At 56.4% G+C, this 67,488-nt stretch overlaps 6 protein-coding genes across 11 annotated transcripts in view; all 6 read right to left on the minus strand.

Annotated features, from left to right (window-relative positions):
- Positions 1–5,690, minus strand: part of SERPINA5 (serpin family A member 5) — a 9,489-nt gene extending 3,799 nt beyond the window's left edge. The window contains exon 1 of one of the 5 annotated variants that reach the window (XM_058655281.1): positions 5,549–5,690. The gene's annotated coding sequence lies outside the window, so the exon portion shown is untranslated. Of the gene's footprint in view, positions 1–175; positions 225–4,428; positions 4,550–5,548 lie in introns of those variants that run through there. The other 4 variants (XM_004584312.3, XM_058655283.1, XM_058655284.1 and 1 more) reach the window with 4 other exon arrangements.
- A 7,739-nt stretch (positions 5,691–13,429) lies between these two features.
- SERPINA4 (serpin family A member 4) lies at positions 13,430–20,682 on the minus strand. Its single transcript, XM_058655647.1, has 5 exons — positions 20,544–20,682; positions 17,870–18,535; positions 15,178–15,451; positions 14,531–14,690; positions 13,430–13,846 (listed from the first exon to the last, which is right to left on the minus strand). Exons 1-5 carry the CDS (start codon positions 20,680–20,682, stop codon positions 13,646–13,648), a joined length of 1,440 nt encoding a protein of 479 aa, XP_058511630.1. The 3' UTR covers positions 13,430–13,645.
- A 2,863-nt stretch (positions 20,683–23,545) lies between these two features.
- LOC101525593 (alpha-1-antitrypsin-related protein) lies at positions 23,546–29,021 on the minus strand. Its single transcript, XM_058655279.1, has 5 exons — positions 28,888–29,021; positions 26,658–27,307; positions 25,409–25,679; positions 24,697–24,841; positions 23,546–23,953 (listed from the first exon to the last, which is right to left on the minus strand). Exons 2-5 carry the CDS (start codon positions 27,304–27,306, stop codon positions 23,771–23,773), a joined length of 1,248 nt encoding a protein of 415 aa, XP_058511262.1. The 5' UTR covers position 27,307; positions 28,888–29,021; the 3' UTR covers positions 23,546–23,770.
- Positions 29,022–32,507: 3,486 nt separating this feature from the next.
- LOC101530529 (alpha-1-antiproteinase F) lies at positions 32,508–40,521 on the minus strand. Its single transcript, XM_004584313.3, has 6 exons — positions 40,471–40,521; positions 39,340–39,442; positions 35,264–35,898; positions 34,010–34,280; positions 33,541–33,688; positions 32,508–32,767 (listed from the first exon to the last, which is right to left on the minus strand). Coding segments are annotated over exons 2-6 (1,248 nt in total). The 5' UTR covers positions 39,342–39,442; positions 40,471–40,521; the 3' UTR covers positions 32,508–32,575.
- Positions 40,522–53,221: 12,700 nt separating this feature from the next.
- On the minus strand, positions 53,222–59,561 carry SERPINA11 (serpin family A member 11). The gene is made up of 4 exons (XM_012926795.2): positions 58,932–59,561; positions 57,327–57,600; positions 55,578–55,725; positions 53,222–53,566 (listed from the first exon to the last, which is right to left on the minus strand). The coding sequence occupies exons 1-4, from the start codon at positions 59,551–59,553 to the stop codon at positions 53,363–53,365; spliced, it is 1,248 nt and encodes a 415-aa protein (XP_012782249.2). The 5' UTR covers positions 59,554–59,561; the 3' UTR covers positions 53,222–53,362.
- A 6,331-nt stretch (positions 59,562–65,892) lies between these two features.
- Positions 65,893–67,488, minus strand: part of LOC101525824 (serpin A9) — a 6,714-nt gene continuing 5,118 nt past the window's right edge. For both annotated transcript variants that reach the window (XM_036496350.2, XM_012926792.3), the window contains one exon: positions 65,893–66,260. In XM_036496350.2, the coding sequence (XP_036352243.2) occupies positions 66,057–66,260 (204 nt within the window). In that variant the 3' untranslated portion in view covers positions 65,893–66,056. The remainder of the gene's footprint in view (positions 66,261–67,488) is intronic.

Below are 67,488 nucleotides of genomic sequence, written 5' to 3' on the forward strand. Positions count from 1 at the left end.
TCAGACCAGCTGCCCACCATGGGTCCCTAGCACTGCTGCATCTCTCCTGATAAATACAGCAAAGATACAGTGAGTGTCCACAGTGCCAGGCAGGGCACCAGCACTCACTGTCCCCACCCCCCTCCCGATCCCAGGGTGCTGTGCAGGCTGCTACTCCACCCAGAGGTCCTGCCACCCGCTGTGAGCACGCAGCTTCCTCCTCTTCTGCCCTAACCACGAGACAGAGGTGACCAAGTACAGACAAGGCCACCAGGGAGGGACTGATGTCCTCATAATGGAAGAGGAGGTGAGGACACAGACAGGGGCCAGAGGGAGTGAGGACAGACACCCACAGATGTGGAGGACCATTGTGGCAAGAGCGGAGGGGAGCGCAGACAGACAGACAGGGACCAGAGGAGGTGAGGACCCACACAGACATGCAAGAGGACCATTTTAGGGGGAAAGCGTGGACACAGGCAGAGGCCTGCAAAGCAGCCAGTCCTCCAGGCCTCTGGCTTAGCCTCCAGAATTGCACAGAACATTCTGTTGTTCAAGCTGAGGTCTGTGGTACATTGCGGCACAGGCCCAGAACTTGCAAACATGTGTGCCAGGTCAGAAGGCTGGCCTCGTGCTCCCTGGGGCACTTTGGGAGGCCCTGGACGGGACTTAGCTCTTTCTTCCCTGTCTTTGACCTTCCTGCAGTCCTCCTGCTCCTCCTGTTCCACCTGCCCTATCCAGCAGGGTGGCGTTCTCCTGCTGTCTTCCACCCCTCTACCTTACTGTGGCTTGGCCATGTGAATTGGGGTGTGTCAGTGACACCTGAATCCCCCAGATCCCATCTGCAGGCTGAGATGACATTGTGACTTGTTCCCTGGGTGCTGAGGCCTTCAACAGGTCATTGTAGATAAAAGGCCAGCAGCAGTGCCCAGAGTGTATATTACCCAGATGTGTAGCAGTGCCCAGCATGTAGCAGTCTTCAACACATAGCAGTGCCCAGAGTGTACAGTGCCTCTTTCTGCAGCTATGCCATGGGGTGCATGCCCTCCATACACACTCTCCTGTGAGGCTGAGGCAGGCAGCCCAGCCAACTGCTTGCCCAGCTGCTGAGGGTCAAGCAAGTGTCTACTGTTCTTGGATAGAATCCCCTCCTGCAAGCAGAGCCAGCCTGTCACAGTTTCCTGACCCCAGCCAAGCCCCACAAGACCCCAGGCAGTGGGAAATTGTTCCCTGAGCTGCTCTGGGGGCATCAGGGTGGGCTGGACTGACCAGGGCTGCAGGCATGCAGGCTACCCCACACTGAGTGGCTCTGGAGGCCCCTTCGCTGCCCCTGGCATCCAAGGTAAACGCTGAGCTCTAAGAAGAAAGCCCCTGGTGTGTGTGTGGCCTGCAGAGCTGCAGCTACAGGTGCCACATCTAGCAGCCACCACAGTTGCGGCGTGGGAGGCCCAGCCCCACAGCAGGGCAACTTCGTCAAGCGCTACACCATGTAGACATATCCACTCCTCCAACCTGCCATCTTTCCTGTTGAGGTGGGTTCCATGCTCACTCCATTTTACAGATAAGGACAACTGAGGTTTTGAGAGAGCAACTCATTGCTCAGCTTGCACTGAAACCCAGTTCCGGTCCTCCCAGTCCCGACTCTCACTCCCTGCCTCTTTTGATATCATGGGATCCTCCTCCTTTTATCTTCCTGAGTAGGAGGGTGCAGCCTACCCCCAGTGCACAGACAAGTCAAGAGCAAAGCATGGCGTCCTGCCAGGGATGGACAATCCCCTTTCTGTCCCCATTGTGCGAGGTGGTCTCATCTTGGTGTCCTTCAAACTAGCCCGTGTTCCCTCCTGCAGGGTGTCAAAGTCAAGATAATTCAGCAAGCAGCTCCACCCTGCCTCCTTCCCCTGGCCCAGCTGCTGCTATTGTCCCGGAACAATAATGATAAGGCCCAGAAGCAGCTGTCCCAGCCTCAACCACCCACCAGCACTGCTGGCCAGGCCACTGGGGCCAGCCCCTCCCCAACCCGCAGTTATCAGCCCCTTGGAGTCTGTCACACCGTGTGGGGAGGAGCTGACTCTTGTTCTGCCTCCCCCACCCCTAGTCCATAATCATCTCACTGGAAATTAGGGGGTGCCAGGCTCTCTAGAGCTACAGGGCTGAAATCTCACTCCATCTGGGACCACTTTTTTTTTTTAATTGACATACTGTTACTCAAGGATCTACTAGACACTCTACAAATCTCATTACACAGAATTGTCACCTAAAGGAAGCATCATTCAATCCATTTTGCAGATGAACAACCTGAGGCTGAATCAAAGGGAGCAGCTTGTTCCAGCCAGTCAGTGGTGAAAATGGGATTCCAACGGGGCACCTGTTGCCTCTTGGGCCCCCGCTTGTGTCTCCCCAACCCTTCCTCCTGCTGTGTCCTCCCCAGATGTCTCCTGGCTGTTCCCTGCATCATCTCAGTGCTTCCCCTCCGCGAGAACCTGGGCCTGCCGGCATCGTCCTAACTGCCTAACTGAAGGTTGGATTAGGCTGGCAGGACGTCAGGCCTTGAGCTTTGTTGCCATGGCATCCTGGGCCCTCGGTGCAGACACCTGGTTCTGACAAAGCTTTGCCCAGCCCAAATCGGGGTGAGGTGGGTGCGATTGGCTGCAGGTCTGGGGGTCTCCCACGCAGCAACCAGTCATAGCTTAGCCCGGCTGTCCCCTCCTGCGCCCCAGGCATGAGTGTTCCTACAAAGGTCAGGGAGGAAGTCAGGTTCATCTACGGTCTGAAGTCAAGGAGACCCGAGATGCAGGGATGGCCATGGAGTGGGCAGGCCCTGGCTGGTCTTCCTGCGGGCCCAAGGCCCCACACAGGCATACTCTGAACTCAGCCTTGGAAGTGTGCAGCTGAGCCAGGCTGGTCCCATATCCGAACACAGAAAGAGGTGGGATATGAGCCCAGGCAGGGAGGGAGTCTTGGCTTCTCCTGGGTCCTGAAGGAAGGGAGCAGGGCTTCCTGGGAGGCACAGCCTTGGCTCCTTCCCCACCTCCTTTGTGAGGAGTCAGATTGGGTAGTAGGCAGTTAGGGTATTCTGGGTCCCCAAGTAATTTTTCTCAAATATAAAATGGTGTTTTCTCCACCAAGTCTTCAATTCACCAGAGCACACTTCTCCCAAGAGACAAGTGAATATTTGACATATCAAGAACAAATTTTCCCCAAGAGACAAAGGCAACATTAACTGATGAGCTCCCCATCTGAAGCGGCCCCCCACCACCACTCTAGGCCATCGCCAAGGGGGCAGTGTCAGACTGGTCTCTTTATCCTTACAAAGACTGAGGCAGTTAACCTCTAACACCTTTTGGGGCCTTTTGTCTCAAAGCCAGGTACCATGGAAACCAGGAATTTCTTTGTTTTTGGAGAAACTGCTTTGAAGTTAAGTTTGAAAAGACACTATCCCTACCTTTAAGTTTGGGTGTTTTTCTTTCTTCTTTCTGCCACTATGGCAGGAGCTTAGGGTCTTTTTTCTCTAGAAACCCCCTGCGGTCACTAAGATGGGAGCCACTTTTCTCCACCTTTCTAATAAATCTAGCTTTAAAACTAAACCGTGTCCGCATGAAAATTCTTTCCTGCAAGACAAGAATTGAGGTTGCTGCTGTATTTGGGGCCAAAGCAACAAAAACAAACAAACAAAACCCCTGTAACACCTGCAGCCTCCTCCCCCAACCCCTGGTGAAGCTTGTGATTTTCTGTTTCCGACAAAGATCTCAATTTTCCCTGCCTCCATCCCGAGGACCACCCCCTGGGTCCCCCCATCCTGCATTTCCCCATTTTGTGCCCGAGAGCCATTCCTCACCAAGCATTTGGAATACTTGCTTATGTCACAAACATGGTCATTGTAAGGAGTTATTCCAATATCCTTCCCTGGACGGTGTCATTCCTTCTTCCTCACAGCTCATGAAGTTCGCGCCGACCTAGCTATCCACCAATCAGATGTAACCTGGCATTCCACCTGAGAATCCCACCCCAATCTTCCAGCCCCCTCCCCAACTCCGCCCACTCGCCAATCATCCCTAGGCATTCACCTGCAGGCGCTAATCCCCTGGGGCCTGCCCCCAAGACCTCCCAATCCCCGCCCCCCACACCTTGCGGGCCCACCTGCATAAAAAGGCCCCAGGTGCTTCCTTTTTCCCTTTTCTCCTCCGGACTTTCACCACCTCTACCCGTTCCTGCCCCGGTGGAATAAACCTCCTAAGATACCTCGTTGAGTCTGGTGTGTTTCAGCTCACGGTAAAGAACCAGGTTGTGGGAATTAGCTGCGCGTAATAATATCATAATAATATCGTATGAACTAGAACTCTAACATCTTTTTAAATAACTAACAGTCATATCCCCACTCCCACTCCCTCCTTGGAAATCCACCGCTGCCTGCAGCGCGTGGGGGTCCCATTCACCCCTTGGGTTCCCTGGAACCCGCCTTTGCCCTGGGCGGGGAGCCCCAGGTCACAGGTCCTCTGGTCACAGCTTCAGCATCACTTCCCAGGGACACCCTCTCGCACGTGGGCCTCTCCCCTGCCACTGATGCCCTCGACGTGTCTCTGCGGCTCCATTAGGCACGTAATCACACGTTACTGGCCTTGTTCATTCTCCATGCACACGTGTGCGCACACACATTCGCTCACAGCCCACTTGCACTGCCCTCAACAAGTGGGATGAATGATTGAGCAAGCGAGTGAACTCTGACCCATACACAGAGTTGTCCTATTAGCAACAAGCAGAGGCCATCTTGACTATCACTGCCATGGACGACTCCGTCACCACCAGTCTCTTCCAAGCCCTGTTACTCTCCTGGCTTGGGGACCCAGCGCCCTGGCCCAGGGGCACAGCCTCTCCCCACCCCCACACATCCAGAGTCTCATCCTAAGAAACTTGGAAGATTCTACCCCCATCCTTCCTTCCCTTCTTCACGTTTTTTGCCTAACCGACCTGGAGCACTTAAGCTAGCCTATGACCTGCCGGCAGGTAGCCCCCAGACAGGGCCCCTAGCTCAGGAAAGTTGTTCTTGCCTGCATTTCTCCTGCGTCTCCAGGGCTGGAAAAGCAACACCTGTCACCACTTCCCCAGTGCCTCCATTTTGTGTGATGGCTTGCCCACAGCTGTATCTTGGGAGTTCCACAGCTTCCACCCTGCTGGTTCTGGGAGCAGGATTGTCCCTTGTAGGGGAGCTATTCTGTGCATTACTGAGTGTCAGATGGCAGCCCTGGCCTCCAGTCGCACGGTGCCCGCTGGTGACAAGCCACCCGTCTCCAGTCCCAGCCAGTTGAGGCTGGGTGCGAATCACACCATGCGAGGGCTGCCATTGCTTTCTCCTCTGCCTAAGAGTGGAGCTGGGGGGACCACCTCCGCTGCTGGCCACCCAGTCTGCTCCCTGCCCTGTGGAGGCCTCTCTTGCCGCTACTCCGAGACTCCTCCAGGGTTGTTGAGTCCCCCACCCATCTTCAAATCCCCAGCTCTCCAGGCTGCCTCACCCCTGCCTTGCACACGCCCTTGCAGCTGACCGCTCCCCCTGCCACAGTCCTGGGTCTGTACTCACACTGTCAGCGAGCTGAGCGTGTACAAATGGAGGTGCCGTCTGTGGGACTCTGCAAAGGGCAGCGGGCTGCCTGGATCGCGGCCAGCTTTTGTCCCTGACTGACCGCAGTGGCTCTGTCTCCACCCCTCTCCTGGCCCCGCCTGGCCTGCTCTGTCCCGGCAGGCTTCCAGCTCACGGGTTGGCTGCAGGCAACGCAGCAGGAGGCCACCGTCTGCCTGCGCTCAGCCCCACACTGACCACCACTTGCCTAGGATGGTACTGTGTGAGTCAGGCAGGATAGGGATCGCAGGTAGTTAAGGTGTTTCTGGTCCCTTTAAGATGTTGATTGTGCTACTCTAGTAAAGTTATCTTTTAAAATGCAAAGGAACAGGGCTTGCTGGAATTAGCATCTCTATCCTGGCCCTTAGCCAGCCAAGGGGCCCTCCTGGATCACTGTCAATGATGGCCCCACCTCAGGATGGGGAAGGAAGCTACTGGTCTCACCTATTGTTTTGGGGCAAGGCAGTAAAAATTACTTCGGCTCTTGGGGGTGATTCATGCAAACTTCCTCCCTGAGATGGTACATAAAAGACACCATTTCCTTGGGTTTTCTCTCTCTTCCTCCTGCCACTATGGCAGAAGGCATGGGTCTCTTCTCTCTTGAAGTCCCCTCCCATCACTAGGATGGGAGCCTCTTTTCTCAGCTTTCTTAATAAATCTTGCTTTAAAAATAAACTGTGCATGAAAATTCTTCTTTCCTGTGAGACAAGAATTGAGGTTGCTGCCGTATTTGGGGCCAAAAACCCTACAACAGTACGGCCGCGGCTGGGGAGACAAGCTTGCGTGCTCGCTCCTCCAGCCTGATCTTCCAGAAGCTGGGAGCGAGGCCTCTGGCTGACCTGTCCCTTGGTTAGTCTCAGGTCCTTGCTTTCTGTAGATCGGGAGGGCCGAGCTTCAGCATGAGCACCCTCACACCCCCATCTCCGCATGCAGGTGGGCTCACAGACTTCACCAGTCAGATATCAAGGCCCATGAGAGGACTTGCATGAGCCCCCCAAGGCTGAGCTAAGGGAATCCACGCCCCTGACTGTACACAGAGTCCACCCCCAATTGCCCCTGTGCAAGAATTGAGGCTGCCAAGGAAGACAGAAACACTGTGTCCTCCGTGGAATTAGTGGCAGAGGGTGGCTTAGTGCCCAGCACACAGTCTTGGCCAGATGGCCCTTTTCAGCCTTGAAACCAGAGCTGTCTAGCCCTGTCCTGTTCTTGCTGGTTGGTGTGGGGGGCTGGTTGAAGCTCTGTACATTTCCCAGGGCTCCATGCTGAGTTTCTGCTCACTGCCTTGTGCTGTGTAGGTGCAGGCGCCATGTGGAGCCAGCAGAGCCACGCAGGGACCAGGCAATACCCAGAGGAGGCAATGTCCATCACAGCAAACAGGGTCCCTCCAAGACTCGGGGACACTGCCTTCTTCACTTGCTATGGAGCCCAGAAAAAGGGCCTCCAGGTTTCCCTAGGAAAGACCAGAATATTTGGTAACACCTTTTGAAGGACCATATGCCAACTCCAGTGTGTGGGGCATATTGTTATTGTAATCCTTACAAACCTGCTGCTGCAGGCCAGCTGCTGACTGTGGTCCCCAACAGAAATGGGCACGCTCTCTGCAGGCATGGAGCACTTGTCTGTCATGTGGCCTCACAGCTCATGCCCAAACAGGTGAGATAATCAGCTCCCAGGCAGACAGCAGGTGTCCATGCTATCCTTCTTTTGCAGTGTACCTCATGAGGTGAACAAGAGTCCCTGGACTCAGGGACCCGGGGGATAGGCCAGGTATAGGGTTCGTAAGGGGCATGGACACACACAATCCAACACTTGCAGATGGCAGGAGTGAACAACCTCTAATAGGGGATTTGTGTGTTTGCTCTCTGTGTTGTGGCAGGGATCCTTGGAGGAAGGAGGCAGGAGATGGAGGCAGAGGAAGGTGAGGTGATGAGAACAGGATGACAATATAGTGGGGGACCAGAGCTCAGGAATGAGGAAGCTTTTGGAACCTGGGGAGGAAGGGATGGATTCCCCCACGCTAGTCTTTGGTTTGGGTTCCCTGGGACCTGCAGAACACACTTAGGACCTCCCTGGACCCTTAGGAGCTCCCCGAGGCTGTCTCTCCACACAGTCATTCAGGGTTGGGATTTTGGGGGGAGGGATACAAGATGATTCAGTCCAGGGCACCCACAGTAAGTGGGGGAGGGGATCGGGGCTGCCCTGTGAGAGGGTGCCTCCAGAGAAGAGCTGAGCCACAGGTATGTGCTGGCCACCTTCGGGCTAGCTGTGATTACCAGCCCACCTGGGGAACTAAGGAGCCTCCTGGGACAGGGCCTTCTGTGCAGGTCAGTGAGCAGCTCACCTTGCTCCTGGGCTCAGGCCTGGCTCCCACACCCAGCTCTGGGCTTGAGCTCCAGCCCCAGGTCTTCAGTCTTGGTAACTTTCCCAATTCCCTTGTCTTCTCATTGCAGGCTTCATGGACCTCTGCTGCTGGTCCCCGCGCCTCCCTCCCACCTGCCCACCTGCCCACCTGCCCACCTGCCTGGGTCAATGCACATAGCCCTGCTCTCCTGACTCCCCTCTCTCACCCACTCCTTCCCCATCTAATCAGTCTATCCCTATCAACACTTTTTGGCACTCACTGCGTCTCATAAAATGCCGCTGGCTTCCAGAAGCAGCCTCTACAGCTGAACCCAGCACAGAGGTCAAAGGGCTCACAGGGACTGCCATGATAAAAACATGTAAGAATTGGCCCTTTTTCTGGAAGAGCTTCTTGGAGGTGGTAAGCTCGGAACTGGGCTCGTGGACACCCTCAGCTCTGGCTGGGTGGATAGAGGCAGACAACACAAGTTCCCTCCTCCACGAGCAGCTGATTTGGGGGCTGAAGAGGCAGCAGGAGCAAGAACAGAACAGCCTGGAGCCTGGAAAGAGGAAGAAAGGCTGCTAAGGAGTGGATGTAGGGAGGCCAGAACCCCGTGAGACACGCAGGGCTTACATGTCCATGCTGGGACTAGGGCAGGGCTGACTTCACACTGTGATCACTAAAGGAAATGAAGCACTGGTGATGAGCTGGGCACCTTGGGGCAGAGAGAATGTGCTGTCCCGTGCCTCTAGGCAGAACTGGCACCTAGGTGCCAGCAGGACCAGGCTCCCTCCTCCCACAGCCACCCCAAAGGAGGGCTGCACAGGGGAGGGTGGCTCTGGGGATCTGGAGGCCATGGCTGCCCCCTTGAGACTGTCCCCAGTCCCCGCTCAGCAGCACAGCAGCCTGAGAACTGACTGGGGAAGCTGAGGCTGCCCTGGCTGGTGGTGCAGCCATGTGCCTGCCACATGGGCCCAGGCTTCAGGCTGAAGTAGCTGCGTCCTTTCCAGCCCAGTGGCCCAGGTTCTAGGGTCTCTACTCCGCTGTTACACAGGGGCCCACCAGCCCAGCAGGGGTCATTTGTTCTTTTGGGCATTTAGGGAACAGCAAGTAAGTTCCACCAAAGCAGGTGGGTATGGCTCAGCCCACATCCTGCAGCCTGCACAGAAGGCCTCTCTTTGGGTCCTGGCTGTCCCTCCTGTCTGCGCTCTCCCTTGCAGCCCACCTTGCCCACCCATCAGGCACCTGCCCCAGAGCCCAGAGTTGGCGGGGTAACTGGACCGGTCACCGTGTGTGAATTCCAGAGTGTTCCCCGTGCTGGAGGACCTCGGCTGCCTGGCAAGCCATGATGCTGCCGTGTGACAGAAAACATGCACATGGTGGTTGCCGCGGGTCCAGAGACGAAGTCTCAGCACTGCACAGGGGGATGCGAGGGGGGAACTGTGCTCCTTGGTGCCTGTTCCTGGTACAGTGCCCCCCCAACCTTGGTCATTTCCCGAGGAACAGGAGCCTCTTTCGTCCTAGTGAGGGGCTCATGGGGGCCTCCCGGGGAGCCTCAGGGTGGGCTCTAGGGCCAGGGAAACCACATGAATATTACAGCATCCCCTTTCTGCCTCCAGCCTCCCCAACCCCAGGCCCAACCTCTTGGTACAGGACAGAGGCTGTGGTCCATGGCACAGGTGACGTTATTTATTATGCCCCATGTGACACCTGCGTGAAGCTGGACGCACAGGTATGGGGAGTCCGTGCAGGTGGGGACTCCAGCTCCATGTCCCACTCCTATCCCTGGCCCCCAGCGTCTCGTGTCCATCTACATCCCACACTATCGCAGAACACCAAGCCTTCCCCCAGGCTCTGCTGCCATTGCTGCTGGCCCCTGGAGCCCCAGGAGGGGCCTGGGAACCCCCAGCTCCTAGGCCGCAGGTCAGAGGTACAGGCGAGGACCTACTCCTGGCACTGGCATCCGCTCTATGGGGCCGAGCCCTGAGCCCGTGGGTACTGACTCTGGCTCCAGGTAAACGCTGACGCGGAAATTAGGACTGTAGACACCAGTCAATGTGTGATGCACAGCTGGGTGTTGCTGGGGAACGCCCACTCACCTCCCCAATCCGTGGGGACAGTTGGGTGACGTTATAGGAAGGATGGTTCATCTTGTGCCCCATGTTGCTACTGTTGTGACCCAAGTCACTGCGGTGCCACACTGTATGTCTCTCTGTACCACCTACTAGGGTCCTCACGCTGTCACCCTCCCCTGGAGTCTGATCTCACGGTGCCTGACCACCTCTCTGCTGCCCTGCCTCCTCCTGTGGCACCCAGGAGACCTTCCCCTCCCTACAGGAAGACAGGGGCAGGACATACACACTGGGCTCCCCTGAAATCTGGGATGTCTGCCTCCCATGCTCATGCCAAGGGCTGCCCCAGGAAGAGGCCCTGGCTGGTGGCAGGCAGCACGAGAGTGCCCAGGCCCTGCCCGGGACAACACCCTCTCTGGCTTGCAATCTTCTTCCAGCTTAGATTTGTTTTTCTTTAAATGCTTCCAAAAGGTATTTTGAAATCTGACCTGCTGGACTAAATATTTGCCCAATCAATTCCAGCGCTGTTTCAAGGGGCGGTGACGCAGAACAAACAGCTTAGTGACCTTGCTTACGACTCACCTTTTTGCACCCATTTGTCCATCCACCCAGCCTCCCACCCACCCACTCCTCCGTCCACCCAACTGATTGAGGAAATCTTTCTTTAATTAGAATCATCATGTATAGGCTTGGTGTTGTGGTGCCAGAGGCTAAGCCTCCACCTGCATTGCTGATGCCCCATATCAGAGCAGCGCTCAGCTGCTCTGCTTCCAATCCAGCTTCCTGCGGGTGAGCCTGGGAGAGCAGCTGAAGATGACTCTGCTTGGTTCTCTGCCACCCACACAGGAGACCTGGATGGAATTCCAAGCCTTACCTGGTAGCCATTTGAGGAGTGAATTAATGGATGAAAGATCACCTCTCTCTCTCTTTCTCTCTGTCCTTCTATGTGTTATTCTTTCAAATAAATAAATCATACAAAAATAAGATATAACTGCTGGATCCCTGAGAGCAGGCGGAGGACGGAGGCTGGAGGAGCCTGATCTGCGCTTAGCGGCCTTTGAAAAGTTCCTTGTATATGGGGGGTGGGGAGGGGCGGGAATCATCGTCTCTCTCCAAGTGGGGGAGGGAAGGGCTCCATCTGGGCCAGGAGGCGTGCTTCAAGGCTGGCCTGAAAGTGACCTGGCCCTGCTCTCTCCCTACCACACTTGGACTCTGTTGAGTCATGTATTACTCAGGCACTGTCATGGCCATAGAAACCCCAGTCTCTGGGTTGTGCTCACGGCTAGACTCCACCAGCTCAGCTGCCTCCGCAGGGCCGAGCTGGAGGTTAGGTGTCTGGGCCTGCTTTGCCTTCTTGCTCGGCTGCTGCGAAATAGCTTCCCAGGCCTTGGCAGGTGCAGGGGAGATGGGTCACTATTTGTGCTTCCAGCCAGGAAGACCCATGCTGGAGAGAAGTATGTGCTTAGAGGGTCTCTGGGGTCAAGAGCATTTCCAGGGCCTGTAGTGCCTGGACCTGGCAAGCTGAGCCCCCACATGCTCCAGCTTGGCCAGTGCCCGCCTTGGAGGCCTCTTCCGAAGCTGTCCTGTGTTCGGCTCAGGGATGTTTTGGGAAAGTGGGAGGGAGAGGACCCCTCATTTCAGCAGTGGCCTTCCCTCGATGAAAAAAGGCCTGAGAGTGGGCTCCTTGGCAATGAGCCCATGGCTGGGGTTGCGGCATTGCTGGGGCCAGGGGCCATGTCACACAGTCCCAGGAGTGCCCTGGGTCTTGAACACTCATCCATCCAGCCATAGTTCTCTGGCCTGCGCTGTCTGGGTTACTGGGGAAAATAGGTTCACGACATGGGGACGTCCTATGTGCCGGGGACAGGGGCCTGGGCCAGCTGGCCTCTGGCCCTTGCCCATAGCTTGAGGTTTGAGCACCCCTCTTAGAGGGGGTGTGGCCAGCAACCACCTCTCCCAGAGCCCGGATGATTGCTTAAGAGGACCCCAAGCCCCTGCTTTTGCTTCCAGGATGGGGAGCCAGGAGCGAGTTTGCTCCGGCTGGGTGCACTGAGAGAAAGGGGGCGATCTGCAGGGAGTAGGGGGTGTGCACGGGGAGGTGCTGAATGCTGACCTAGAATTTTCCACAAGCTCAGTCAGGAACCAAGCAACCAAGGTTGGGAGGACAAGGGCGACACATCGTTTCCAGCTTTGGAATCGGCCTGCTAAGAAACCTGATCAGCATTCCCGAGTAGTGCAAGTGCAGAAATGAGAGGGCCTCAGAGTCATCACGTGGCATTCGGCTTTGGTGAGGAGAGACACCGGCCCTACACACACACACACACACACACACACGCAGAACCGGGGTGGGGGGCAGCAGCAGTTATCCGGAGGCACAGGCTAAGGGCAGTGGTAACACAGCTAAGGGCTCAGTGCTGCAGCGCCATCATTGTGCTGCCACTTGCGCTGCCTACACTGACAACCTGGCCCCTGCACCACCTCTGAGCCAAATGGGCTGCCTGGTTCGAGGCCAGGGGTGAGTGGCTGGAGGAAGGGCCTCGTAAAAAGTCTTACTCCCAAAACTTTTTAAAAAAGATTTATTTATTATCACTATTATTTTTATTGGAAAGGCGGATCCACTGGCTCCATTCACTGGCTCACTCCCCAAGTGGCCGCAATGCCCGGAGCTGAGCCCATCTGAAGCCAGGAGCCAGGAGCATCCTTTGGATCACCCATGTGGGTACAGGGTCTCTCAGACCACAAGCAGGGAGCTGGATGGGGAGTGGGGCAGCCAAGATATGAACCAGTGCCCACATGGGATCCCAGTGGTTGCAAAGTGAGGATTTAGCCCCTAGGCTATTGTGCCAGGCCCCTTACCCTGAATCTTGCAGCAGAGGGTAAACCAGGCCCAAGTAAAGGAAGTGCAGGGGGAGGTCCCTCCTCCTGGACAGTCTGAGCTTTGACTGTCCCAGGGACTCCATTGTCACAGCGGCCACTAAGGGAGCACACAGGGCCCTGTCCAGAAGTCCCTGAGGTGCCTGGCCACCTGCCTCCCTCTGCAGGGACAGAGGATCACTTCTTCCCTGCAAGAATTCCCCGTATGTGTGCCAATGGCCTGAGCTGGACCCATGGGGACAGACCAAGGTCTGGAAGTTCTACAAGGGAGGGGCTCAGCCTGTAGGCCCAGGGATAAGGAGCAGGACTCCACTCCCACTGTGGGATAGAGCCCAGCAAAGCCGTGGGCCGGCTCTCCTCGGCCACTGTTGGGGTGGGGCCTCTGGGCAGGAAGCTTGGCATGTGCTCTCCTGCCTCTCAGTCCCTGCTGTGGACACAGGCACTGCCCTGGCCAGGGACAGCCAGCTCCCCCTGCACACACACACACTGCAACAAGCCCTGGAACCCAGAGCTCTAGGAGCATAGGGGAACAGGGTGATGCCCCAAAGACCAGGTAAGCACAAGTTTATTGAGCATTTACTATGTGCAAGCCAAGGACCAGCTCTTGGTTTAACCCCCACAGTTGCCTGGGAGGGTCCAGTCTGTCTGGTTGCCACCATTCCCTCCCCTTCCCCACATCTCCTGCCGTCGGCCTCTGTGCAAGGTGCTGATCCTGCCAGCCGTCCTGGGCCACATCTTGACGCTGCAGAGGGCCCAAGCAGCCCCCCAAGGCTACAGCTTCATGGGGTTGACAATCTTGCCCAGGAAGAGGATGTTGTGCTTGTCGGGGGAGAAGATGGCCATCAGGAAGGGCCGGTTGAACTTCAGCACGTTGGGATCCTTATGGACAGCGCTCTGGAAGCTGAATAAGCTGGTGACCGCTGCTGCCTCAGTGCCAACCTCATTGATGTCCAGGGTGGCCTTGTGGAAACTCTGGGGGAGAAATCACAGAGTCAGCCTGAGCCCAAGGCCATGCATCCTGAGGGACACCTGCTGGGGACAGCACAGCCACGTGGCTCTGCCCCGGTGCGTTGCGAGAGGCGGGCCCTTCCTCTTGCCCGGGCACGGCGCAAGGAGAGCTTTGCTTCAAGGAGCCCCTGCTCAGTGTCTTGTGTGCAGTGCCAGTGTAAGCCGTGTGAGGGTCATCTGGCAGATGAGGATACTAAAGTCAGGAACGAAGCAACCCCAAAATCGAAACTCCAACACTCAGGAAGCAGCAGCCCTCCCTGCCAGCCTCTAGCATGCTTCTCGGAGCTGAGGCCACAGCTCTGTTTCAAATCTCTCTCCTGAGACACCCAACCCAGCCTGTCTGTCCTTCCCCGTCCCTCTCCTGGCATGGCCACTCTCTTGCCACCTCTGTGAATGCTGTCTCCCAGGCTTGGCTGGGATAGGCTCCCAATTCCAGGCACTGAGCAGGATTGAACATACGCCCAGCTCACATGGGCTGGCCTGCATGAATGCTGACGCCCTGGAGGTTGAACAGTTGGACCCGGGACTCCACGTGTGAGCAGGGAGCATGCCCGCCCTCACGCCCCCCGCCCAAAGGCAGGGTCGGGGAGCAGAAGTCAACCCCCCTCCCCTCAGGTCTCTAGGGACTGATGGCTGAGGGTGACTCACTTTGGGCACCTGCAGGTGGCCCTGGTTGATGATGCCGGAGAAGTCAGCCCGCGGCGAGAACAGCTCCGTGAAGCCAAGCAAGGGCAGAATCCGATCCAGTTCATAGCAGGTGGTGATGGAGAACTTGGGGAAATGCAGCTCCAGCTTCCTGTCAGCTCCCCTGAGAAGGGCACAGGGCAAGGACAGGGGTCAGGGGCAAGCCAGGGCTGCGCAGGGCTCCTTGGTGGCTCTCTGGGTGATTTCTGGACACCCCTGAACACTTCCTGCAGTGAGTGCAGTGAGTGCCAGGCTCCCTTGGCCTTGCCGTGCCATTCCCTGCCATCTGGGAGCACCTGCTCTGAGGACTCACCCACAGCATGAGCTGTTCTTGGGAAGGGTATCATAGCTTTGTTAGCTGGAGCTGTGGGTTCCTTGCCTAAGGACTGAGCTGGTGAAGCTGACTTGACATGAGTTCCCCCCGCAGTGGAGGAGCCTGGCCCACCCCGCTCCCCAGATTCTGGGGTGTTTGTCTTTGCCCCAGTGAGGAGGGAGACCCCGTACCCCCCCCATTTTAGCTCCAGTGGGAGAGCTCAGCATTTCAGGATGAGTCTCAGAGTGTGGCTTATTTCATCATGTGGCCACACTCTGCATCTGGGGCGTCCACTCACAATTTCTGGAGCAATCTGGTCCACCTTCTGAGCATCTCCGGGGTCAACACCTCCTCCACCTCTGCCATTTTGCCCGGATCTGGCAGGATAAGCAAGGCCGATGCTCCTCCCTTGTAGCCCATGTGCAGCACGGAGCAGGGCAGTTGCCTGTCGTGGAGGTAACGGTATTTCTCTCTTTCCTGTATCATCATGGGTACCTGGATCACGGTGTTCTCATCCACATGGAAGTCACTGGGCTTGGTCTTGGAGGGGGAGAATGACTTCTCCCACAGCGCTGCAGGGAAGATGGAATGAAAGGTACAGGAGTTCTAGATCCTTCCCTGTTACCCCATCTGTGTGTCCCATGGAGCTCTTTCCCAAGTTGATTCCCTGAGGCCTGGGGCAGGGCAGCAGGGTTTGGATGCAGTTGTGTGTGAGTGGAACAGATGTGAAAGTCAGAGGGCCAGAGCAGGCTGCCCTGGGCTGCAGTAAGCACTGCCAAGGAGCAGAGGGGAGGGGCAGCGTGCCGGGAGTGGGGTCTGCCTTCCATCAGAGAGGAGCCAATGTGAGCCTGCGGCTTCAAACATAGGAAGGTAAGTCGACTGGTAAGCGAGGAGAAGTGAGACTTTTTGCTTCTGCAATGCAATATGGGCAAGCTGATGGACTGGCCGTGAGGTGAGGGCCAGGAGTTAGGAAAGGAGTTTGGCCAGAGCAGAGACATTTACACAGGATGGCAGGTGGGCAATGTGGACTGACTGGGAAAAACTTTGTCCACAAATCCTGGGTGGGACCTTCAGCCCAGTGGGGGCCTTTCTCCCTGAGCACATTTGGCTACTGGTGGCAGGTGGCAACTGGAAGACCATGATGTTTAAGCAGAGTGGCAGCTTTGCCGGTGGCGGGGTGGGGAGGTTCAGAGAGAAGAGAGAGAGTCGACCTGGTCATAGGGGCAGAGCAAGGTGGAGGGAGAGGGCAGGAGGTGAGGTTGGTAAGGCTGGGGGAGGTCTCCATGCCACATCAACCCAGGCAGTCCCACCAGTGTCTTCCCAAGTGTAAAACCTCCACACAATTTTCCCTCCTGCCTCAGTTACTTTAAAATGAAAGGGTTTTATAAAACCCAGTTAGATCCCACCTGTTGAAGACATGAGATGACTAGCCTGCCCGGACTATCCGCTTTGGGGTGTTTACCACAGTTCTGCTCCCTGCAGGTACTGAGTTGGGGCTGATGAAAAGTACGGGATTGAGAAGCAGGCGGGAAGCCACCCCTGCTGCCCACAGGCCTGCACAGCAGAAGGGAGCAGGACCCGCTGGGGCCTCTGCTTCTCTCTGTCCCCATGCCTCTCTTCCACCCCGCCCTCCATGCAGCGTCAGGCACAGTGACTCCCTCCTGGGCAACCGCATCCCCTGGCAGCCACAGTGGCCTTTCTACCCCTCAAGCTTTCCTGCGTCTGGCCGCTCCTGACACTATGAAGCGTTCAGTCCCTATACCAGTTTCCTGTCCTCAGCGTGGGTGGCTCGCTCCTCTCCTGGGCTGTGATGGTGACTGCGGAGGCCTCAATGGGTCTTCAGGGGAAAAGTTGGCATCATCAGAGCAGTGTAGGTGCTGTGTACTGAGCACCTGAACCAGCCAGGGCTCAGCAGAGCCCGTCGGCAGATGGTGCCTACTGCAGCTGTGGCAGATCATTCATCTCAGTAGTATTGACTAGATACGGATAAGACTGTTTACAAAGACAGGTGGATGGCCGAAGCAGGCTCAGGGGCTGGAGCTTGCCTCTCTCCTTAGGTCTTCTGTTAAGGAGGAGCCTGGTTCCCCCACCATGTCTGCCATGAACTTGGTGGGTTAAGATCCACATCCCTTAGCAGATATGTGACATTGCAAACACTATAGAACTCTGCATGTACAGGGCTCTTTTCTGGACCTATATATCTGTGCTAAGCTTGATTGATCAATTAGGCACAGCAGAAGGTTAACAGCAAGGTGACTATGACAATATAGTGCATTAAAAGAAAAATTACAGCAGGGTCCAGCACAGCAGCCTAGTGTCTAAAGTCTTCACTTTGCATGTGCCAGGATCCCATATGGGCACCAGTTGATATCCCAACTGCTCCACTTTCATCCAGCTCCCTGTTTGTGGCCTGGGAAAGCACTCGAGGACAGCCCAAAGCCTTGGGACTCCATACTTGCATGGGAGAACTGGAAGAAGCCCCAGGCTCCTGGCTGCAGACCGGTTCAATTTGGGCTGTTGTGACCACTTGGGAGCTTTGTCTCTCCTCTTCTCTGTACATCTGTCTTTCCAATAAAAATAAATAAATCTTTTTAAAAATGACACCTGTCCATTTCTGGAATTTTCTATGTAGTAGTTTTGGGACATAATGGAAACAGCAGAAAGCAGAGCCTCAGATGGGCCTCAGGTGGGGGCACAGCTCTGAGGCTCAAGGTCGACCTCAGCGCATCAGCCCCCACCCTTGCTCCAGCAGCTACAAGGCCCGTACCGTGATGGGGCCCAGGGCAGGTGAGAGCCCAGCAGCTGCCTGCACAATGGCTGCTGTGATGCATCGCCTAGGTTACCTTTAGGAAGAGAAACATCTGAGATAAGGGAGGGAGGCCTCTCGCAAACTATGAAACACAGGACACCAAGCAGAAGCATCCCATCTCTCCATCTCCATTCTGTGATGGTGCGGGGGACAGAGGACCCAGCAAACACCTGACTCTTACCCTTGAAGTAAATGTAGTTCACCAGTACCAGCTGGGTGCCTGGGCTCAGGTCCACCATCAGATCTGAGATCTTCCCACGGGTCCCCTCCCGGACGTGCTCACTGATGAGCCGGGCTGCCTCCACGGGGTTTTGGAAGTTGGTATGGAAGACACTGGCGTTGTAGAAGGCCATGGTGTCATTGAGGAATGCTGGGACGAGCTCCAAGTCTTGGCTCAGGAAGAGGGAGCTGCCCAAATGGGCCTGCATGCCACTGCTCGGATGCCTGAGCCTGTGCTGGAGGTGCTGGAAGCCCTGGTGGATGGTGGGCTCAGGCAGCTGTGTGAGGTTGAAACCCAAGTGCTTGAGGATCTGGTCCTTGGTATGCGAACGGGCCCCCAGGGACAGCATGGCCAAGGCAGCCGAGATGCTCAGCGGGGAGAAGAAGATATTCTGCCCAGCCCTTTCGGAGGCCAGCAGGTGGTATAAGTTGAGGGCAAAATCAGTGTTGCCAGGGGCGATTCTGAGGCTGGGGGAGCCCTCAGCCGCCCCCAGGAGCGCCTGCCTGGAGCTGTTGGTGTGACCCTCAACCCCATGCTCTGGCTGCAGCTGCTTGCCAGCCACGGACAGTGGTCCAGCCAGGAGGAGGAGCAGGTGCACAGCAAAAAGCATCCTTGGCACTCTGAGACCTGCAAGAGGACAACAGAGATTGAAGGTTCCCCTGCAGAACCCCTGGGCCCCCAAGACGCTGCCGCAGGGGCTCCCCCAAGTTCCTAACTTGCCAGTGTCCAAGTAAGGCTCTCAGCCGGCAGACCCTGCCTTGCACCTGGAGAGTGGTGCCAGCCACTCTCGCGCCACCAGTGAGGCTGGCAGGACCCCTGTTAGTGCCCCATTCCAGACAGGGACACTGGCCTCAGGGAAAAATTTGCGGAGAGCTGATGGGGTCAGGCGGGAGAAGGTCAGGGAGGGGTCAGGGCTGACCTCCAAGCACCAGCTCTCCACATGGCTTCCTCCTTCACCCAGTCGCTCCCTCCCCGGCAAGGATCCATGTTCAAGTCCCCACCAGCTCCTGGAGAGGGTGGCCAGCGACACCAGCAGCTTTGTAGGGCCCACAGGAGCTGTGGTCACTCCTTGATCCCTTGTGGCAGCCAGTGCAGCCACAGGCAGACATGACGCATGGCTGGCTTTCAGCAGTCCTTGCTAAAGACGCTGAAATGTGAGCCTTTTTGGGTGTTTTTCCTCCTAACTCAGACCTTTTGCATTCGCAACATTTATCAGTTGTCCTTTTAGCTCGAGGGTGGCGAGTCAGTTTTGGTCAGTTGGTGGCCATGACCCTGACCAGAGCAGGAGCTTTCTCCAGTGGCAATGCTACTTTTGGGCTTTCTCCTGAGCCTAGCCAGGACCCTTCACACACCTGCTCAGCCCTGCCCTCCACCCTCCCAGCACCCACACCTGTCTCCACGGCTCTCCCAAGGAGAAGATCCAACAGGCCCTCCCGTCCCAGATGAAGCTACCCTGGGCTAGTGGGTGGTCCAGGACAGAGGGTCTGGGGGGTGGTTGGCTGTCACGGCACACAAGGGTCGTTCTAACACCTATGTTTCTTGCCTTGTGGGAGAATAGTTAACCGTCCCAGCTTCTCGCAGACTTTCTGGTTTTCACGCTAAATGTCCTGGGAGCCAGGGAGCATGCAATCCTGGGCAGGTGTTCCCTTCCCTCCAGCAGGGGTGGGGACCGTTCGGCCCATAGGCTACAATATGTGGTCCACAGGCAGGACTCAAACTTCAAGCTCTAGCAGACTGATTTTGAAGTTGACAGCTTAGTACGGCCAGAAAACTCTGTTGTAAATACGCAAATGGCCCCAAAGCAGAAAGCAAGTTCCCCAAGCCTTAGAGCCCACAGTCCCCATTCTGTCCCAATAACTCACTCAAGTCAAGTCGGTCCTGGCTGTGTGAACTTCAGAGACTGCTTCCCAAGCCCTGGACAACTGGGAAAAAAGGTCCCTGTCTGAGCCCCACCTCCTACCTTCCAGCCAGGTAATGATTAATGAGCAGCAACCCAGAAAGGCTCCATGGGGAAGCTGCACCCCTGCCTCCCTCCCAGGCACTGACTGGTTGCACCTGCGCATGCCAGGGAAGAGGCCAGCATCTTGCTTCTCCCAGAGGCCCGGGGCAGAGACCCTTGGTGAGTTCTTCCTTCTTATTCAGAGGGAAACCAGCCACCTAGCTCTCTGCCCCTCCATTGCTGCTCCCACCTGCAACAGTAGAGGTGGGGAAGGCCCCGGCAGTGAGCTCCCAAGTATACATGGAAAGAAAGGTCCAGTCCAGCAGGCAGGGATGGGACCCAGTGTGCAGCCCTGGTGTGTGACCCCTGAGACCTCATGTGATAGATTGACAGAACAGGGCACCCTGGCAAGGGTGGCATTGGGGATGCCAGTCTCCATCTCCGTTGAGCTGCGCATTTCACCTTGAACCAGAAAGCTGAGCCCTGCTCTGGGATGAGGGGTGACCCCTTAAAGTTTGCAGGGTGGGAGCCCCATCCCCAGTTCCCAGTGAGCAGAGGTTGGCAGGGACAGGTCCTTTAAGAGGTGGGACTCAGGGCCAGGGGACAGGCCTGTCCTCTGTCCAGCTTCCCACTGGGCACAGGTGGCTCTCCCGTCACAGCTCTCTTTCAGTGTGACGAGCTACCATGGGTCTTCACCATAGCCAAGAGCCACGGCCTTGACCCTCAGAGCCAGATCAGCCTTCATGAAGGTGCCCAGCTTTGGCATTTCATCATGGTCAGAAGAATGGGTCAACACAGAGCCCTCACACGATGGGCTGGGGCTTGATGCCCTCATGGTGGGGGCCCAGGGCCTGGGGTCAGATGCGTGGCTCAGTTGGCATTCCCCGGTCTCCACATCACTGTCTGTCCTCATGAACCCAGGGTATCCTTCTGACTCGTGCCTGAGTGGCCAGCCCCACGTCCCAGTCCCATGTGGCCACATAACAAACCATTTCCTGAGACGGCAAGAAGCCATGGCAGCCAGATCTGCTGCACACCCCCACGGGGCTGTGGCTGAGGGGGACCCTGCACGGGCTGTGTCCTGAGGCTGCAGCTGGATGGCCATTGTGCCCGGGGCATCAGGACAGAGGGGGACACGCTCGCCTAGCGTGCTGACGTCCCCACCAGGCTGTGGGATTTGGGGGCGCTGGGTCACCTCTTCTTGCTTTCTCCTCCTGTGCCCACCTCCTCCCCCGACCCCCACTGCTCGACCCAGGGCAAGCTGCCCACAGGGTCAGCCGGGTCAGGGCTGGTCCAGGCCCTAAGGATGCCACAAGCAGCTCCTGTCGGGCAAGATTTTGCAGCAAGCCAGGTCCTGTGCTGGAGCATGTGACCGCAGAAAAGTGTCCCAGGAACCTGGAGAGGTTTGCTCCCTCCCCTCTCCCCTCTCCCCCAAAGAAGAGGTGACAGGCCCAGAGAGGTTAAGTTTCTTGCTTGAGGTCACACAGCAGCCCTTGGCCCTACAGCCCATGCTCTCAACCTCACAGTGGTCTGCGCCATTAGAAAGAGGAAACTCCAACGCTGGCCAAAGCGGGGGCTGGCCAGGGGCGCCTCCCTCGAAAGGACCCAGACCCTGCCTGAGTGGTGCTGACGGGGCCAGGGAGCCATGCGGTTCCTCAGTGTGTCCTCTGTTCTGGCCACACGCGGTGGCAGATGTCTGCCCTGCCAGGCCCCAGAAGCTGCTGAGAAACTGGAGAGCAGCCTCAGCTGTCCAAGATCAGCCTTCCTCTAACATGGCCGGGGAGACTTCTCGAGGAGGGCCCCCGTTCACAGCCGAGCATCTCGGGCTCTCTCACAAGCCCATGGCTTCAGACCCCTCGGTGGAGGTGGCGTCAGGGGGGCCTGGGCACCTGCACTTGAATGAGCCCTGCTTGTGGGTGTCACTCAATCGTCCCCAAGCCGCCCCTAGCTAGCGCCGTGCAGTTCAATGTCTGACCACCAGAGGGCGCAGTTGCTGACCCCTTGTCGTGGTGCTGTGGTGACAAAGGTGAGGCAGCCCTGGGGCTCTGCCCTCCTGAAGGACCTGGGAGCCCCAGCTGCAGCCTCCCTTGCTGCAGGAGGGGGCAGAGCACGCCCCCAGGCAGGTGCACAGAGGAGCTGGGCTCAGGGAGGCGTGAGCTGCCTGGGCTGGGAGGAGAGAGGGAGGCCCTAGGAGCCCTGGGAGGAGATGACTCCAGCAAGACACTGTCATTCTCTGCTCTGCAAGGTGCCCTGTTCTGCACAGGTGCCGCCACTGGGCAGGGGGATGTGTGCTAAGCGAGAACTGTGAGGCACCAGTGAGCCTCAAGGAGGAATTAACTCTGTGTGGGTCTGACATGGGCCTCTGGGCAGAAGAGGGGTTACGGGGTCAGCTTCCAAGGAATAGGAGCATCCCTTGGACCACCCTCCTAGCCACGTTGGCTCCAGCCATGACCACTTCTCAGAACCTCAACTTTGTCAGCTGCATAGCCACACCCTCAGGGTCACGGCACTGTGTGGGAAAATGTTAGGATTGTAGCAACAGGGTGCTGGGCTCTCAGAGCAACGTCACCCCACAAGCACCTCTCCCATGTGTGGAATGCCGACTGCATCCTCAGATCAGCTTCACATCAACAAAGCCACAGGCACTGGGGGAGGGGCCTGAGCTCTCCTGCAGTCCCCACCCTCAGCCTGGGCACAGACACCACCCCTAAGGGCCTGCGTGTGGAGACCATGGGCTCTCCAGCTGGGGCAGAACGTGGGTGTATTTGGGCACCAGTTGCTCTCTGCCAATCCGACTGAGCTGTGTGAAACGGGCAAAGTGTCACACAATTGTGGTCCAAAGATCAGTAGTGTCCTATGGGGCAACATAGAGGGTTTCATGCCCATGCTTGTCCCTGCGAGGCAGGTGGATGGTGACCCTAGGGTAGGCTGGACGCAGGTGCCTTGGGCTGGGGGCTCTGGGGGACTCTGGTGAAGATCCCTACGCCTTCCTGCAGAGGCTGCGAAGTCCAGCGGCAAGCCATGGGAGGAGGTGACCGGGCTGCGTGTGTGGAAGACGCACTTGCTCCCCACAGCCCAGGGCTTCTAGTTGTGGTCTTCAGCCCCACGTGGCTGGAACCACGAGGGAACAGGGAGAGGGAGCTGTCCCTGGGGGGCCCGGTGGTCCCAGTGACTTAGAGGAGCGGCCGGCGCCCAGGGCTCTGTTCCTGCCAGGGGAGAGAAAGCTGCTTCCCAGAGCAGCTGCAAGGTCTCCTGGGGCAGCACGGGAGGGGAGCACAGTAGGTAGCCAATGCAGAGGGGGCCTCTGCGAAACTCCACTGCCCTGCCCCCACAGGAAGCAGTCTGCGAATCAGAGCTCACCAGGGGAGGTGACACAGAGGGTTGAGCAGGGGACAAGGTCTCCCTTCTACTGTGGGAACACAGTGCCCAGTGCCAGGCATGACCCTGCAGCTCTGGCAGTGGCAGAAGGGGTGGCAGCCTGGGCGCACGGCAGTCTGGATGTGGGAGGGGCTGCCTGGGAGAGGAGCTTGCTGGGGCAGGGCAGGATTGGGTGGGCAGGGCAGTCCCGAGGGGCACGGTGGGGTCAGCTGGAGAATATGGGACACTCCTGGGCCTGGGCTGGAGTCCGAGCCCTGGGGTCCCTCCAGGATTCCCAGATGCACCTGGAAAACCCAGGGGCTGAGTCTTGGGTGCAGGCTCTACCACACTCATCCCCACCCGTGGGGCTCTGTGTGAGGCAAGGCCCTCATAGATGTGGCCGCTGACAGTCCCAAGATGGTGGAGTCCTCACAGGTTCCGGGCACGCAGGGACCTGGGAGGGGCTTTGCAGGTGCACCCGGGCAGGGCGGCTCAGAGTTTTAATGTGCTGGGGGAGTGTATGTGTAGGGGTGTTGGGTCTGGGCTCAAGGCTGAGACTGAGGGGGTCAGGGTTGGGTGGGATTCACCACTTTTCCCATCAGGAGGGGAAAGTGCATGTTGGTATTCTTGAGGATGAATAGAAAGGGCCGGTTGAACTTGACAGTGAGATTGGACTTGCTGCTCTGGGCACTGGCTTTGGTGACATTTTTGAATCGCTCATCCATGGTCAGCACTGCCCTGTGCACAGCCTGCAGGGCATGAAACAGAGCCATGAGCTGAACCTGCGTTGTCACTTCCTGGTGGACGCCACATTCCAGGAGGCCTCACATGGGCCTCTTGCTACTGGACAGTACTGCCTGTCCCATTCCTCCCCGCTGTGTGCTCACACGACCTCTCCCCTTCTCCATCCCTCTACGCCCCTTCCCTCCCAGTCCATCAGCTCCCTCCTCCCTTCCTGACCCCCCCCTCTAAGTCCCCTGGCTGAGACCCCAGAGGGGGACAATGGCCTCAAATCCTCCCCAAGTGTCTCCCCAAATCTCCTTTCTCACCGGTGCTCTAAGGTCCTTGGGCACAAGGGCTCTGAAGGTGGCCTTCCCAGTGCCCAGTGTGCCCCATGAGTGTGCAACTAAGACCTGCACCCCACTGGCTCTCTGGCCTCTCAATGCCACTGAGCAGCTGAACCCAGTTGGCACCAGCAGCCCCCCATGCCACAGAGGGAGGGCAAGAAGTCCTTGAAGGCGTGGACCTACTTCTCTGTGTAAACACAGGGATGTTGAGGCCCACAGAGCAGCAGGCTGTTGGGTCAGGAGTCATCAGCCTGAGCTCAGGGGAGGTCCTTGCCATGCCAGCTCCTCCCCAGCTCTGTCACCTGACACTTCCTGTCCTAGTGCATCAGGTGCGTCCTTGGGAGCGTCCTTGTTCCACATGGTCTGCACCTGCTTTCTCCCCCAGCCTCGTGCTTGGGCCCTCCCCACAGGCCGCCGGTTCTCACCTGGGAGAGCTTCAGGGGGGCCTTCGTTATCCCTGAGAAGTCAGCCTCATTGCTGAAGACTTTGGTGATGCCCAGTTTGCCCATGATGGGTTTCAGGTTGTAGGTTCCAGAAATGGAGAGTTTGGGGAAGTACACTCTAGCAGGCCTGTCGCACAGGGAGGATGGAGGCTGTCGTGGTGTCATGGGGTTCCTCTGCCCTTCTGGGACCCATCCAGCCTGTCCAAGTTGTTATGGCTTTTTGGGGGGAGGGGGTTGTGTTTGTTTTTGCCTCCTTGTCTCCCACCCATCACGGCCCATCCCCCACATCCACTTGGCAGCTGGTTTGGTCGTGGTCCGCTTAGCTGCAGTTGCAGCAGCCGTCGGAGTGGCTAGCCTCTTCCCTGACCACCTCCGCTCCCACCCGGGACTCTGCCTTCAGCTGCTGCCCTGGCCCATTGTGTGCCCTGGGCCGCTCATCCTGAGAAGGGACAGTGTTCACGTGATGGGGCAGGGCAGTCCACAGGAGCAGGACCTCTGCCCCCACTCCTGGTCTGTCTGTCTTTCCTTCTCTAGCCCCAGGCTGACGTGGTCTGAGCCATGCTCTGCCTATTGGGGATAGCAGCTCCATGTCTGCTGTAGATGTGGGTTCAAGGATGTGGGGCCCGACCCCGCGCCTTGCCAAGTCGTGGCATGCTCAGCCTTGATACAGCTCAAAGGCCAGGTGGGCACTCACCTGGCTCCAACATGCCTCGGGAGGTCCTCAAAGTGCTCGTGGGTCAGCCCTTTCTCCAGGTGCCTCATCTTTCGGGGGTCAGGCAGGATGAACACAGCAGTGTCCCCCTGCCCCCCGGGCTGCACCAGCACCCAGCTGGACAGGAACTTGTCTCGTTGGAGGTAAAACGTGCCCACACGGCTCAACATGGGCACCAGAACGGCTTTTTTTTCTTCCACATAGAAGTCCTCCTGCACTGGGAGGGCTTCCTGCCCGTCCTGGAACCATTTGCCTGGAAAGGAGGAAGGTGGGCTGGGATTAGCCTGGGCTGGGGGTAAGGTGACCCCATAGGGACTTGGGTCCCAAGGGGGAGCCCTGGGCCCCATTTGTGAGCCACACCTCTCTGACCTTTGGCTCGGTACTTACAAAATGGGGTAAAAATGGAAGGATCAGGCTGCGGGCTGACTGGAGGGAAGATGCCCGAGGCCACAGGAAAGTTGCTGGAGCTCTGTAGGATGAGCTGATCGGCAAAACTTGGCTCTGAAGAAGGAGCCTTTGGGTTTGTGTTTTATGCTTGTTTCATTGTGGCCTGGGGATAGATGCTTAATGAAACCTAACAAGGGACCAGGTTTGTGGCACAGTGAGTTAAGCCATTGATTGTGATGCCAGCATCTCACACCACAACATCAGTCCAAGCCTGGCTGCGAGCCAGCACTCTGCTAATGTATCTTGGAAGATGGTACCCACGGAAGAGGTCTGGATGGAGTTCCTGGATTCTGCCTTCTGCCTGGCCCAACCCTGGCCACTGGGACCTTTTGAGGAGTGAAGAAGGAGCAAATGGTGACAGAGCTAGTAAGTAGGAAAGATGGGATTTAAATCTGGTCTTTCAGACCCCAAAGCGGATGCCATTGGAGGCCCTGGAGCAGGGAGTGTGTGCACACTTCTCATGGCACCCCACTTGCTTTGTGCCATCAAAGACAGCTTGTGTCCCTGCCTCAACATCACTGTTCCCGCCTCTTAGCGATTCCCAATGAGCACCAGGACCTCCAAGGCACTGACAAGTCCTGCGGAGAGGACAATGCTTTGAGGACCTTCAACTCGGTGCCCCCACAGCCTTTGCTCCTGGGAGCAATTCATTGCTTGAGTCTGGAAGATGGACGCCCCCACATGAAGACGCCCTGCCTTGTCCGGGGACACTGAAAAGTGGCAGTAGGAAGTTGGGTTTGGATCATTTCACTGGAGCCTGTCAGACGGGCCGTCGCTGCCTTACCTTGCAAGGAAAAGTAATTCACCAGGATGAGCCTCGTGGATTTATCAAACTCTTGGGCCACATCCAGTGTTTTCTTTTTCGTGTCTTGTTCTATTTGTTCCCTGATGCGTTTCCTGGCCTCTTTGGTGTCCTGGAAATCAATGGCAGTGGCTTTGGAGTGGTACCAGTTCTTGATTCCTGTCAAAAATGTAGCCACTGGCTTCACGCCCTTGGCCATGAACAGGCTGCTCCCCGTGAGCACCTGCAGCCTCGCTTTGCCCTGCTGCAGCAGCCTGCCGAGGAGCTGCTGAAAACACCGGTGGACCTGCGTCCCAGTGGTCTCCTTGAGGCTGAACTTCATGGCCGCCCGGATTTGGCTCTGTGTGTCACCCTGGGTGCCCAGGGAGAGCATGGCCAGGGCGGCCGCGATGCTCACTGGGGAGAACAGGACGTTGCTGGAGTTTGACCAACGGGCCGGCTCCGCGTACATGGCGAAGGCCAGGTTGGTGATGATGCTAGACAGCCGATGGCAGGTGAGGTGGGCCTGGAGTTCGTCATTGGACCTGGAGCTGTTCCTCTTCTTCTGGCGGCATTCAGCTTGGGGCCACGACGCCAGGCAGCACAGGCCTGCCAGCAGCACGAGGCTCCGTGAGACACAGGGTGGCACCATCCTGTAGGAGACAGTATGGGGGTGCCGAGCCCTGAGTCAATGCCCGTGGTGTCCCAGGGTCATCACGTCCCAGCAGACACCCCCAGGTGCTAAGTACTTCTCTTCACTCTGTGGTTTGGGTAAGCATTGTGCCCAACATGATTGCTCAAAAGACACGTAATCTGGTGATGGGGCTCCTGGGTGGGGTCTCTGAGAGGTGGGTGGGGCTGGCGAAGCTCTTCAGCATGGAGCCCCTGGCACTGAATCCTGGTGGCCTTGTAAGGAGAGAGAGCGAGGCCAGGACCTAGACACACGGGGCTGCTCCCTGTGTCCTGTTGTGGGATGTGTCACACTCGGGCTCCACAGGTAAGAACACCATCGCTGTGGGTCAGACCATGGGCCAGAATCAACCTCCTCGGTAACCCACCGAGGACTGTGGGTAGGATACACAAAATGCACTGAGCCCAAAAACAATCAGACGCAGCCACACGGCGGGGTGCCAGCCATTTAGCCAGCACTGTCTTTGCTCTCGCAGCCCTGACTCATGGCTGCCCTCCTGCCTGTGCGTGCTCACACTGCTGGCTGCTCCCTACCAATGACAAAGCAAAGCCCAGAGGGTCAGCCCATGCCCAAGGTCGGTGAGTGAGGTGAGCAGTGGACCCAGAACCGTTCACGCGCAGTCCGAGCCGAGTCCACACCCCCAACAGCTCTGCTCACAGTGACAATGACCGTGACAGCGGGGCTACAGCAGAGGCAGCAGCACCAACCCGCAGAAGGGTCTTGGTCAGAGCTCTGGAGGGTTAGCTGGGGAGCAGGAAACAAAATCACAGTTCTGAGAAGAGTTGTAACCCCAAGCCTTCAGGACCAGGGCCGTGAGCCCAGCTGAGACAAGGTCAAGGCGACAGGAAAGGCAGCCAGACCCCCTGAGCAGTAACAAACTGTGACCTTCCGGACATAAAGCTGTGACCGGGAGGTCAAGGGCAGGGCCCCTAGGCAGGAGGTGGACAAGACAGGCCGTCTTGTGGGATTCTGGGTAAACACTTACCTTGTGGGTCAGAGGTCAGAGGGTCCCCCTTTCTCCTCCAGGTAGGCAAGAATGAGGCCAGGAACCCACAAACCGAGGTCTGGCACTGTGCTCTGCTGGGGCTTTACAGGGGCTGGGGTGGGGAGAGAGAAGGACCCCAAGGAGGAGCCCCTTGTAGGAGGACATGGGGAGGCGCTGTCCCTAGGGGGCTCCTCAGGACCCTGTAGGTGGGAGGGGCCCCGCTGAGGCCCACATGGGGAGGGGCTGTCCCTAGGGGACTCCTCAGGACCCTGTAGGTGGGAGGGGCCCCGCTGAGGTCCAGGCAGCCACAGGGTGAGTCCAGGCCAGGGCACGGTGGGAGATGGAGGGCAAGGAGTGGCCAGGCATCGCCTGCCCAGCACCTGCCTAGTGTGTGCCCTGTGGACCAGGAGCTGCCCCAAGAGGCCACTGCACCCTCCCAGATGACTTCCCAGCATGGTGACTGGGGCCGGCTGCCTATACTCAGTCCTGCCTCTGCTCATGAGGCCCCATTCCATGTGCCTCAGTTTCCCCTGGGAGGGGTGGGGCCCAGCACTCACCCTTGCAGCAGCTCAGGAGGAGGCTGATGGAGAGCGAGGGCTGGCAGAGCCTGCAGGTGCACAGCGCTGGAGTCCCTCACTCAGCACAGCCTTTGGAGACTTATAGGCCTGTCCAGGGGGCGTGGGGACACTGGGTTTGTGTACAGCGAGAGACTCTTGTCCTACAAATAACCCTGGGGCACCTTCAGACCCTGGCTGAGTGCGTACTACCTGGGGCTGATAGCCTCGCGGGGCCTCAGTGTCCTGCCCTGAAGTGGCTTAGTCCAGCAGAACAGCAGGTGCCAGGCCACCCACAATGACAGCCTAAGCAGCCCCGAGTCACCTCCTCCTCCACCAAACCAGGGACATCAGCCTCTGCAATGGGCCTCTTGGCCCCTTCCCTGAATCTCCATGAAGTTGATTCCAGGCTCTGGGCCTCTCGGACTGTGGGGACAATGCCTCTCTCTGGTGCCATGGGGCTTGAGGCAGCAGCCACGGGGACCTCAGGACCCTCTGTGCTGCTCCCGGGCCTGTGTTGCCTGTGCATGCTGGCCTGTCTGCAGCGTTGGGGTTGAGAGCCACCTGAGTCCAGCTCAGGGCTATTTTACTTTTGGCATCAGAAATGCCAAGATCCATCATCCATTCGTTGGCTCATTTCCTGATCACAGGAATGGAGCGCACAGGGCAGCTCGCTCAAAGATGCCTTTGGAATCCCCTGTCTTCACCACTGTTTGAGGGTCAACTAAGGGTCAGAGCTGAAAAAGCCACTTGGAAGACAAAGCCGTAAAGGTGGCCCACGGTCCCCCCTTGGGCCGTCTTGCCGCTCGTCAGACCCTGGTGTGTGGAGACGTGAGTGGCCTGCTGGGAACCACACACTAAGGGCAATGCAGAGCCATGTTCCACAGTGCCACAGTGCCAGAATGCCCCGGTGTTTTGACATCAAAAGTCACCTTAGAACCAAAGGACAATTCCACGCACGGACCCCAGAGGTGATTTCAGGAAATTGACTGCCCAATTCAAGAATTTGTGTTTGTTTATATAATTCCTAGCCCAACTTGTGTTTGTACTCTGTGCTTTCTGCTCAGAAAGCACAATGAAATTCCTAGAATGCGGCCGTCTGGTCTGTCACACTGTGTTCCCTGTGTCCCCACATAAACGCACATGGTGAACACTTTGGGGGCAGTCAAGCAGCCTTGACTCCCGGGAGTCAATGGCCCCCAGGGCTAGGGATGGCCCCTGGCTGGCCTGGCCTGCTGTCCGTCTCCCTCCACGGTGACTCGGCACCTGCCTGCCCACCAACGCCCTGCACCTGGCCTGGCCTGCTGTCCGTCTCCCTCCACGATGATGGCACCTGCCTGCCCACCAACGCCCTGCACCTGGCCTGGCCTGCTCTCCGTCTCCCTCCACGGTGATGGCACCTGCCTGCCCACCAACGCCCCGCACCTGGCCTGGCCTGCTCTCCGTCTCCCTCCACGGTGATGGCACCTGCCTGCCCACTGACACCCTGCACCTGGGCTGTGACCTCAGCCCTGCACTGCCTGACTTCTCTAACATGTCTGTCCTGGTGAGTGTCCGGGAAAGGCCTCTCCTGCCAGACGAAAGGTACTCAAGGTTCTGACGCCTTTGATGTGGCGCAGGAACTGTTTGCCAGGTTCTGAGAAGGCATCTGACCTCAGCCAGGGGAGTCTTGGGAAGGACCCCTTGACCTCAAGTGGATTGCTCAAAGCCATCAGTGTGGGGGCGCCTCCTGCTGGCTGACCTGCTGTTCGCACTCCTCCCTAACTCCCCTGGCCTTGCCCACCTGCACACCTGCACAGGCTTGCTGTAGCACTGGCTGAGCACCTTGTAACTAGAGCGTTCTCAGGGGCCTTCCTGTAAGATTGATTGCCTTGGCCTCCCCCAACCCTGGGGTCTCAGTCCCTGCCAGACCAGGTCCTCACTGGACATGGAGTGCAGTCCTCGCTCTGCTGGCTGCCCTTGGTTAGGACAGGGTTCCTTTCCAGCCACAGAGCAGCTGCAGCAGCCAGCATGGCCACCCACAGCAAGGGTGTGTGGCTCCTCTCTCTGCAGGTCCTGGAGGGGCACACAGGGGCTTGGCCCACCCTAGACATCAGGCTGCCCAGTGCCAACCTTGAGGAGGAAGGACAAGCAGAGAGGACACAGGGACATCCCAGCTGTGTCCCTGGCACAGGGCATGTTGGGGGTCACGTTTGTCCTGGGGAAATAGGCCATGAGAAGCCATCCTGCTGAGCTGGGTGCAGACTCCTCAGTAGGGGAGGCCCAGGCCCCTGGGGCTGCACCACCCCTTGAGGAGCCCCGGGGCTGCTAGGGGCCACTTGGAGGCTGTTTTGTGACCACATCCTGGGCTCTGGGGAGAGTCTGAGGGACACACAGGCCCAGGCAGGCCTCACATCCTCCCTGCTGTCCACATGAACCTTATCTAGGGGGAGCTGCTTCTCGTTCTTCTCTTCCTGCGCAGGATAGAGCAGGTGCCTGTGTGGTTGCTGACTGAACAATCACCCACCCCTTGGGGGTGCTGGGAGGGAATCGCCTCATCCCTTGGGCCTCCCCTTTCAGGATGGGTCCCTCCTCGGCCAGGCCCTTGGCCTCCATCCCTCCGGGTGCCAACACCGCCCCCTACGGGCACAGCCTGCACATGCTGGCAGAGTGGCACACATGCTCAGTTATGGTTCGCAGGTTCTAAGCACTGCCTGGGCCAGGTGAGCTGAGCCCGCCATCTGCATCTACCCCAGCGCTGCTCCCTGAACACAGCTAGGACACCCCAGGATCCCTGTAACTCTGTGACAGCTAGGTGAGGGCAGAGCGGGTTGATGCCATGTGAACTCGGGCTAGAGCTGTGGTTCGCAGTTCCCTGGGGAGTGAGCCCCTGGGCAGCCAGGCCTGTGAGCTGGAGATGCCATCCGGGCCTGTCCACGGTCATGGATTCATGCCAAGGGACCCTGAAGGAGTTCTCAGGACCACCTCCAGGCAGTCTTGCCCTCAGCAGGAACACAATGGGACCATGAGCTAGGCGGGGAAGCAGCAGAACCCACCAGGCCTGTGTGCCTTTGGTGGCTGGGAGACCTGCTGGGGAGAGCTTAGCTGGGCCTCAGCATCTGCCTCCATAAGCTGGTGCTGCAGCCTGGTGAAGAGGATGGGATGAGGGTGTGCCCACTGAGTACACACGAGGCATCTGGGCCGACACTGTACCCTGCCTCTTTCTCTGTCTCAGGCTCATGCCAACTCCAGGGAGCTCAGAGAGGTCTGCGATTTCACTGAGGTCACCCAGCAGGTAGGGGGCAAAGTCTGGTCTTGAACTCAAGTCTCCAATCCCTTATGTCTGCCAGACCTAAGGTGCCCAGAGGCCATGGGGTCTATGGACACTGGAGGTCTTGTGGTGGGCAGTGGCTGCGAAGTGCCAGGAGGAAGAATGGTGAAGCTTCAGGTGTTTCCCCACTTTGACCTGTGGGACCCAACCCAGAGCCTTATGCCCACCCGCATCATTGAGAGTTGGGCAGATGGTGGGCTGCAGGATGGACTCCCTGGAACCGGCACCCACCTGGGTGCTGATCTGAGGCAGTGACCCAAGTCCATGCCCAGGCCCCAGGCACACAGGGACACTCGGAGACCATGGGTGAGGGGTGCATGCAGGGCAGGTCGGACTTTAATGTTCTCAGGGTAGGAGGGTACAAGGCTGAGCAGGCGGCCGTCAGTGCTGGGTGGGGTCCACCACTTTCCCCACAAACAGGGGACTCTTGATGTGGTGGTTGTAGATGATGAACAAGAAGGGCCTGTCGAAAGTGACACTTGGGGGAATAGAATCTGGCACCATGTCCAGAACTGTGACCCCGACAGCCTCTGTTCCTTTCTCATCCATGGTCAGCACTGCCTTGTGTTTGCCCTGGAGGGTAGAAAACAGAGCCATGAGCTGAACCTGCGCTTTCCCCATCCAGTCTGCCCGAGGTCCCAAGTGGGTGCCATATCCTAGGAGCTCCCACATGGACGTCTTGCTACTGGACAGTACTGCCTGTCCCATTCCTCCCCGCTGTGTGCTCACACGACCTCTCCCCTTCTCCATCCCTCTACGCCCCTTCCCTCCCAGTCCATCAGCTCCCTCCTCCCTTCCTGACCCCCCCCTCTCAGTCCCCTGGCTGAGACTCCAGAGGGGGACAATGGCCTCAAATCCTCCCCAGGTGTCTCCCCAAATCTCCTTTCTCACCGGTGCTCTAAGGTCCTTGGGCACAAGGGCTCTGAAGGTGGCCTTCCCAGTGCCCAGTGTGCCCCATGAGTGTGCAACTAAGACCTGCACCCCACTGGCTCTCTGGCCTCTCAATGCCACTGAGCAGCTGAACCCAGTTGGCACCAGCAGCCCCCCATACCACAGAGGGAGAGCAAGAAGTCCTTGAAGGAGTGGACCTATTTCTCTGTGTAAACACAGGGATGTTGAGGCCCACGGAGCAGCAGGCTGTTGGGTCAGGAGTCACCAGCCTGAGCTCAGGGGAGGTCCTTGCCATGCCAGCTCCTCCCCAGCTCTGTCACCTGACACTTCCTGCCCTAGTGCATCAGGTGCGTCCTTGGGAGCGTCCAGGTCTGCCCTGCTGTGTGTCCTTGCTGCCTCCTCCCCCTCATGCCTGGGTCTGCGCCTCCAGATGGCAGTCCGTGGGGCGGCCTTACCTGGGACAGCTTCAGAGGTGTCTGCTCTGTGATCCCGGAGAGGTCAGCCCCGTTGCTGAAGACATGGGTGATGCCCAATTTGCTCAACAAGGGTTTCAGTTCATAGTTTCCAGAAATGGAGAGTTTGGGTAAATGGAGATTGATAGTACTGTCACACAGAGAAGACAACAGCAGCTATTGAGGCATTTCTGCAGTCCTTCTGGGACCACCCAACCTGCCCAGTGTTTCTCTCCTCCTTGTCTCCCTCCCAACACCCACATGGTTGTCATCCTCTTAGCTACCACTGCACACCTGGGTACTGAGCCTTCCTCACAGCCTGGCCGCCACTCCCTGCACTGAGCCCTGGGCTCGCTCCTTTCTCTGTAAAGCAGCAGTGGCCCACCCGCCTCAGCCTCTGGCAGTGACCTCACTCCTGGCATGGCTCAGTCATTTCCTGGGGACTCCCGGGCAGGCCTGGGTGGGGAGTCACCTCGAGTTCTCTTTCACCAAGAACTTGGCAATGAGTTCCTTGTTGAGCGTTTTCTCCAGGTGTTGCAACTTCCCGTCGTCAGGCAGGAAGAAGAGGGCCGTGGTGTTGCCATGGTAGGGCATGAGCAGCACCTGACTGTCCAGTGTCTTGCACTGGAACACAACAAACATGCCCAAGCGTGTCATCATGGGCACCCTCACTGTGGTCGTCGCATCTACGTGGAAGTCCTCCTCTGTGGTGAGCTCCGGGTCAAAAGTCTTCTCCCACATCCCTGGTGGGGGAGAAAAAGGGGGTTTGAACACCAGCTGGTCTGGGGCTGGCACTTGGGTGTGTGCCACACGCCCCATGGGGCCTTGTCTGAGAACAGGGCTCCAATCATCCATGCACACAGGTGAGAGGAAGCCTCCAGGAGCCCTGCACCCAGGGGCTGTCCATGCCTGCACTTGTAAGGCATGTCCTCCACAGAGGCGCGAGGAACCTGCTCCCGGCTGTCGGTTGGAGGACTGTAAGCAAACATCTTGAGCACAAGACCTATTATGGCACCTCCTTGTCTGGGACTTCCCGGCCCTGGCAAGTGGATGGGCAGTCACCACCCAGGTGAGCTCTGGGGGTGCTGCTCCTGGGGTCTCATCCTGGGAGCTGAAGGTGGAATTCATGGGCACAGGGGGCCTCCCTCTCTAGGACACCGAGAGGACCTTGCCATCAAGTAGCCAGAGTGGCAGGTGTCCCAGGACCCTAGGAGCCCCTTTCTCCCTGGATGGGGGAGCAGAAGATAGCTGGGAGGGGATGAGACCATCCCTAAGTCTCAGCAGAGCTGGGAGCTCAGTGGTGCAGGCTCTGGCCTGGGTGTCCTGCACTGCGGGACTCTCCCCTGCAGGGACGGAGCCCCCCGCCTCAACTCCCACAGCCCCCCCGATTCCTTGTCTGGGATAGGGTGGGGGCTGCCTCAGAGTGCCCCACAGCCCTGCCCTCCTGACCATTCACACACTCAGGGCAGGCAGGCAGCTGGGCCATGAGGTCAGCTGACCACCTACAGTAAGTACTCTGGAAAGTCCAGCAGAGGAATTGATGGTTTTGAGTATTTAGTCCCTTAGGCCTCACACTTCCTTGGGGCTGTCATAAAGCAGATGGAGAAACTATGGCACCTGGGCTGTGACGCACATGGGCATGACCCATCAAGTAGTGCCAAGTTCAAGGACAGGTGATTGGAGACTACTGCAGGGACACCAGCTGAGGCCAGTCGTGTGACCTTACCTTGAAAGTACACGTAATTCAACAGAGACAGCAGCATTTCTGGGTCCAGATCTTTGACCATATCCACAATTTTACCCTGGGTCTTTTTCTCCACGTAGCTGTTGACCTTCATCTTGGCACCCTCAGTGTCTTTGAAGTTGATGAGGAGGGCTTCTGAGTGGTACAGGTTCTTGGCATCTTCCAGAAACTTTTCCCCCAGCTTCAGACTCTCATCCACCATGAGGGTGTTACCAATCAGCAGCTGCAGCTCGCTGTCCAGGTTGTTGGCTCTGTGGAGGAGGTGCTGGAAGCCCTCGTGGATGTCTGCCTTGGCCGTCTCTGTGAGGTTGAACTTGAGGCCCTCCAGGATCTCGGTGTGGGTGTCACCCTTGGCCCCCAAGGACAGCATGGCCAAGGCCAGGGCGATGCTCACCGGGGAGAAGAGGATGTTGGTGGTGTTGGACTGCTGAGCCACCTCACTGTACAAGCTGAAGGCAAAATCAGCCAGGTTGGGGGCGATCTTGTGGCAGGCTGGCTGCTCTTGGTCATGACTGGAGGCATGGGTCTCCTGGGTCTCGTCAGCCAGGCAGCCAGACAGCAGGCAGCACAGGCCGGCCAGCAGGAGGAGAGCCTGGGAGACAGAGGGTGGCATGGTCCTGCAAGAGAGCACAGTGGTGCCAAGCCCTGAGTCAGGGCCCATGACACCTACCAGTGGCCACCCACTGGCAGCGTCCTTGGGCAGCCACGGCCAGCAGACCTGCAGAGGTATTGAGGCAGCACGAAGCACTTGCTGCATTAGGGGAAAAGAGCAGAGAGACGGCTGGTAAAGCCGTAAGGGCTGTCCTGGGCTACCGTGGGTGCTGCCCCACCGCTGTGCGTCACATGCCCATGGGTGCAAACACTGCTGTCCTCTGCTGACCGAGGAGAAACACTGAAACCCAGAGCAATTTGGGCCATGTCCAAGGTCAATGAGAACCAGAATCCCACACCAGAGGTCTGCTCCTGTGAGTCTCACTATGATTGCAGGCACCACAATCCCCATGTTACAAAGGGGAAACTGAGGCACAGGAGTCAAGAATCACTTGGGGCGGGAACAACCCTGAGGGCTTCCCTCCAACCCCATTCCTTAAAGGCTCAGAAGACTACCTTGAACCTGGCAGAGCTGTGCTAACCCCCAGGGGTGTCATTCCTTCTTAGTACCGCAAGGGGTCTCGCTATCTCCCTACTGCATTGCCCAAGAGCCGATGAATCTGAGGATCTGTGGCTGATGTTGCCTCACACAGAATGTGGGGAAGAAATAAGAGGGGAATGGTGGTACCCAATCTTGCATGGGAGGGATCCGAGAGCAAGCGTTAGAGGGCGGGGCTGCAGGTGTCGCCCACTCCAAGGCTTCAGGTGGCAGGAAGAAGAGGACATGCGCTCTGTGTCTGGGAGAGAGACCCCAAGCAGTGGCAAGACCTGTGGCAAGCCAGCCAGGAGAGCAGGCCCTGCCAAGAGCAGAGAAGCAATCAAGGGCAAAGGCAGTGCCATTCACAGGCTCCCAGAGCCTCCCCTGCCCCACAGCTCTCCTTGTAGCACCGGCTGCTGAGAAATGCACCTGCAGGCTCAGCATCACCTGTTTGCATCATACCTGCAAACACTGTCTTCATAGACAGCAGAGAAAGGAGTGCTTGGGCTGGGGATGTGAAAACCAGAGGGGGAAAAGCTTGGGGCTTGTGGACTTCTGCAAGCTTGTTTCCCATCAAACCGCCCAACTTTCACAGCTCTGAATGACACCCAGGGTGCACCACGCATGAGCAAATTTCTGTTTTTCCTCCACCTGTCTTTCCTTGGGGTCAGAGATGTTAATGGAGGCAGGAGAAATTCTGTCTATTTTCACCTGCTGTTGAGTTCTCTCTCATCTGCTGCCCCGATGGTGGTGCCGTCCTGGGGTAGATGAAAATTCTCCCGCTCTGCAGGGCTCACTGGCCAGGTGGGAACTGAGTTTCCATGGGCGGGCATGCCAGATTCTCCCAAGGGTCCCATGGCTGGGGGCTCGGAGGTCCCCTGAAGCTCCCAGCCTTGCAGGGTCACAACTTCTCACTTGAGGAGGGGCCCTGCTCTGCCAGCTGCGCGATGGGGCTGTGGGAAAACGACGTGCACTCACACTAGGCTCTTGGTGAGACGGCTGGCACTCTGTGGAACTGCCGTGGGAGGGTGTTGGAACTACCTCCAGGAGAAGGGAAGAGGGAGGGGCCCTCCTGCTAGGGATGCTGCTGGCTCAGGGAAGGATGGAGAGGACCTGAAGCTGGGATGAGTGGTTTGAGATGGGTTACCCTATCCTGGGTGTCCCATCAGCTGTCTGGTTTCTTCCTTTTACAGCCAAGATTCCAAGGCCCAGAGAGGGCCCTGGCATGGATGCAACCACAGCAAGTCAGTGAGAAAGCTGGGACCGAGGACCAACATTGTGGTACAATGAGTTAAGCTGCTGCCTGAAATGCCACCATCTCAAACAAGTGCTGGTTTAAATTTGTATCCAGCCCAGCTCCCTGCAAATGGGCTGAGGAAAGCAGTGGAATTTGGCCCAAGTGCTTGGCCTCCTGCACCCATGCAGGATACTTGGATGTCGCTCCAGATTCCTGGCTCTGGTCTGACTCCAGCCCCAGCCGCTGCAGCCTTTTGGGGATGTGACGCAGCAAAGGGAAGACTTCTCTGTCTCTGTAACGCTGATAAATTAATACATCTTCAAAAGCCGGGACCAGTCTTGGTTTTCTCATGAGCTAAATTAACCTTGTCCTCGGACTCAGACTGGGTGCGTCAGTGGCGCCGCCTAGTGGTCAGTGTTAGTCCCCTGTTGGGTACATCCCACTTCCCAGCCCTTTTAGCCCTGGAGGGCCTCCAGCCGAGGCCCCAGCCTGCACCCTCAACCAGAGACAGCTGAGGATCCAGTGGGGAAGAGAACGCAGCTGGGGCAGCCAGTTCAGGCTCCCTGTTCCCCAGCAGGTGCCTGAGAGCTGAGTCCATGCTGCCAGCAGGTTGGGCTGGGGTCAGGGCTATGGTATTTGAAGCTCAGTGCCCGAGTTTGAAGCCTGGGAGGTATGTGATTTGGAACATCTCTAAGATAGGAATAATTGCAGTGACCACCTCACTGGGTTGCAGTGTGTCCCAAATGCATTGGTATGTTCCCTGTGAGGTGGGCACTGGGGCAGGGGTTAGGGTGAGGCTTGGCAAGCTCACATCCCATGCCAGAGGGCCTGGTTCTGCATCCTAGCTCAGCTCCTTGTCTCCAGCCTCCTGCTAACGCGCACCCTGCATAGCAGCAGTGGTGAGGCCTCAGTTTGGCTAGGACCCTGCAACCCATGTGGGAGACCTGGCTTGTGTTCTGAGCTCCCGGCTCAACCCCTGCTGTTGCAGGCATTTGTGGAACAAGCCAGCAGATAAGCCTGTTCTCCCTCCCTCTCTTTCTCTCTCTCTCTCCCCTCTCTCTGCCTACCAAATAAACACATAGTTTTAAAAATACGTACACCATGCTTAGAAGTGTCCTGGCTCAGAACAAGGACCTAGGGCAAGCCACTCAAACCCCTAGGGAGGGTAGTGTCCCTGCTGGGGGACTTGGGGAGTATGCACAAAAGACCCACTGTGCATACAGAGCCCCATTCTGGGACCCTGAGCTGCTATTCCTGGCTGTATCACACAGCGGGAGGAGGAAGGCTGGGAGCCCAGGCTGCTCCCTGCCTTGCTTTGAGTCGGCTTCCTCGACTACAGAGAGGGCAAGGATGCGATTAAGGCCTGGCTGGACCCAGGAGCTGTGAGAACCAAACTCTGTTCCGCCTGAGGCCTCGGGACCTTGGCGCCAGACACCTGCTCCCACTTGGCTGACGCAGCTTGCTAATTCCTGGGAGGAGCCAGGCAGGCACGGGGCAGGCTTGGAGAGAGGGCGCACCTCAGCAGCTGCTGTTGCTATGATGACGGAATGATAGGGGCACTGCCAGCTTCTCCTGCTCCCATGGGGACACTGTCCAGTCACCCCTCTCCACCATCCCTGCACCACCACCTGCCGCCTGCCTGGGGTTCCGCAGGCCCCTCAAGAGGTCATCTCCCTGGGACTGCATACTTACATGAACTCCCGATCCCCTGGCCAATGGAAGTGAGCGAGGATGAGAGACAAAGCCCTGTTGTGGTCTGTATTTAAGCAGTGATTGCGGAGGGGTGATGGGGCGGCTGCTGGTGAACATTAACCAAGGTCATGTCAGTTATCACAGGAGCAAACAGGGGCTAAGTCCACTGGCTGGGCACCCAGCCGCCCACCCATGCTGCGTGTACTCAGCATGGAAGGCACACAGCTATCTGCTCCGTGGCTGCAAGGCAGTCACTGTTGCTGGCACAACAGCCACCATGCGCAGTGCCCACGGTGGGTGCAAGAGTCAGGTGAGCTCATTCCTCTGCTGGCCCTTGGTTCTCAGCAGGAAACCTTCGGTGGCTGGCCCACCTAGAGCAAACTCTACCATTTCCTGAGCCACCCACCCTCAGTGCCTGCTGCTGAGGACTCATGACGGTCGCGTGGGATGTAAGACCATTTGACAGATGGGGAAAATGAGACTCCAAGCAGTTGCTCTTGCAAACTCACCATGCCAGCCACATCTAGGGCCAGAGAGAAAATCTGCTGAAGAGAGCTGGGCTGCCTTGGGAAAAGCGCACCACCTCTCTGAACCCGGGAGCGTTTCCACTTGCACCTCAGCAGGTTGGAGCCATCCCCAAGCCTGGTTGCCAGGAACACAGACAACACCCTGGAGAACATGCCAGGCCTGGCGTGCTCCTTCTGCTGCATGTGGCCGGCCTCTGTCTGGCCTGCACGGTCCCCTCCACATGCTGCTCTGAGCTGAACAATGTTCAATTCCTGGATGCTCCTGTTTCTGGCTCATGGAAGGCCACGGAGACCCCATGTACAGCTTGGATCGCCTTGGGACTTGGGAGAACACAGTTGTGGCTGTGCAAATCCCCTCCCCTGCCCATGACTTTGATCCCTTAAAACAAAACATGGCCACCTGCTCTCTCGGCCACCCAGTGCTCCCATGACTGTGCGCCCGGCAGGAACTTGCTCAATGGAAGATGAGTATGTCTGTCCCGTCTCTGATTCTCTGCTGCATTTGCAAGGCACGTACAACTTCTGACCCGGAGAACTGCCACGCCATGGGCTGTGCACCCGCACATTAACCTCCCTGTGCCTCACACTACTGTAACAAAAGTACATACCTTTTTGAGAGCAGGGACTTAAGGTCTACTTACAGCCCGGTGTCAGGTCAACGGATGTCCCTGTTGTCCCCTGCAATGAGGCAGGGGGCATTTCAGGAGCTTCCCTGGAGGTATTGCCATCTCCAGAACTTTCAGCATGTACCTGTCTTACTGGAAGTGGAAAACAGGACTCCCGCCTGCCAGCTTCACCCTCTCTGCCTTCAGAGGCTCCAGTCTTGCCCCTGGGAACTGCACTGTGCAGCTGTTCATAGGGCACCGAGCAGCTGGCTGCACTTCTCCTGCCCTCCCTGGGCCTCAGTTTCCCCACCTGTCACACTGCGTGGACAGCAGGGCCCACCTCTCCTGTCCTGCTCAGGCGACTCGCGCAGTTCTTGCACCTGGAATTCCTGATAGCGCTGAGTGGCAGTCAGGCTTCCTATGGCTGTCAACAGCATGTCCCTCTGCGGCTCTGGACTCTGAGGGCTGCCGTGTCCCAGGGCTGTGGGTGAGCCCAGTCACAGCTCTCTGCCTACTGAGGAGGAAGGAGGCCCAGCTGGTGCAGACAGCAGGTCCAGGAGGGGCGGGGGATGAGGCAGGAAGGGCCCTGCCCTTTGCCAAGCAGACACCAGGTGGCCCTTCCTGGCCCAGGCTGTCCTGTGTGGTACCTGCCGCTGTGCCTGCCATGCCCCGAATGCTGAGCCTCTGTGGGAGGGACAGCTGCACAGGCCCTGAGGAGGCATAAGAATGAAGATCTCATCCTCCTGGCACAGAGCCTGGCACTCTCCTGGCAGGACTCCAGGAAGATGTGCATATAGCCAAGCCAAGTCGGGAGGTCTGGCTGCCCCAGGAAATGTACGTTATAGGCCCTGGCTGAGAGCACAATGGGTACTGGTGTGGGCAGCACTGGGGCAAGTTAAAGCTCCAGGGTTTGCTCTCTTCCTTCTTGGATCTGGCATCCCTCCTGCACACCCAGTGTCCAGGGTGGAAAGCCCCTCCACTATAACTATCAATTACAGCATTTGGAGGCAAGTGCATCATGGGAAAATCCAGTGGGATAGAGGAAAATGGAGAGCAACTGGGGAGACCTCCACTGCCTAGAGAGGGGAGCCCATGGTGTAGACTGGGGTCAGTAGCCAGGAAGGGAGTTGGGGGCAGGTGTGCAAGGGCCTTTGGGCCACGTGAGTCAGGAGAGTGAGGGGCAGAACTCAGAAGAGCTGGATCTACTGGCCAAGCTCCTGGGGGGGGATGGGGCCCAGTCTGCGCCACCTACCCTGCCATGCCCCACCCCTAACCCTGCCCGGTACTGCTCCCTTCCTGGGGGAGAGCGCAGGTCAGTGGAGAAGGCCCATCCTCAGGAGTTAAGTGTCTGGGTCCAGCTCAGCCCTCCACCACTCTTTGTGCCTCAGATCCAGTGCCTTGCACCAGGGCTGTGAAGAGCCAATCGGACAGCGGCAGGTAAATCCTTCCGGCAGCTTCTGGCTTCTGAATGGCCCTCAGCCGGTGCCCACCATGGCAGGACCTTTGGGGCTGTGTGCAGGGTCCCAGCAGCCTCTGGGATAGGCCTGCCCAGTGTGAGTAGGAGATGACAGCTGCACTTGGCCGCAGACTTGGGGTCCAGGCACAACTCAAAGCCACGCTGGAATTTTTCCCTACGACTGCATTTGTTTTGCTTCCACATCCTTCCAAGCACCTGGGCTGAGCAAGGGTGCAGGGCAGCTGCAGCTGCATGCACTTGGAAGCCTCAGTTTGCTCATCTGTCAAGTGGGGGCATCTGTCAAGGGCTCACACAGCTGTGCGGAGGCTCACTTGCATTGAGGAGGATGTGAAGCGCAGAGCCTGCTGGGAGAGTCGCGGACACTCGGGCCTGTCTTCACAAGTGGCCAGGTGAGTTGGGTATTCAGCCTTCCTTTGCCTCCTCCAGCATCTTGTAAATGTGCTACCTTGCAACATCCTGGGGCCCCTCTCACCTTCTGTGCAGCTTCTAGCTGCTTCCTGTTGGGGATGAGCGGCTTCTGCCTTCCCCTCCTCCTGGCTCAGAGCAAAATGAAGCTGATCTATGTCACATGGCAATGCTGTGAACAAGACATCAAAGCACACGGGTACTTGTTAACACGGGTACAACTGAGGCTTTCTTACAGCCGACTTCACTTCTACTCGAACTTCACTCTTGTGAGGTCTGGACCACAAAGGTTGACAGGAACGTGCAGCTGTTAAGAGACTCCATACACCTCGCACAATAGCCCAATTGCTAAATCCTTGCCTTGCAGCCCCTGGGATCCCACATGGGTGCCATTTCATACCCAAGCTGTTCTACTTTCCATCCAGCTCCCTGCTTGTGGCCTGGGAAAGCAGTAGAGGATGACCCAAAGCCTGGAGACCATGGACCCACATAGGAGACCCGGAAGAAGCTCCTGGCTCCTGGCTTCAGATCAGCTCAGCTCTAGCCATTGCAGCCACTTGGAGAGTGAACCAGTGAATGGAAAAGCTTCCTCTCTGTATCTCCTGTCTGCATGTCTGCCTTTCTAATAATAATGAAAAAGAATATCTTTTTAAGAAAAAAGAGAGACTCCATGTGCCCTGAGTGGTTACATTTTTGGTGTCTCTTTGTCTTTCCCAGTAAGACAAGAGGAATGCTGTTACAGGAGCCCCATTCCTGCCGACTCTTCACATTTGTCATATCACCCCCAAAGGCCATGGCTTCCGTGGTGGCCGTGTCCAGGTGAGGATGGGAGCAGGGCTGATGAGGATTCTTTCAGAAACATCTGGCAGGTCTGGGGACACAGGGCAGGAAGGACCTGGGAAGACCCTAAAGCCGTGAACGGGAGGCGCAGGGCCTGCACAGGTGGCCTGGGTCACAGCCACAGAAGATTCCTAGAATTTGCTCAACCTGGACCCTGGCTGCAAAGGTTGCCACTGGCCTTGTCTGCTTCCTGTTGACTCTGAAGGCTCCTGCTTGTGTGATGTTGAGGAGTCACTGGCTGTGGTCATGCAGCCAAGCACATCCCCAAACTGCCCCTCGACAAAGGACGTATCGCCGCTCCATCGTGCCTGGTACTCTATGTGCTTGCCACCTACGTGGTGGGCATAAACCCCCAAGGTCCTGTGTGACAAGGGCACGGAGAATTGCCACGATGCGTCCCTCCCTGCTGCCCATCTTCTCCTTCGCCTTGCTCACTGCCGCCCCATTGCTGCCTGCACCCCGTAACACGTGGTAACAACTGGCAATTAACGAGTGCCTAGCCCACGTCTCCAGCTGTTCTGTCTGATCTTCACATTCAACCCAAGAAGAAATGGACATGGACTCCCATTTTACATGGGAGAACACTGCGTCTTAATGATATCCAGCAGCCAGCCTCAGGTCACTATGAGTTGACAGCAGGTAGAGGGAGGAGGGTTGTTTTTCTCTTAATGGAATTGTATTTATTTCAAAGTTCCACAGAGGGAGAGACAGAGGAATAAAGATATGTTCTATCTTCTAGCTCATTCCCTAGAAGGGCACAGTGGCTGGGGCTGGGCTAGGAGCCTGAAGCTCAATCCAGGTCTCCCATGAGGGTGGCAGGGACCCAAGCCCCTCTGCTGCTTTCCCAGGCCCAGTAGCAAGGAGCCAGATGGGAAGTGGCACAGCCAGGCTCAACCCGGCATCCAAATGGGCTGTTGCTGTCACAGGTAATGGTTCGACCAAAGGCTGACTCTGCCGAGGGAGGATTCAAACATGCCGTGTGGCTCCAAATCTTGGGAGCAACATGCAGGGCTGGGGACTGAGTGTGCCCACCTCTCTGCCTTAATCCACAGCACCAAGTAGGTGGTGCAAGGCGACCAGAGCGAGGCGAGCAGACGCGGCAGGCTTCTGTTTGGTGCTAAGGTGTCTAGGCAGGGTAGGGTGGAAAAATCCTTGAGACTGCTCAGAACTCATGGAAGGCATGTATGTGCTGAGATTAAAACAAGACACAAGGGCTGCTTTGTTCTCTGAGCCTCAAGCGCTGAGCAGAGAGGAGACAGTGGCAGTTTGCCTGTGCCACAGCCAAACCTGAGGCGAGGGGCAGACAGGAAGGAGCTGCAGCCCCCCAGCAGCCACCTGGGGCAAGGGGCTGGCCCATGCCCCGCTGCATCCTGCTCCGTCCTCCCCATGGCTCCTCGTCCAGCTCAGTCTGGGCAGTTCAGGGTCCTGTGACCTTGGCCTCCCTGCCCTGGAGCTGCACAGCACAACTCCAACCAAAGCAGCCTGTTTTCCAATTAGCCAATGGTGTGGGACCTTGCAGAAAGCCAGCAGCTCTGCAGAGAGGTCTCACAGTTCCTTTGCAAGTGGGGCCAGAGAAATAGAGAGGCAGAGAGTGCCAGGGCCAAGGTGACTGTCACACACCATTTCTGGGCCCTTCCGCCCCTCCACTGCCCGTTTCTTGCCTTTCCTTTGCAGTGCTTTCTTTCCCAGGTAAGATGTCCCTGCCATAAAACCACATGGCCTCACTGCCCTCCTTGACACTCAGCGCCCTTGGCCAGACCAACATCCCCCCAGGCAGGCCCCCCGAGTCCTTTCCGTCAACCTCCACACAAAGAACTTGCGTTCTGGCATGGCCTCCTCCCATGGCTTTTGCCTCTTCTAGAACAACAGGCACATGGAACAGCACATGACAGAACCCTGTGTCTTTGCCACTTCAGTGGCCTGGAGTGTCCTCTGAGTGGCTGCCTGTGCCAGCAAGGTCCCCCGGCTGCTCGCTGGACAATGTGCAATGGAGCATCCATGAGCTGGCAGGCAGCAGTGGTGTCAGCGTGCACTGCTGTCAGTGAGGCTTCCAGAAGCACAGGAGACAGCCATTCCAGGCCGGCAGCAGCTGCGGGGAGACCAGAGCCTGTGCGTCCCCCTGTCTTACCTGTGGGGTGGGGATGCCACAGCCGTCCTCACTGAGCCACGGCGCAGATGAAACTGGGCACCGCTTGTGAGACGCCTACCCCCACCCCTTGTCTTTTGTCCTTGGACCTGAGGGAGTGTTCATTCTTCAGGCAAGTTCAGGTTCAATCATTCCCTGAGATGGGAAATGGGAAAACGATCATGCATGAAATTGGCAGAGGAATCTGGAATCCCCTGTGGTCGTTCCAAAGCAGTGCCTGGCATGTGGCAGGGCATCTCACAGAGCCTTGAGCAACTGGGTAAACATGGGCTTCGTCAATGCCGTCACTGCCAGCCACAAGCTCTGCAAAGCAAACAAGCAGGATGCTGCTCTTCTGGCTGCTCAGCCGTGGGGTCCCCACGAGGCCCCCACGGGAAGCGGGCAGGGAAGACCTCACTAAACAGCACAGGATCAGACCTTGGAAGCTCTGCATCCGGGCATCTAAGGGAAGTAGGGAGCAGATGGAGGAATGCTCCTCCCTCCGCCCCAAAGGACAGTGTTCCTCAGGGTCACCGGGGCAGACAGGGCCATGTCAGGCTGAAGGCAAACATTCCACACACTGCCAGACTCTGAGCCTAACTCCACTCCCACAGAGCTTCTGGGGTTCCTCTTTCTTTTTAAAGTTTATTTATTTTACTTGAGAGTTAAAGTTACAGAGAGAAAGGGAGAGGGAGAGAAAGGGACAGAGAGAAGGAGAGAGATCTTCCATCTGCTGGTTCACTCCCCAAATGGCCGCCATGTCGGGAACTGAGCTGATCTGAAGCTAGGATCCTTGAGCTTCTTCCAGGTCACCCACGTGGGTTTACACATCCGAGGACTTGGGTCTTCTGTTGCTTTCGTAGGCACATTAATAGGGAATTGGATCTGAAGTGGAGCAGCTGGGACTCAAACCAGTGTCCATTTGGGATACGGGGACTACAAGTGGAGGACTTGTTTTTATGCCACTACACCAGCCCCATCCCTTCCTTTCATGAAACCCTCTAGAAAAGCGATGGCCCTGACCCTTTCTGGAGCCGTGCAGGACTTTGGAAAGATCCCAGGATGTGGAGACTGCAAGGTCGTGGACCACTCACTTAACCCCACGGGGCTTCAGTTCCTTTCCGTAAACACAGACACAGTTCCAGGAACTCAGGGTCAGTTGTTGAGACAGAGCACACACATGTACACATAAGGGGCTGGTCCATAAATGCAATTTCCTTTTTCTCTCTTGTGTCCCTTTCTTGATATTTTGTTTTGCTTTGCACATTAAGAAGCAAGAGAACAAAGCTGTGCACAATACACCGCGAAGGGTAACAGCCTGTACACACAGACAGTTTTGCCACAGGTTTCCAGCTGTGGTCTAAACATGGCTTCAGACTAAATGTGAATGCCTGGGACTGGCACTGGGGTATATCAGGCTAAGCCTCTGCCTGCGGCGTTGGCATCCCATACAGATGTTGGCTCGAGTCCCAGCTGCTCCACTTCCAATCCAGCTCCCCGATTGTGGCCTCCCAGAGCCGTGGGAGCAGCAGATCTCCCCACATCGGGCCTTCAGGTGCTTACCACGTGTGGCTCCTGTGGGTTCCTGTCACCTCTGGGAAACAGAAGCCAGGTCTGTTAGGAAGCTGCCAGGTGACCACCTCAACATACAGGCTTGAACAAGACCATGAGAAGGCCTGCCGGACAGCACACGCCCAGCCCAGGCAGACCCGTCCAGATTCTGCGGTCCACCAGGAGGCATCCTTTCCCGCCAACAGCATGCCACCCTGGCATGGACAAGACATGCGCTGTGCTATGTGGTAAGAGAGCTCCCTGAGGCTGCTGCCCTGCCCTGCTGGCCTGGTGTGGGAAGTCAGCCGTCAGGCTTGCCCTGGCTTCCTGCTAGAATCCTACCAATGCCAAACGGAAGTGAAAGAGGCAAAAAAAGGGGGAGGAGTTTGCCTAGAGCAAACTTGAGGCTGGGAATGAAGACACACGTCATATCCTCGGGTTGTGACCTTCTAAGAGGAGGTCACAGGAGATGTCTGAACATCACCAGGCTCTGGTCCAGGGAAAGATTCAATACCTGGGAGATGAGCAGGGGAGGATTTCTGGAACTGGCTGCTAGCTTTTGTTGAGCTCATCGGGGTCCAAACCAGACCTGGAGAACTTGGGAGAGGGATGTACTGCTATTGTTCTTCCAATGCAGCCTTCCCCACCACTCCCTCTGAGAAGTTGGCCCATTGTTCCCAGGCAGGGTAGGTGGTTTCCAAGCCATAAGACCCCAAGGGCTTGATCTGTGTGTGTGTGTGTGCATACCTACAAACGTGTGACCCTTCCTGAGATGCCTCACAGCCCATTGCAGGACATTGAACTTGGTCTGTGATGGGGGTATACTGGGTGAGTGGGACAGAATCTGGTTTCCTCCCCAGGATTCTTAGGAACTGTCCATTGCCTTTCCTTGAGTTGGAGATCGCCACTCTCAGCTTTGCTTGTGGGGGTCCGAGCACCAGCCTAGCCTGTGGCCACCCCATAGTTGGTGGCCTTTCTAAAGCATCCTATCTCCAGTCCCCAGTCTACCTCTTCCTTCAACTTCAACAACTGCAAAAACTTCGCAGCGGAAGCTTTTCCGGCAGGTGGGCAGTCAAGCCCTGGCTCCAGACAGCCATGAGCTTTGTCATCACCCCAAGTGACATCACTTCCTGGTGCCTGAGTTTTCTCGTTGAAAAAACGAGGTGACGATTACACCAACCCCTTCATGTTCTAGCTCACCGGGAGCACCTGTAGGTCAAACAACCAGCAGGGAGCCGGGCAAGCCTTAAAAGGCAGCTCTCCTAGGGAAGCACCCTGGTTGTCAGTCTTCTGGTCTCTCACTTGGCCCTTCCTGGCTCCCTACTGCCACCCAGTGGCCAGGGGCACTGCTTCTGAAGTGCATACTGTGCCTGCACCGCCTCCCCCTTAACTTCTCCAAGGTTTGCTTCCATCAGAAGAATGAAACCCAAGCTCTCTCACCACATCAATGACAGCCCCTCACCTCGTGCGCCTGCTCACATCTCCCGGTGCAGCCACCCACCAGCTCCCCAGTGTGCTCTCTCAGGCTGCAGCCTCTGGAATCTGGTGAGCCGGGGAGCAGGGCTGCACCCACAGTTTGTGTGTGTGATTTCTGTACTCTACACCTGAGTGTCTCCTTGGGTGATGTTTTTCCGTTATTCGGCATAGAGGTTTTTTCTTTAGATAACCAGTCGTTCTTCCTCGGATCAGCAGGCATGCACCTGCTTACCTTTCTAGATGTCATCCTTCCCTGGCACCCTTTCCCATCGCCCTTATTCTCCTGTAAGTGTTTCAATGCTTTAAGGAAGAGCTTTGAGAAGCGCTTTACCCAGACTCCCGTTGCCATTCGTGGCGGGACACTTCAGTTGATTTCTTCACCCATGAGCAGTAGTGGAGGAAGGCTTATTTTATTTATTTAACTTCTGGCTTGTCATCCGTTGTTTTGCTTTCTGAACACTGGGTGTTCCTGGAATTCTACATGAGAGAGCAGGCACGCAACAGAAGAGCACGAGGCTGGATGTATTTATACTGGTTCCAAATGTGACATTTCACCTGCTGACTTCTCGTTTTCAGATTGACACAGAGCTCGTTGGGGCTGTGCTCCCCTGGAGCTGCCACTGCCACAGGTACACCCCTACCCAGTCTTCTTCTTTTTTAAGATTTATTTATTTTTATTGCAAAGTCAGATATACAGAGAGAAGGAGATATAGAGAGAAAGACCTTCCATCCGCTGGTTCACCCTCCAAGTGGCTGCAACGGCTGGAGTTGAGCCAATCTGAAGCCAGGAGCCAGGAGCATCTTCCTGGTCTCCTATGCAGGTGCAGGGTCCCAAGGTTTTGGGCTATCCTCAACTGCTTTCCCAGGCCATAAGCAGGGAGTTGGATGGGAGGCGGGCTACCCGGATTAGTACCAGTGCCGATATGGGATCAAGGTGCATTCAAACCGAGGACTTTAGCCGCTAGGATGCCACTGGGACCCCTATTCCCCCTTTTTACAGTTCATATGTGGTCTTCAGCCTGACTGGGGTCTGAGTCCCTGGATAAGGTGTAAGGTGCTGTGTTGGGGACTCGACACACAGGGGCGTGCTAACCATTGTCACTTACTCTGTCTATTCTATTTTAAGCTTTCACATATTTGATATTTGTTTTCACATGGAAAACAGCCTCAGGTCAAGCTTTGAAGCCAGGAGACAAAACACCATAAATCACAGATAAAGCAACCCGAGTGCCTCTGTGACATCCTATGCCAAGGTTCAGTCAGTTGCCTTTGAGGGGAGTAGATCTTCACTTTGGGCCAACTAGCTTCCACACAGCACCTGCTTTAAGAGCCTAGAACTTTGGCTGCGTTGTGTCCCCACAAGCAGCCAGTGCACGGTGGGTGGACTGGGGAAGAGCCTAGGATGTGACTGCCTCCTCTGGCTGGAGAGACAGTCCAAGGCTCTGGCTCAGGAAAAAAAGGCTCTACCTGTCCCCTCAAGTCCATGAGTGACCACTGCCACTGGAGAACCATCTAGATGTGGATGGGACATGAGGAACAGGGCCAGATCAAGTTCAAGGCTTGGGTGATGTGCATGGTACTTCCAGGCAAGGTCCTGGCAATGGAGCTGTTGGAGACAAGGGGAGAAGCCAGGCCCAGCCCAGAGAACTGCGTTCGGGACGAGGCTGGGGCCGAGTACAGGCAAGTAAAGGGGTCTGGTGGGAGGGAAACTCCCTTCTAGAAAAATCAGTTTCTGGTTTAGGTCAGTGAGGCCAAAGCCATCTGGGGGTACAGACCCAGAGGGTATTTTCAGGAGCTCTTTTGCAATTCTGTGAGTTAAAGGAGCGTAGACCATGACAGAAGGCACAGTGCTTGTCTGACACTGATTCACCGTTAGTCCTCCGCAAGAATCATTCAAGGAAAAAAATCTACATGCACCAAACTCATTCTAAATTACCAGCAACTTCATTTATCAAAGTTTGAAATCATTGTTCAATAGGAGGCCGCCCATTTTACTGTGGACATGAGGAGGGGGGAGGGCCAGCAGAAAATGAAGCAATGGCTGTATAATTACCAGTGTGTGTGTGCAAGCAGGTGCACGTGTGTGTGTGTGTACCAGTACCAACATCCTAACTCCACTGTTGGCTGTGTTACCTCAGCAAGTTCCCTGCACTTGCTGTGCCTTAGCTGCCTGGCGAGCGGTGAATCTTAACATCACATCGTATCAGCGATCTGCACAGCAAGCTCCTCGGCGTGCTGCGTGCAGGGCAGGCCGCTTGCCAAGCGCTTGGCTTGTGTCGTCTCGCGCAGTCCCGGCAAACAGCAGCGTCTGCAGACGGAAGCTCGGAAGCTCAGAAGCTCGGAGCTGACAGCTCGACCGTGAGGAGCACACTCTGGGCTCTGCCGGCAGGGACTGCTTTAGGGAAACCTCTGGGAATGATTCTTGTGAAGGAGTGCGAAGAGCAGGTTTGGACAGAAGGGCTTGGACCTGTTTCCTGAGATGAGCGCAGGAGAAGCCCCCCGCACCTGCTGGGCCGCTCTGTTCTGGGGCTTGAGGAAGAGAGCAGGGGTGAGCCTGGGGCAACCCACATGTACATGCACCTCCCATCTTCCCTTCCCACACCCTGCGGTTCACTTCCCCACCCCCGCTATGTTGGATGGCTCCCCCTGGTCCAGGCACAGCCAACCTCAGCTGGACTCACCCACGTGTGTGGTCAGCCAGGGCTGCTGGCCTCACCCAGCTTGACCAGGGGGTTCATGTTTACCATGGCTATGTGACCGCTGGGCTGTGTTTCTCAGTCTGGATTTGTTTACGCAGCGGACAGCAGGATCCTGACATGGCTTTGCCTCCCAGATCTCGCCTCCGAACCCTCTTATGCAAGAAGATTCCTTTAAATATCCATAAGGCAGAGCAGCACAGAGGGGTACAGAGGGGAGAAAGAGCTTTCATGCTCAAGTTCACTTGGCAAATGGCCACAAAAGCCAGGGCCGAAGGCAGGACCCAGAAACTCCACCCGGGTCTGGACGGCAGGGACTCAGATGTTTGTGTGGTCTTCTGCTGCTTCCCTAGGCACGTGCCAGGGGGCTGGCTGGCAAGTAGAACAGCAGCACTTGAATCCATTGACCCCTCACCCCGTCCCCCATACTGCCGTGTGTGCCCTGATGCCCAGGCCGGCTGTCCTGCAGCTTCTGTCCCTTCACCCCACTCAGTGTTGACCTCACCCCCTGCCCAGGGGCCTGGTTTAGCAGGTACAAACACAAGACCCTCTGTTAGCTTGAATGTTAGATAAACAACAAGGAATGATGTTTTCAGGGAACACCCTTGCATTCAAAGGATGTCAATCTAAAGTTCAAGTTTCCCTGGGAGCCGTGTCCTCCGCATGGCACCTGGAGACTGTGGGTCACATCAGTGGCCTCAGTTACCTGCAGAGGCCGTGGGCGTGGCACCTATGTTTTCCCCCCACTGCCTCTCTCCATTGAATGCGCCTGCAGAAATATGGGACTGAGTCTCCCTGGGACCTGGGGGACCCCCGAGAACTCAGAGAAAGCTTTTCCCCCCAACATAAAACTGACTCAGGTCAACCCAGGCTGAGCAGGCCTTAGTTAAACCTTTCGTGACCAGAACCTTTATAGATGTTTGCGATTCCTAGTTCACAAGCTGCCGGGCAGGATCCTTCTGTCTATGGATGCACAGCCCTGGGTTCAAAGGTCTACGTCAGGATGGGCTCTTCTGGCAGGTGCGCTCTCCAAGCACGCTGTAGACAGCTCCAATGTCTTGCTAGCTCTCTGTCACTTCCGTGTATGCACAGCAGGAAGTGGGTGCTGGCCAGAGTCCCTGAATAGATTAGGTCTCCTTTGTCTCAGGGGGCTGGCTGGCTTCCCTCCAGGGGCGGCTGCACCATGCTTGCAGCAAATATCTCCCCTTGACTCGTCTGGCGACGTGTCTCCCTCTCACACCCACCTGCCACTCCTCCTGATGTTGGATCATCCAAATGCCAAGATCCAAGACTCAGGTCTCAGGGATATGTCAGAACACCAGGGTTTTGTGAATGACCTTGGCTCAAGGCCACGGCCAAGTCACAGGTGTAAGAGCCCTTGGCCTCCCACTGTTCTTTCACAACTCACTCATACCTCCCCACTGGGAATTCTGGGAGAGTTAGGGCTGTGAGAGGGAGTGGGACAGGTGTGTCCAGCCGCCTGCCCTCTTACGACCTTCAGAGCACACGGCTTTTTGACCAATCCTTATTCTAGGATGTTGGAAGATTCATCCAGAGAGAGCTCAGAAGGCATCGCCACGCACATGGTGTGCACCTGGGCCAGGGTCCTTTCTGCTTCTGTACTAGTCTCCCACAGATGCTTCTAGAGCAACACACACAGGGCAGCTGGACAGCCCCTCCAGAGGACACCCTATGTCGGTGGGATGTGGCTCCCAACTTCCCCGTCACCCCATCTTCCTGCCTTTCTTCAGCTTGTGTTTGTGGTTGTCCTGGGCCCTGCTGCCTCCCTGGCTGGTGGTCTGTGACCGCACCAGCCCATCCTAACACCCCCTGCTTTTCACGTGACATGGTTGGGGGCCCTGGATCCAGGCCCAACCTTCTCTTGAGATGATCTGGCCCTGATTTCTGGGCAACGCTGCCTCACTTAACTGTCTCCCCAGATTGACCACTGGATTCTATGTCCTTTGTGCTATTTGCTGTGGCCTTTACTCTAGGGGACACCAGCAAATGACTACAGTAGCAGTGGCAGTGGTATGCATCCCCCCAGGAGGCCACAGCACAAGGACAGTCGTCATTTCCAACTTTGTAACCTGGGCTGACGTCACATGTGAAATGAGCACAGCATGCGTGGCCAACTTTGCCACGAGTTAGCCCATCCTGGCAAGCACTGCCCCTCAGTGCAGACTCCAGGGTCAGGTTTATTAGACTGCATACACACTGATGAGCTGCCCGGCCCCACATCCCTGGGCTGTAGGCAGATGCCAGCCTTCTGCCCACTCGGGGAGAGACAAAGCAAGCCAGCCCCAGGCCTCCTGTCATGGTCACCCTGCTGCTGGGTTGACGACTCTCCCCAGGAAGAGCAGGCTCTGCGTGCTCACCTCCCAGAGGAGAAGCAGGAAGGGCCTGTTGAAGCGGGCAGAGGGAGCCAGCGGTGCGCGCAGGGTTGGGGGCTGGGAGAGGAGGCCGGAGGCAGCCCCTGTCTGGGTTCCCTTCTCATGCATGTCCACTGCTGCCTTGTGTGCCACCTGGAGGAGGAGAGGAGAGGGAAGGAGCCAGCATCAGTCCAGGGGCCTGCAAGGGCAGACACTGCTTTCAACAGAACCAAGGAGGAAGGGGCAGAGCCCCTCTGTCAGGACCCTCCAGCCCCACCCACCAGCCTCTCTCCCTCAACTCTCTGCCAGGTCCTCAGGCTCACCCTGTCTCTACCCATCACTTCCATGGGCACAGCAGCCTGCATAGGCCAATGGCAATCCTCCCAGGCACCTTCTAAGTACTGTGCACATGGTGTCACTTCCTGCTGGGAGCTGCACCCAACCTCCCTACGTGTCAGGTGCTCATCTTACTCTGACTGATTCTGGGGTGTTCAGGTGCACTCAGAAGTGCCAGATGTCTGATGTGCTAAGTCCCCACCTGCATCCGTGCAAGGAACTCCCCCTGGCCCCCCTGCCCTTTAAAAGTAATGTATTGATTTATTTGAGACAGAGAGGACATAGAGAAAGCTCCCATCCACTGGTTCACTGTGTGAATGCCCACAAAAGCCGGGGTCAAACCAACCCCAGGAACCCAGAAACTCCAGCTGAGTTTCCCTTTTAAATGCCAAGGAGCCAACCACCTGAGCTGCCACCTGCTGCCTCCCAGGGCATCCAGGAACAGAAAGCAGAGGTGGCTCTTCTGCCCAGGCACTCTGATTTGAGCCCTGGCATCCCCTGCCACCTGATGCGGCGAGCAATGCCTGCCCTGCTCCCCTGCTCCATGTTCTAAAATTGACTCACACAGTATCCTGGAAAAAAAGATCCTGGGGCTTTACAAGCAAGCCTGATCAATACCAGCCTTGTTGATGCTTTCATTTGCAAAATATCTCTGCGAAAAGGTAAATCTAGCATCGAAAGTCACCGTAGAAGAAATTCAAAAGTCAAACTACTTCTTTTCTTTTCTGTCCAGTATCCCAACATGAACTAACTCACACTCATAGTCAACCACACATGGATGCATACACACATGGACACACACACAGTCATGCACATGACCTTATCCATAGTGCCGTGGCTGCACAATCTAGCTCAACATCACCTTCCCAAATAGAAGACAAAAACTTCCCTTAGGAAGTTCCTAATCATGGCTCAAATGGCAATGTCCAGCTCTACCCAAAACCCAGGACAAACGAAACTCAGGCTTTGCTGCCTCCACACATGGAGTCTGCTTAATTCTTCCCAAATATATACATTCCCTTCCCTCCATTTCCTGCCTCTTCCCAGGACTCACAGGGCTGTGGGTGGATGGAACACAGCCCCTCTTGGTGACAAGGGTCTCAGTTATGGGCTCTGGATTAACCAGGGCATGTGAGTGTCCTGGCGAAGGCCACAGGTGGGGAGAGTGCTACAGCCATGGCACATGTTTTCTTGCTTTCCGCTGCCGTGGCAATAGTATGTCCCAAATTGGGCTTCTTTATCTTTTGCGTGAATAAGATGATGGACGAAGCAGGTCTGTGACCAATGATCATGACCCACCTCTGTCATGGGAGAGGAAGCGGGGTGACGTGCTGGGCTGTGGGGCTCCCCGGCTTGCTACCACCCCAGTGCTCTCTGGTTGCCACAAAGGCAGGTGGAGCTTCATAGCTGCCCCCCGAAGAAAGTGTCAGGCGTGAACCAAAGCCTGCTCGTTCCACAGATGTCTCCCAAATGAACCTCTATGCTAGCCAGAATTCTATGTTCCTGCCTTGAAGTGTGTGGAGACGCAGAACCGGGGTGATGGACAGCGAGCTGTCCCTGCAGGGGTGATGGGCAGGGAGCTGTCCCTGCAGGGGTGATGGGCAGCGAGCTGTCCCTGCAGGGGTGATGGGCAGGGAGCTGTCCCTGCAGAGGTGATGGGCAGGGAGCTGTCCCTGCAGGGGTGATGGGCAGGGAGCTGTCTGTGCAAAGTCTTGGCAGGAGAGAATCAGAACAAGACAGAGGCTGGGATACTTGCCATTCAGCATACCACGCACAAGGGAACTTCCCATCCCCTTCCCCCCACATACTGCCGCATTCACCTCCTTACCCTGAAGATGGTTTTGTTGAGATGCCCAGTGATGCCTGACAAGTTGGCTTCCAAGTTGAAGATGTTGGTGAGACCAATTTTGGGAAGGATCTGTTCCAGATTATATGTGACGGAAATGGAAAACCTCGGCAAGTGCAAATCCAACAGGCTGCAGAAGGGATCAGAGAAACGGTGCTGATTCGTGGTACCTGCCACTCCCGCTTGTCTGTTGGCACCCTGAGCAGAGGGACAGAGGAGCGGCTCCTGGTCCTTGGGCTCATCGGTCTTCCAGTGGCACCTGCCACGGCCGACATCCTATGCCCCACACCCAGAGCACCCTAGTCATCACTCCTCAGGGAGAATCTGAGGTGACTCCTGGCCCACCTGTGTGCCTCGGGCAAAGTTCAGAAACTGCTTTTAACGGATCTGTCCCTTTCTGCCTGGGTTACTCTCACCCTATCTATTGTTGGACAATGGTCTGGGCATCCCCACAGCTTGGTGAGTTCATAACCAACTTGGAAACTGCTGCCTCTGCTGAAGTCAGATTGGAAATGTGAATTCAACCTCGAGAATTGTCACCATACTTGAGTCACTCCCAGGCACCATGGGGGCCCAGAGTTTCGACTAAGGCAGAAGACCTTAGCCAATCTGCAAACCTTCCAGGGCAGCACTCATGGGAGCAGGTCCCAGGCCACTGATGAACAGAAGGGCATTGAGTGTGTCTAGCAGAACAGTGTCTGGCAGCAAGCTCAACACCTGGTAGGTGTTCAAGAGCCTGCCACACAGTGGGCACTTCACATATGTGAATGGACAGAAGCGCAGAAGACACATTTCCCCCAGCCTGGCTGAGTCTGCTGCTTCCAAGCCTGAACTCAGAGGAAGGCCTGCAGGGACACAGCACCACTCCAGCTCATGAAGATTCAGGAGAGTGATGGACTGATTTTGCTTCTTGGAAGTCAACATGAGAAGGAGGGAAAAATTTACCCTTCCAGAAGGTTCTAGGAAACTGCATTCTGTCATTGCAGGAAAGAGTAGGATCAACTTCCAAGGAATCTGAGCAGGTAGGGGGAGGGAGTGGTAACCCAAGCTATGGAGAGTCACAAGCCTTAAACCTTGGCCTCTCCCCCTGCTCTTCTTTGCTTTTTAAATCTCTGCCAAATACTTCACTTCCTGCCTTTTACAGCACCTCCTTTTAGAGCCCTGAGCTGCCATGTGGCAATACGGACACTGGACTGCTTTGCTCAAGCTGGCCTTGAGGACACACTGTATGGGGAGAAAGAAGTCGTCCAGCCTTCGCCTCTTCTGGCCCGTCCAGGCCAGGCACCAGACGCACAGGACTCCTTCAGGGGCTCCAGCCCCAGCCACCATCTGACTGCAGAGCCTTAGCTGAATGCAATCAGCACATACAGAAGCAAGGAACGTGGCTAACTTAGACTGCTCAGGTTAGGGGTGGCCTATCGTGGGACAAGTGATAGTAGAACTCAGGACCAAATCGCAAACCAGAGCACCCCATCAGAGAAGATGCGCCCCAAAAAGAAACTAATAGACGGAGTAAACCGAAAGAAGATGAGGTTGCTATGACAGAGCCAAAATCCCAAACAAGGGAGATAGAGAACAAGCTGAAGGTAATGAAATTTGCGCTTTTTTGAAGGGTATCAAGGGCAGGGCTGCAGGCCAAGCTGGATGCTGCCCTCCAGTAGCTGGACTTGACCCAGACCTGCTCAGGCTCTAGAGCCAGGTCTGCCTGCGCCCATGTCCTTGGTCACTCACCTGGGCAGGAAGAGCCGGCTCCACTTGGTCAGCATCTCGGGCTGCAGGGCGGCCTCCACCTGCTGGATCTTCCCGGGGTCGGGGAGGACGAGCAGCAGCAGGGCGTTCCCGCTGTACTCGATCTGCAGCACGGTGCAGGCCAGCTCCGGGTCATACAGGAACCTATGCATTGCCCTCTGGTGCATCATAGGAATGTGGACAGAGGTCCTCTCGTCCACAAAGAAGCTCTCCGTCTTTTGGGTCTGGTAGGGGTCAAAGGGATGCTTCCATTTGGCTGAGGACACAGAACCAAGAAAACTGTGAGAACTCGTTCTGGGACACACAGCCAGAAAACCACACAGCCCGGGCAGCTGCCTCTTGGGAAAGCAAACATGGAGCCTGGAGCCAGGAGTCAGGTAGCCTGGGCTCAGTCCTGGCTTGACCATAAGAGCAATCTCCCAAATTGGAGCTCCAACAGTTTCTTCTCTGTTCCCTTTTCAGAGGAACTTGGCTTTGAAGAGACCTCCTAAACCTCTGTTGTGAGGGAGTTTTCTTCAAATCATCATAAAATGGAAAGGAACAAGGATTACTACCCCCGTGTTAGGATTGAGGAAACTGAGTCTCACTGAATTTTTCTAGACTGCTCCCCCTCCCCAATTTCACAGCCAGGTCATTGGCAAACAACAGGTGCATCTTCTGTGCCCAGCGGCTTTGGATGACAGCCTGCTATGGAGAAGTTCAAGAGCTCTTCTTCACCTGCCCACCCCAAAAGTCCTCAGTGAGCCAACTGAGAACTCAGCAGAGCAGGTGCAGCGCCCAAACGCAGAACGTGTTAATGACAATCATGTCTGCGTGATCAGCGTCATCTCCATGCCTTTCCCTCTGCCCCACAGCTGTTCCCCGAGGGCACTGGAGACGGGAGGAGGGGGTCCATGTCACCCTGTCCCTCATGGCCACATTCAGCCATAACCAAGTATGTTCAATTCCACCCAGAAGCCACAGCTGTATTCAAGGTCACCCTCCAACTCACTCTGGACCACTTTGCTGGACCGCTCTGCTTCCTGGCTCTCACTCCAACTCCTATTTAAAGAATCTTCCAGACTCTAGCCAGACTGATCTTCCTGAACAATTGTGAGTGTATCAATCCACTGCTTAAAACTTTGCATTACTAAGGGTCCCTGGATAGGCCCTGGGGTCCTCAGGATGCCTCTTCCATGCCAACACCCTTACTCTTACTCTCCCAGGCTCCCTGCATTATGATAGCAGAGGTGCCAGTCAAGCCAAATGAATGACCACTGGCCTCTCTACCTTGTGCACCTGTTCCAACTTAACTTCCTTCTCCCCACAGTCCCTGCCTGACTCACTCACTCTTCAGGCTCAGCTCAATTGCTTCCTTCTCCAGAAAGCCTGCCCTCCTTTCCTGAGTCTGGGTGGGCATCTCTTCTGAAGGCTCATGCCCCCCAGTGCTGTGCTGTGTCTTTCCAGTTGAGCCCTCTGAAGCTGAGAAAACTTCATCTCATGCCCAGATCCTCCCACGAGGCTGGCCCAGACACCTGCTAGCCCCTCCTGTGCTAAGGCAGGTCCTTGCCTAGGAAGAGAAGGAATTCTGTGTGTGCAAGGCCTCACCTTTGAAGAAGATGTAGTTCAGGAGAACCGCGAGCGTGTCCTGACGGAACTCCGGAAGACAGTCTTGGATTTGCCCGTATGTCTGCTTGCGCACGTAGTCGTTGATCCGCCTCCCAGTGGTGGCGGAATCCGTGAAGTTGGCAGAAAAGGCGTAAGCCCCATACAGCTCCCTGACGCTGTCCAGAAAGTGCTGCCGTGGCTTCAGCTGCTGGTCCAGGAACAGGGAGTTGCCCACTTTCAGCTCCAGTTTGGGGCTGGGCAGCTGCAGGGTGTGGATGAGGCTCTGGAATCCATGGTGGATGTCAGCCGCTGTGGTCTCAGTGAGGTTGAAGCCCAGGCTCTCCAGGATGAGGGCAGAGGTGTTGGCCTGGACCGCCAGGGAGAGCAGAGCCAGGGTGCTGGTGATGCTCACTGGGGAGAAGAGCAGGTTCCCCACCCAGTCTGCCGCCAGCTGCTTGTACAGACGCAAAGCAAAGCCAGTAATGGTGGGCGTGACCCTGTGGTGGGCAGGGGCCGGCTCCAGGAGCTGAGGGTTCAGGGGCCGGGGCACCTCCAGACTCTTGTCTCTGTGGGCAGAGGCCAGGACCCCAGCTCCCAGCAGCCACAACCAAGCGGGCCCCATCCTCTGGAACCAAACCGTGAACACATCAATCATTTCTATAAACAACTTCATGGCTTCCTATCACTTACGGGATAAGCCCCTCAAGTCCTATCCCGCAAGGCTGCTATGGACTGACTGCAGTGAGCAAAGGGGTGGGGAGGGACTGGGGCTCAGCCGGAGTAGCAGCCCTTTGACAGCCCAGCATGCCAGGGCCCCTCCCACCCTACCTTTCCCTTCCCTTATCTTCTCCTTCGCTCTTCTCTCCCTCCCTTCTTCTCCCCTTTTTCGTTTACTCTGTCCAGTCATTATTTCAATCACTCATAATTTTCAAAGTTCTGTCTGATCCAAGAAGCACCCTAGGGACTAAATATCCAGGGGGTGGGGGAGAAGAAATAGGAGCCCACACAGCGGTGCCCTGATTAAGCTGCCCCTTGGCGATGCCCACATTCACATCAGGGTGTTTGGTCCAGTCCTTCTACTCCCCTTTCAGCCCACCTTCCTGCTAATATGCAGTAAGTGATGGCTCAGGTGCTTGGGTCCCTGCCACCCACATGGACTCCGCGATGGAACTCCAGCCTCTCAGCTTCAGCCTGGCCTAGACCAAGCTGCTGCAGGCATCTGGCGAAGGAATTACTATACAGATGTGTAGTGCGTTGTGTGCGTGTTTGTGTGTCTCCCGCTTGGTCCCTCTGCTTGTCAGATAAAAATAAAGCCTAAATGAATAACATGATTCCCAACTTCCTGGAGGTAAGAGCTGGCCAGGCTGGCATAATGACCACATCCATTCCATGTGAGTACAGACCGAGAGGAACGCCACTGGGCAAGGGCCCAGGGCACGGTGACAGTGAGTGATGCTGGCCTCCATTGCTGCCAGGCCTGACCACGAACCATGATCTTGCCCATCATAAGGGAAGGCTTACAAGAGAAGAGGAGGGACACATGCTGCCTCTTTGGTCTCTCTGAGTGTGGTGGCCAGTGTGGGGCCACATGTGGGACGGACAGGGAAGCAGCAGGGTGGTTGTGGCTGGGAGAGAGCAGGCATGTCCGTCTCCATCCTCTCTCACTGGAGCAGATGTTGTCACATGCAGGGGACGGTACCAGTTCTGAGTTGAGCTGTGTCTGCCTGATGTCCATCAGCCCCAGAGCATCCCAAGTAAGCTCGTTTAGAATTTGGGTCAGGAGGCAGTAGCTCAGCCCCAATCCGAGGTGATAGCTGTCCTCATCGAGAGGGGAAGTTAAGGTACAAGGACACCCTCCCCGTCCTCCAGAGAGATCCCTGAGTGAGGTGAGGCTCCTGTGGGCCAAGTCACAGAGATGGCCAGCAAGGTCCCAGGAGCTGGGAGCCAGGCCTGGGACGGTTACCCCTCACACATTTCAGATTGACCCTGCCAGCACCTTGACCTTGGATTTTCTGCCTCCAGTAAGTTCTATTGAGGAAGCCACTAGGCTTGCGGCCCTTGGCCAAGGCAGCCCTTGCACACAAATACACACATGTCCTGTGTTTCAAGTCATAAGATGAGCCAGAATAGCCTGGGGGAGGGGTGCGAGCAGGAGGAGTCCCAGCTAGGGGAGAAGCAGTCCTCCTGTCTGCTCTGCCCATGGCCAGTGCCTTCCATCCCTCTTGGGGTCCTCCCACCCTGCCCATTGCTGCCCATGGCTGCCTACTGCTGCCCATCATGACCCTGGCTGCCAGCTTGTGCTGAGAAACTGTGGTTCTTTATGCCCTGCCCAGTGACCTCTACATTCAAGGCCATGGCTGTGCAGGAGGTGACCGTCAGCTTGGGCAGGTAGTGGATAACCCGGGCTGCCCTCAGGAGCCCTGCCAGCAGCCAAGGCCAGTGTGGGCAGGGACACACACAGCCGCCGCATCTCTGTTGCAATCTGCTTGCTGGTCAAAGTCCCTGGGGCAGTCTCTGGAGGAACGTCCTCCACCCTCCAGCACAGCTCACTGTGGCCCACTTGGGTCGTTTCTTGGTAGGGAATCTGGGGGATGCAGAAAATTTGGAAAACCAGCTGCGATGGGTGTCTGCTGGTGCTTCTTGTAGCTTGGCCCTCCTGCCACACCCCGCCACCCTGCCACACCCTGCCACACCCTACCGGCTGCCAGGGTCTCAGAAAGACTGAGTTGTGAGCCAGGGTCCTGGGTTTGAGCCAAGGTGTAACAGCAGGTGAAACAATGCCCAGTTTAGTCCTGGATTCCTTTCCTGGAAGATCCCAGGGGCTCCGTCTCGGTCACTGGGGCACTCACTGGTCCTGTGCGCTAAGGGTCCACTAAGCGATTAGGGATATAAGATACATCACATCCTGGGCCCTCGCATGCAGGGGAGGCATACAACAACTGCAGAGAACACAGCTGCAGCTCAGTGTGTGAGACTCAGGTGCAGGAAGTGCCCAGAGCTCTACCACACAGTGAAGAATGGCTTGGCTTCAGTACCAGAAGAACCCTTGTGAAAGGCTTACTTTAAACTGTTTAATTTAATCCTTAGAAATACCTGAGACCCAGGGGTCACCTGTGCTATGAGGAGTCAGGGACAGGACAAGAGGCAGGAGCAGACCACAGCTCCAGCGCCACCACCCTACGTGGCGACTTCTAGTAAGTCCACGGCATTGCGTGCTGTTTGGCCCTGGCTGCCCTGTCTTGCTCACCTGTCTACCTGCCAGGAATCTAGGAGCTTCTTCTCGCACCATGCTTAAGGCCAAGCTTCTCAGGCAAGGTCACAGAAAATCCCAGGTTCCTATTTTAAGGTTCAGAGCCAGTGCATGGCAATGCCTTTTTTCTTCAAGGGACTCACTTTTCATATCCCTACTGACAAAGTGAGAGCGGGAGGGAAGGTAGGGGTGGGGAGATTCAGAAACAGAAAGAGAGAGAGAGAGAGAGAGAGAGAGAGAGAGAGCCAGAAAGAGGAGCATGCAAGTGCTACACCCTGTCTGGGTTTTGGGTGCAAACACAGTACCCACAGTACTCACAGAAACAGTACTCAGTACCACAGGCACAGCACTTGAAGTATACACAGTACTCACAGGTGTGGTACTCAGTCCTCAGAGGATTCACAGACACAGAACCCAGTCCCCCCAGTTTATGCAGCACTCCCAGTACTCACAGAGAAGCCCCTGAGTGGGCTGGGGGCTTCAGCTCCGTGTGGCCTCCCGCCCACAGGACAGTGGGGTTGAGTGAGCGTTGCAGCTGGTCAATATTTGCCAGGTCAGCTTTGGGAATGGCCGTGAGGGCAGTGCGACCAACAGGAAGGGCTCTGCTCTTGGGTCCCGGGTGGCCACCAGCTGTCCTGCGAGCAGAAGCCAATGGTGACCCGGGAGCTACTCCGGGCAGAGGCTGTTCTTTGATCTGGATGACCAGGGTGTCCATCACAGTGGGAATGTGAGAGAGACTGGAACGTCCCCCTTCCCATACAGGAACACACATCTCAGCACAAGGTTGGCCGTGACCACTCAGCCCAGCCGGTCCCCACAGTCCACGGACACTGACCGGAAGTACAGTCTATATGCAGAGTGACACCAGACTGGCAGGGAATACACCAACCACAGCAGCCACTCTCCCTCCAGCCCAAAGCCCCAGCTCCCCCACAGGGCCCCAGAGCGCATGTCCAGGCTACAGGCTGAGCTAATCGAGTATTTGCTCATGAGAAATCCCTCAGTGATGAAATCAAAGCAACTTCCACAGATTATTTTTTTCCCTCTTTTGTAGATTTCTTGCAAAGATCATAGATCTAATTCACAGAAATGTCAAAGCAAGCCTGCACTTAGCTCAGGCAAACACCAGCGGAGGGATTCACCGCTCAGGTGGGCACAGCACCCTCTGCCAGCTGCCCCAGATGTCGGCCAATGACATCTGCCACGCACGTGACCATTTTTCAGTGTGGCCATGAAACAGTGGCCATCATTGTCTTTTCTTTTCTTTAAGATTTATTTATTTATTGGAAAGCCAGCATTAGAGAGAGTGATGCCATACTCTGGTTCACTCTCCAAACAGCTGCACCTGAGCTGGGCCAGGCCAAAACCAGGAGCCTGGAACTGCGTCTGGTTCTCCACTTGGTTGGCAGGTATCTGAGCACTCGAGTCATCTTCCACTGCTTTTCCAGGCTGTTGGCGGGGAGCTGGACAGAAGGCAGAGGGCTCAAACTGGCACCCGTCTATGGGATGCCTACGGCCCAGGCAGCAGCTGAACCTACTCTGCTGCAATTCCTGTCCTGTTTTGTTTTTTGTTGACATTCTAGGCAATGGCAGAGCCAGATCAGCTGCAGAAGCTGAAGAGGTGGGATATCATCCCTTCTGCCTTGAGCGAGACATCCACGCTGCCCAGTAGCAACCACGGCTAATGTTTTTTAACCAGTGAGAGCACAGATTCACAGACAAATGAGCGGCCCACACTGCTGACGTCATAGCATCTCTGTTTTTCACCGGCACGATTCTAGTTACAAATCCTCCAACCACCTTACTGCCCAAGGGGCTCATCCTCTCCAATCCCCGAGCTCTGGCCCAGGCTCCTCCTGCCCCCACCCAGGGTGCTCCCCGTGTGCCCTGTGTGGTGTGGTGAGTCCTCTCTTGGGCACTTCAAGGCATAGGCCCTCTCTCCAAGACAGTTTCCTCAGTGTTGATCAGCTTAGCCCTGTTTAGAAAAACCTTCAAATGCAAGGTACATTTGAGAACAAACTGGGTAAGCATTTGACCGAGCACCTGTGTCCCGTGCCAGTGTTCTCTGGCAGTTGGTCTGTCAGAGAAATACATTGTGGAAAGCAAAAGCAGAGCATAGGTGACTCAAAGAACAAAGAGGGTGTGTGCTCCTGTACCCGCTGGCACATGGCAGTCCAGCTGGGCACCAGGAGGCTGCACAAGACTGGCCTTTCATGTTGCCCACATGCCCTCTGGCAACAGACAGGAGGAGACTGGCATCACCCACCCACCCCAGCTACCAGGGCCCCTGATGGCTACTAGGAGGAGCTAAGCTTGAACTACAAAAGCTACCTTGGTAGGTTTTGCGTGTCTGCCCTGTTCCATGCCTGCCCACATTTGGAACTCCCATGCAGGGGCCTGTGTGCTGCATGGAGGCCAGGTGACTGGTGCCCATGGAGGCAGTACAGCTGGTAACTTGGAGGTCTTCACAGAGGGTCTGAGGACGTGGTGTTGTGGAGGTGATAAGGGCATGGGCAGCCTCAGGAAGATGCTGTTGGAACCCTTGCTTTGGCTCAGGTCCTAATTTCACCAGTGGCCCGGGTTAGCTGTCTTCACTCTCTGAGTCTCTGCCCTTTGTAAAATAGAGTGAGATGGAGCAGGGGAGAAGGGCAGGAAAAGGAGACTGCTAGCTTGCACCAGCCTTGGTGCACCAGCCTTCTAGCCTGACTCCTTTTTGCTCCGGGGGGTTGGGAGTGGGCAAATCACAGGTGTGGCCTGACTCATGCCATCCCACCCCATGTTGTATAGTGGCCAGCGCCCACGTGGGGTCTAACAGGAGCCCGGTGTTCATCAGAGGCTCAGCAGGTGCCCTCGGTTGGAAGAGGTGAATTGGGGAGCATCGCATGGCCTGCCTGGCAGAGCCCGAAGGAAGGAGGAGAAGACAGCTTAGAGAGTGTGAGCAGCGCTTGCTTTGATGCCCCTGTGGTCCCTGGCATCATGTGTGGCTCTCGGGGCAGGGTGAGGGAGCCAGACCATTGTCCCCTATGAACCTAGAGAGAGAGCTGTGAGTACATGAGGTGGGAAACCACCCCTGGGCCCTGAGGGAACCCCAGAGCTGCACAAAACCTGGGGCACTTCCGCTTCCTCTCTCGGATGGCTGCCCTCGACCAGCACTTTAGGCCATTCAGTTAGGTCCTGGTGCCCACCACCCTGTCAGTGGCCTGGCACACTCCAGCCAAGGGGCCCCCTCGCTGTGCATCCTCATGCCCGTCCACCATGACTCACACTCTGCCTTCTTGACACTCCCAACCATCCAGTCCCACTGCCTCGTAGGCTGAGTATCATTGGTTGATCATCTCATTACAACCCAACAGGCCAGGGACCTTGCTTGTCTGATTCACTCCTGGCAGACAGAAAGTACTGGGCAAGTTTTTGAGGGGCAGAGTCAGGCAACCACTGAAATGTGCAAGGATGGCATTTGGGCAAGTTATATGAGCCAGAGGTCATTTCCAGACCAGGCTGCTGCAGGTCCATGGGAGCCTGTGGCCATCTAAAGTCACATGTTAGCTTTATTGAATTTATTATTGTGTTTCTGCAATTCATGAGCTCCAGGGTGGAAATGTGCCCTGGCTATATATCATGAGGCCAGGGCCCCAGAGGGAGTCAGTGGATGAGACCGTGACAGAAGCTGTCAGGCTTTGTCTCATGGCTGGGGTCTCTACCAACAGCTCAGTGGCTGAGCCTGGGAAGCAGCATCCCTGCCAGTCAGGGGACACAGCATCCCTGGGGTCAGGTGGATCTGCAAGCAGGAGGAGGCAGGGCCTGACTTCGCCCTGGCAGCAGCAGGCAGCACTACTGCAAACTTCCTGGGCAAACTTCAGCAGGCCACTGCCCACCTAGGCCTGAGTGGGGTTTTCAACTTTGCCTAGGAAGAGAATAGCATCAGTGGCCTTGTTTATGACCAGAAACAGGAAGGGCCTGTCGAGGTAAAGAACGTGGTGGGAGGAGCCATCCTTGGACCGGACTGTGAACTTGGCCACAGTGGCTGCCACGGCCTCAGTGCCCTCCTCGCTGATGTCCAGCACAGCCTTGTGGGCAGCCTGCAGGGGGAGAGCAGATGTCAGTGACCCCCAGAGTCCTCCATACTACCTTGCCTTGAGTTTCACCTACAAAGAGCACCACCTGCCTCAAGATGCATCAGGATCAGCAGCCACGCGCCTGCTCACAGCTTTGCTTAGTACCTTGAGGCCAATGTTCTCACCTGGCCCATGGGTCTTCATGTGCAGACCAGACAGAGCCACTTTCTGTTGCAATAATGATTCCCGTGCCATGTACTCCTGTTTCTGAATCTATACAAGGTGGTGATATTTGCATGCAACCTGCCCAATTGCTCACAGCCTGACTTGCCCTCCTTTCCTCCCCTCCTTTTCTCTCTCTCTCTCTCTCTAAAGATTCATTTATTTATTATTGGAAAGGCAGATTTACAGAGAGGAGAGACAGAAAGAAAGATTTTCTGTCTGCTGGGTCACTCCCAAGTGGCCACAAGTGCCGAAACTGAGCCGATCTGAAGCCAGGAGCTTCCTCAGGGTGTCCCACGCAGGTGCAGGGTCCCAAAGCTTTGGGTCATCTGCTACTGCTTTCCCTGGCCACAAACAGGGAATTGGATAGGAAGTGGAGTAGCTGGGACACAAATTGGAGCCCATATGGGATCCCAGCACATGAAAGGTAAGGATTTAGCCACTAGGCTATCACACTGGGTCTCTCTCTCTCTCTCTCTCTCTCTCTCTCTCTCTCTCTCTCTCTCTCTCCAAAACATCAGCAGTACAAATAAGCAGCACAACTCACACGGGCAGTCACACTATAACATCCCAGTGAGGACCAGAGCTGAGCAAGCAAGACAGTCAAATGCCGAAGGATGGGGCTGGCACAAAGCCATGACAGTAACGCCAGTATCCCATATGGTTGCCAGCTCAAGCCTCAGCTGTTCCACTTCTGATCTGGCTCCCTGATAGTGTGCCTGAGAAAGCAGTGGAAGATGATTCAAGAGCTTGGGCCCCTGCCATCCACGTGAGAGACCTTTGTGAAGCTCCTGGCATGTGGCCATCTGAGGTGTGAACCAACAGATGGAAGATTCTTTTTCTCTATCTTTCCTTCTCTCTCTGTAACTTTGCTTTCAAATAACAAACAAACATATATATATTAATGCCAAGGGGCACCTGCTCTTCTACAGCAGGTATTGTGCCAAAGTCAGGACCTATTCTCATAGCACTGTCTGATATGGGACAGAAGGCACCATGCAGCAGAGACGTGCAGGGCAGCCACAGGCTT

This window comes from Ochotona princeps, chromosome 26 (assembly GCF_030435755.1).
Source record: "Ochotona princeps isolate mOchPri1 chromosome 26, mOchPri1.hap1, whole genome shotgun sequence".
NCBI lineage: Eukaryota > Metazoa > Chordata > Mammalia > Lagomorpha > Ochotonidae > Ochotona > Ochotona princeps.

Excerpts from the sequence above, each read along its gene's own strand:
- SERPINA4 (XM_058655647.1), bottom strand. The coding sequence starts at position 20,682 with ATGAGGGCATCAAGCCCCAGCCCATCGTGTGAGGGCTCTGTGTTGACC. Across the intron at positions 18,536-20,543 it reads GGCCGTGGCTCTTGGCTATG|GTCTCAGAGTGCCAAGGATG; the intron begins GTGAAGACCCAT and ends GTCCTCTTGCAG. Across the intron at positions 14,691-15,177 it reads ACCAGATTGCTCCAGAAATT|GGGAGCTGACAGGAAGCTGG; the intron begins GTGAGTGGACGC and ends TGCCCTTCTCAG.
- LOC101530529 (XM_004584313.3), bottom strand. Across the intron at positions 34,281-35,263 it reads GAATTACGTGTACTTTCAAG|GGATGTGGGAGAAGACTTTT; the intron begins GTAAGGTCACAC and ends CTCCCCCACCAG. Across the intron at positions 33,689-34,009 it reads TTGGTGAAAGAGAACTCGAG|TACTATCAATCTCCATTTAC; the intron begins GTGACTCCCCAC and ends TCTGTGTGACAG.
- LOC101525593 (XM_058655279.1), bottom strand. The coding sequence starts at position 27,306 with ATGGTGCCACCCTGTGTCTCACGGAGCCTCGTGCTGCTGGCAGGCCTG. Across the intron at positions 25,680-26,657 it reads GAATTACTTTTCCTTGCAAG|GCAAATGGTTCCAGGACGGG; the intron begins GTAAGGCAGCGA and ends CCTCCTTTCCAG. Across the intron at positions 24,842-25,408 it reads CCGAGGCATGTTGGAGCCAG|GCCTGCTAGAGTGTACTTCC; the intron begins GTGAGTGCCCAC and ends CCTGTGCGACAG.
- SERPINA11 (XM_012926795.2), bottom strand. The coding sequence starts at position 59,553 with ATGGGGCCCGCTTGGTTGTGGCTGCTGGGAGCTGGGGTCCTGGCCTCT. Across the intron at positions 57,601-58,931 it reads GAACTACATCTTCTTCAAAG|CCAAATGGAAGCATCCCTTT; the intron begins GTGAGGCCTTGC and ends CTGTGTCCTCAG. Across the intron at positions 55,726-57,326 it reads AGCCGGCTCTTCCTGCCCAG|CCTGTTGGATTTGCACTTGC; the intron begins GTGAGTGACCAA and ends TCCCTTCTGCAG.